This window comes from Lycium ferocissimum, chromosome 9 (genome assembly GCF_029784015.1).
Source record: "Lycium ferocissimum isolate CSIRO_LF1 chromosome 9, AGI_CSIRO_Lferr_CH_V1, whole genome shotgun sequence".
Lineage (NCBI taxonomy): Eukaryota > Viridiplantae > Streptophyta > Magnoliopsida > Solanales > Solanaceae > Lycium > Lycium ferocissimum.
This window is the reverse complement of record NC_081350.1, coordinates 62,739,951-62,812,039: the sequence shown is the minus strand read 5'-3', so window position 1 is coordinate 62,812,039 and position 72,089 is coordinate 62,739,951. Positions and strand designations below refer to the sequence as shown.

At 33.7% G+C, this 72,089-nt stretch overlaps 4 protein-coding genes across 4 annotated transcripts; 1 reads left to right on the top strand and 3 right to left on the bottom strand.

The window, feature by feature from the left end:
- Positions 1-31,080: 31,080 nt before the first annotated feature.
- On the bottom strand, positions 31,081-36,793 carry LOC132032145 (acetolactate synthase 2, chloroplastic-like). The gene is given in 3 exon segments (XM_059421926.1): positions 31,081-32,547; positions 32,549-32,965; positions 36,620-36,793. Coding segments are annotated over 3 exon segments (1,890 nt in total). The 3' UTR covers positions 31,081-31,248.
- Positions 36,794-36,974: 181 nt separating this feature from the next.
- LOC132032144 (uncharacterized) lies at positions 36,975-38,856 on the top strand. The gene is made up of 4 exons (XM_059421925.1): positions 36,975-37,017; positions 37,169-37,351; positions 37,860-37,891; positions 38,548-38,856. The coding sequence occupies exons 1-4, from the start codon at positions 36,975-36,977 to the stop codon at positions 38,638-38,640; spliced, it is 351 nt and encodes a 116-aa protein (XP_059277908.1). The 3' UTR covers positions 38,641-38,856.
- A 597-nt stretch (positions 38,857-39,453) lies between these two features.
- LOC132031456 (PHD finger protein EHD3) lies at positions 39,454-41,602 on the bottom strand. The gene is made up of 3 exons (XM_059421434.1): positions 41,412-41,602; positions 41,262-41,310; positions 39,454-40,373 (listed from the first exon to the last, which is right to left on the bottom strand). Exons 1-3 carry the CDS (start codon positions 41,499-41,501, stop codon positions 39,490-39,492), a joined length of 1,023 nt encoding a protein of 340 aa, XP_059277417.1. The 5' UTR covers positions 41,502-41,602; the 3' UTR covers positions 39,454-39,489.
- A 13,281-nt stretch (positions 41,603-54,883) lies between these two features.
- On the bottom strand, positions 54,884-56,587 carry LOC132031457 (GTP-binding nuclear protein Ran-B1-like). The gene is made up of 6 exons (XM_059421435.1): positions 56,521-56,587; positions 56,199-56,268; positions 55,864-55,920; positions 55,624-55,744; positions 55,158-55,247; positions 54,884-55,070 (listed from the first exon to the last, which is right to left on the bottom strand). The coding sequence occupies exons 1-6, from the start codon at positions 56,521-56,523 to the stop codon at positions 54,884-54,886; spliced, it is 528 nt and encodes a 175-aa protein (XP_059277418.1). The 5' UTR covers positions 56,524-56,587.
- Positions 56,588-72,089: the final 15,502 nt, after the last annotated feature.

The following is a 72,089-nucleotide window of genomic DNA, read 5'->3' as shown; positions in this document are numbered from 1 at the left end:
GAAAATAGTGTTTCTTTTATGAGTGTATTCATTAATTTTTTAGCATACGATCCAGTGTTTGGGGTGTATTTTATTTCTTGTATTCCGTATTTGAGTGTATTCGTTAATTTTTAGTGCAAAAATTTGTTTGGGGCGTATTTTTGTTTCTTGTATTTTGAAGGATATTTTTTTGTATACAACTAATTTTAAATATAATAAAGTGAATACAGTGTAAAAGTAGCTACAAATGAATACGGTTGAGTTGAATACATTTGACTTGGATTAAATTTAGTTGAATACATCTAACTTGAATGCATCGGAATTTGACTTGAATACAGTGAAATTTAACTTGAATACATCAAAATCTGGCACAGCCGAATTTTGAATACAATCTACTGTAGCGCGCGTCTACTGTAACTACGAAATGTGATTAGCTAAAGTGTAGATATGCCTAAAAAATAACCCCCAAATGTAGTCATTTATATAAGTTTCCCTATTTTTTTTTTGTAACTCGTTGTAGTGCAGAGGATAGATTGAACTGGAGAGATTTTAGTGTCTACAGTTTATCCTCCAGGTAGTTGTCAAGTATCAAAGAGGCTCATAATCTGCAAGATATCATGTATAATTCACATGTTATCCTTATTTCAAGTTCATTTTTCATTTTATACTACTCACTGTCACAAAATAAATATATTATACATTATTGACAGATAACATATATTTCCTCTTTAACAACCAATAAATTTTCCCATCCCATCTCCCTCCACAATGATTCCTTTTGAGGAGCAAGCAAATTCTGATATATGGAACGCCAGTCATAGATATGCTTTAACTCGAAAGAAAATCAAAATTATCCTCATGTCTCCCAAATTCGGAGTTCCAAATGCGAGTGAATAATATAATACTAATACATCGAATTGTCACTTCAGGATTATATCCTGCTGCATGGTACATACACTGGATGTCTCAATTAATTCAGACCAGAGAGACACCATAGGTTAGAACTCAAACCAAATTCTCTCAGTACATATATAGGTTATGGCACAATAACAGGCAAAGAGAAGTCAACATACTAGTGTACATACTTCAGAAGCTGTTTCTCCAAGGAATTATGAAATAGAACCTAACACAGCAATCAAATTGTGCAAACACTTGAACTCATTATCATAACATGACTTCTTACTGTCAAAATGACTATTAGTCTATTAGATACAGATTATAGTGGCTTAGACTTGGAAAGCTCTCCCAACCCAAGCCAGGGCGAGGGATGGAAAAGCAAGTTGTTTTCTATAGTTTCTTTTATGGCTGTTGACTAAACTAGATAGAGGATGCAAAGCGGAAGAGACTATCTAACATGCTCCAACCTACAGAACCATGACATTTCCCAACCCTTGGTCATTTAGCTGCTGAAATAGACATAACTACTAAATAACTTCTTTTTTTCAAGGAGCAGATAACAAGAATGGAAGTGATAGATGACTTAAGATTCTATGCAGTCCAATAGAGACAGAGAGATGAGAAATATGGTAACTGACGACTTTAACATCCAAAATAAACGACACAGCTCTGCCTCATCCCCCAAGCTTCATCCCCAACACTTTATCGAATGTAGCACCATGCAGGAAACAGCTAAATAATCTACTCTGAAGACATGGTCAGAGTCGAACAAGACCACAATTGTGCTTAAATAGAAGCATTCAGTATTTGATAGAGATACTCATGGGCTTCTATTACGAATTTCTCACTTTTGCTTGTAAAGTCAACCATGCATATGACAAGTAAAGCTTAATTATGAATATAAGTAGTCACCCAAAAGAATAGCTCCCACAAACGAAATAAGTTTTGCTGAAAAGTAACACGAGATTCAGTTACTTACGGAAGGTGAAAAACAATCATACTTCGGGGTTTTTCCGTCTTTTGAATCGATAAAAGCTCCCTAGCCGTGTTAATGCATCGACAACCCAGGATAGCTTGAATTAAGTTTGGCAATCTCAGAAAAACCATAACAATAGCACTTTAGAAGTGTATTATTTACAGAGACTTGGAAATTCTGTATTATTTAGAGACTTGGAAATTCTGTAGAAAGAACAAAAATGCAGTACAAAATAGTTTATCCTGAAGTTTGGATATATAAGATTCCATGCATAACACAGAAATATGGTCAACTGTTTAAAAGCTCAAAGTCAGAGACAGCATAACCTGTTAGATACAGAATATAATGTTGGTAGTTTGATGCGTTAACAAAGACTGACCAAACTACAACAGATTGAAAGCACACCAGTTAGATGCCTCACTAAGAGAGTTTTTGAGCATCAATAGTTACCTATTTCCACAAATTCCACCACCAGATTATCCACTAAGGAGTAGGAGATAGAGATAAACGTATGCTCCGCAAGGAATCCAGAAGAGAAGGCTGCAAATAGACTTGCTCAGACCGAACATCTAGATCTTCAAAGATGAAACTAAAAGGAGGCCCCAATAGGTTTACATCCAACTATAATTTACTTTGACAATAAAGAAAAGATAACCGAATCTGACCCAGCTTGGCATAGCTTACAAAAATAAGAAATGTGAGACAAGCTAATTTATCGCACTGAACTACTCCACTTGAAAATAATCATCAGACATACTACATAGAGCTCCAGATACTGAATGGATGCTACCAATAGAATTTTCTGAAATCCTTCACATTCAAAACCAAAGCAAGATGATGCAAAACTTTAAGCAAACATAAATATCAACTAATGGATAGTACAACAGTGACAATAAGCAAAGAGACAGCAAAAACTAATAACACAGTAAGTTGACATAACGATTTTGGCTTAATAGAAGTTTATTTTAGATAATAAATATTTGAATCGTGGGAATTTAAGGCCTCATATTTTATACGAGGGAAAACTACGTATATATACATGTTAAGGAGAAATATTTACGAAACGTGACGATAGTTTTCTTTATTTACAAAACATAACGATATTTTACGAAACATGACGGATTTTCATATATTTTTCATTTTTATTTTATTTTCATAAAATAATATTTTAAAAAAATATATTTTTAAAAAAAATAATTTTATTTTAAACTTTTAAAAAAATTATATTTAAAAAAAAAATTGCTCAAAGGCTTAAAAAAATACTTCAAATTTTTGTGTATGAAATGTATATGTGTAAGCGAAATTTTTAATTGAAATTTTTAATATAGTTTTTCATACACAAAATGTGAATGAAATTCTAAGTCTTGAGCGAGATAAACACATTTTATACCATTCTCATACATAAAATTTGAGCATAATGTTTAAGTCTTGATCGAGATATACACACTTCATACGTTTTTCATACACAAAATTTGAGCTAATTTTTTAAGCCTTGAGCAAGATATACACATTTCATATACAAAAATTTAAGCAATTATTTTAAGTCTTGAATGTTGTATCAATGTTGTATACAATGTTGTTGTAGTTGTATTAATTTTAGAGAAATCTAACATGAACTTTATACATGAAATGTGAGCGAAATTTTAAGCCTTGAGCGAGATATAAATTTCATACCGTTTTCATACATACAATTTTGAGCGGATTTTTTAAGCCTTGAAGAGATACACACATTTCATACAGTTTTCATCTTGTTTTCATATACTAAATTTTGAGCGACCTTTTTAAGCCTTGAGCGAGATATACACATTTCATACAACTTTCATACATAAATTTTTGAGCGAAAAAAAATAAAAATAAAATTTTATATATATTTTTTTTAAAGTATGTTTCTTATAGGGTTTGTAATGTTATGTTTTGTAAATAGAAAACTATCGTTATATTTCGTAAATATATATATATATATATATGTACTTTACCCTCTATACTATAACTAGTGAATATATCCGCGTTTTGCATGGTTATAAAAACAAGACAAATTAAGCAAATAAAAAGAATAAACTTATCGTAATCATATTAGTAAGAATTGATATGTATTTGTTTCATTTTTAATGAAGCTTTTGACTCGGAATAGTTTTAATCTAAACAATTTCTTGCTTGGAAATATTATAACCTCTTGAAAATGAAGATAGTATCTACAAATTTATCATAACCTCAATATTAGATTATTTTTTTTCCTTTTTCTCTTTTCCATATGATTTTACCGGGAAGTGACTTAATTTATAAAAGGCTGAAGTAACTAAAATACCCCTAAACTTGGCACGAATTGCAACTTTAGTCCCCAAACTATTGATGCACTTCAAGACACCCCTAAGCTTGGCTAACTGGATTTTAATTCACCCCCGCGTTGCCATGCCACAGCAAGTGGAATGCACTCGCTGTCCACTTGGCATTTTCGTCCTATGTGTCCTCCACATAGATAATTTTTTTTTAAAGGTAAAACTGTTTTTTTTTTTATAAAAAATCTGAAACAATGGATTTTTTTGTTAATCTTGAAATTTGATTATTTAAAAAAAAAAAACTGGAAAAGTAGATTTTTAATTAAAATATCTTTAAAAAATGGATTTTTTTAATAAAAAAATTGAAAACTTGATTTTTTTTAAAAAGTGTCCTAAAAAATCCAGATTTTCATGATTCTTTTAGGACAATTCTTTAAAAAAGAACTAGAAAACTGGAGTTTTATACAAATATGAAAAAACTGATTTTTTTTTTTAAATGTGGAAAACCTATTTTTTTTAAAAAAAAAAAATCCAGGTAAATTAGATTATTTTTTAAATCTAGATTTTTTTTTTCAGTTTTCCACTTTATTCTTAAGAAAAATCAGTAATCCAAATTTTAGAAAAGTCCAGGTTTTTAATTAAAAATTTAATTTTCTAGATTTTTTTTAAGAAAAATGGGTTTATTCAGTTTTCCATATTTTAAAAAAATTCGAGGGTTTTTAATAAAAAATTCAAGTTTTCTAGATTTTTTTAGGTTTTGCACATTTTTTTTAAGAAAAAATCAATTTTCTAGATTTAAAAATTTCAAAATTTTTTAATAAAAAATCCAGTCTAGATTTATTTTTTAAAAAATGGGTTTTCCACATTTTAAAAAAAATGGTTTTATCTAGGTTTTTTTAAGAAAAAATACTTTTTAATGGAGGAAGGGGCAGATTTAGATGTTGGATTAGGAAAAAAAATTAAAGAAATGAAAAAAATTGATTTTTTAAATTTTATTTTAAAAAAAGCTGATGTGGAGCCTCCTACGCGCCTGAAAGTGTGTGTGCACACTTGCTTTGCCATGTAGCAACGCGGGGATGAATTAAAATCCAGTTAGAGCTTAGGGGTGTCTTGAAGTGCATCAATAGTTTGAGGACTAAAGTTGCAATTCGTGCCAAATTTAGGGGTGTTTTAGTCACTTCAGCCTTTATAAAACAAAAAAGCAATAAATCTTGCATCTACATTAAAATTATTTGTGATATCTTAGAAGTTGAGAGAATAAAAGTTTAAGAAATTGATAATTCTCAAATCCTCTATTCATCTTAATATTCATTAAATGATTAAATTTCCGTATGTCCAAAATTTTTTATGAGCGTATTGGACGTATATTTGAAATAACAAATTGAAGTGGAAACAATTAGTTGATCATCTCTCATAAAACTGCTTACTAAAGTTATCAAAAAATAAGTATATAGTCTTCATTAAGTTCTATGGTCGTCTACAAATAATTAAAGTTCGACAACCAATAATACTAAATATACTTATAAAAAATAAAAAGAAATGAAGAGAATATGTACATCTTTTTCCTTTTCTTCACACGATAAATGTTTCAGAATATATTTTTAGATGTTTCTAGTTGGTAAAATCATAGTTTAATGCCGCTACATATATAAAACTAAGAAAGTATAAAAAAGATAAACTACAAATACATAGACTTATCAAAAGAAAAAAGAATTAGTTAATGATGTCTGTTTCACGGACATAAAGAAAAAATGAACTGCAAGAACACGTCAGAGGCATACAATATTATTATTATTTTTTTTAAAAAGGGGGGTGGCGGGGTGGGGGGGTTGGGAGAAACCAAGGCAATTGAAAAAAACTTTCTGAAAAATTAATTTTCTGATAAAATTTCAGAGGATAAAGAACAAACTTGCCCTTTTTTATCTTGACAGCTAATTTTCCAACCTACGTCCTATATATAAATTAAAGCCCTGTTCTAGTAAGTAACCAAATGATAGAAGTGATCGACAAAAACTCCATAAAAAGAAAACTAAGGAGTAAAGAAAATTAACTATAATGACCCACCAATGTCTATAATATATATATTGAGCTAATTCGCCTTCCTCCCTACTCCCCTATAAGTTCTCAATGAACATAATCAAATTTGAAGTGTTTTGGTTTTATTGAAAATTCTGAAAAATAATACTTGAAGTGTTGGCCATCTGTTTGTTGTTGGATTTAAGTCATCAAATGGTTTTACTTTTTGAAGCCTATCATCATTTGTTTAGGAACCTGGCAAATCAAAAGAATGAATGAAAAAAAAAAAAAAATCACCATATAATAACAATGTATAAGCAAATGATAAAAGGAAATTCATGGAGCCTCCAAAATCAACTCTTGCTTCATATGTGAGAGCGTGGAACATCACATTGAATATGAATGACAAATATTAATGAATCTCCTGAATGATGTGATAATATATAAGAATTTACCTCTAATATTCTTTATCTCCTGTAGTTTTTTTATGTCTTTATTCAAAATAATAAAAAGAAAAAGGAAGTAGAAGAAACATGTGTGAGATCAATCACCCAACTGCAACCCTTTGTCTGTTTCCTCGTGTTTCATGTCTAAGACCAGCAAATGATTTGCTGAACTAACATAATTGACACAATGAATAAACAATTCCAAAAACTAAAAGACCTCATTGAGAGGAAAACTGAATAGTGAAATGGCAAAATATATCATGGCTTATAAACGTTACAGATTTCTTTTAAAACGTGTTCTTATAAACTCAAAGTAATTAGAAGAGAAATAAGTTAAAAAGAAGTTAATTAGACTAATTAAGAATTAATAGTAATGAGATCTATTTAGAAGATAGAAATATATACGGTATACCTATACAGATTGTTGCGAGGAGGAGATTCCTATATTTCCATGTTTATATTGTTTTATTGCAATAAAATATCACTAAATTAATGATAATGACTTTTGGGCTTTCTAAACTGAAAAAGAGATGGATAATTAAGAGAATTGTAATTAAGAAATAAATTTTATATCACATAAATACAAAAATTAAGAAAAGTATCAAAAATTTGAGGGGGAAAAAAAGATAAATGCTATTCTAGGCTTTAGAGGCATGCCATATCACCTCTTCGAAGCTTTATTATATACATAGATGGTAGGGTGGGATATAAATTTCATGAGACTTTTAACTTTTAATTTTTTTAAAATGAAACTAACATTCAATAGCATATGATTGTGAAGGGATATAAATTATATTAAGTAAATTTTGTTATAAAATTCAAAGAAAAGAACACACCAAAATCAATCTTACAATCCAAGGGTAATCGTAAGCACAATAATAATACTATGACTCTCCAAATTCTCAATTATAACATCATATTTGTAATTCACTATCAAATACTACTTAAAAGGAAATTTTAAAGATAAAAATTATGGAGAGACAATCTGATGTAATTAGAAAATTGAACGGTATGAACCTAAAAACAAGAGGAAGAAGATGAAAAGAGAGGAGTTGTATAAAAAGTGTATTCCAAAACTTGAGCAAATAATTACAAATCAAGATATCTATAGATATCTCACTAACTATAATTAGATATATTAATTAATTAACTTATTTAACTAATCCTTAATCCTATTTAACTAACCGCTAACGGATAGATAGGTGAAATGACCTTGATATCCTTGAGTCTCATTTCTTCATTTAACACTTCACCTCGAGCTAATCTTGGTATAAAGATGTTGGAACACCACCTAGCTTGGATTTTAAATACTTGTGTTGCACTTACTTTTGGTGAGAACATTAGCATGTTAACCCTTAGTAGCTATGCACTTGGTTTTAACAAGTCCTTGTTGGATACTTTCTCTCACAAAATGACAATCAATTTTAATATGTGTGATTCTTTCATGATACATTGAACTTGCAACAATGTGTTAAAGTAACTATTTCTTTATGTAAATTGAATGGTCTGAAACCATCGACATGGTCAAATCTTTCGTGCGATTTTAAATACTCGTGTTGCGCTTTGCTAAGCCTTTTGGTGAGAACATTAGCAGGTTAATCCTTAGTAGCTATGCACTTGGTTGTAACAAGTCCTTGTGGGGATACTTTCTCTCACAAAATGACAATGAATTTCAATGTGTGGTTCTTTCATGATATATTGAATTTGCAACGTTGTGTTAAAGTAACTATTTCTTTATGTAAATTGAATGTTCTGGAACCATCAACATGGTTAAACCTTTCATGCAGATCTTCCTAAAGAGTGTGTGCATTGTCCTAAATTTTCTACCTTATTTGAATTCTATCATAATTGTGCTTTAGTTCAAAAAAAAATTCTTGATAGAAAAGGTTTTCTTTGTGGAAAGTGATTCTACCATATCTATATTTTTTTTCTTGGAGCAGAAATTTCGGACTTCTATAAAAAGGAAATTCTTTCTTCTCATAAACAACACACAAAAGTATCCATAATGTAGTGCTTTAGACAGTTTTATTTAGGGGGAGGTTTTCTATCAATAATTTTTAAGCTTTTATATTAGTTTTTCATATGTAGATCAATCGATCAAACCATATTAGAATATTATGCCTCTTTTAGTATGTTTTATTTTGTTGTCTGATTTATCGTCATTAAAGTTTTGCAATTATTAGCTTCTGCATGACGCCCTAATTATTTCGATCCCAACGCGTTTGATTAGTATATTATCCCCCCATCAAAAAGACTCTTAGCTACATAATTCATTATCCAAGAAAGAATACGTTACCATAGGGTAGAATATGGTATACATGGTAGCACAAGATTTAGATCCAAGTGGGATTCGGACTGTGAAATGTCCGATGAAGATTAATATTTTTCTTACAAGAAGGTAAGTAGGTAGGGTCATTAAGACCCCCCCCCCCCCCCCCCCCGAAGGGTTCTTGGGGGTTTGCAACTGCCACGCCCCGAACCCGGGCCGGACGTAACACGGCACCGGTGCTCGACCGTACGTGTGGCAAACCAATCATCGGGCTGAATCAACAAGTGATATCAAAACATAACTAATTTATAAAATAAAACTAACACATGCTGATTAACTAAAAGCCTCACTGAAATATCATAATGCGGAAATACTTAGACAATCTGAACATATCTGAAAGTAGCCAACATGGCTAAACCAAACAACTGAACGACTGCCAACAAGGCTAACATAATAAATATCTGACTGTCTGAACTGTGTCTATGAAGCCTCTAAGAGTGCTGAATAATAGAGCTGTCTATAAACTGAACTGACTGGATAACTAACAACGCCCCGAAGGAATTTGGGGCTCACCAATAGCTGATACGTGCACTCCTAAATAGCTGAGTCGTCAACCTGTATATCGTTGCCTGCATCGCGAGATGCAGGCCCCCAAGCAATAAAAAGGGACATCAGCACATTTGAATTGTACTGGTATGTAAAGCAACTGAAGCAATAAAGTAATACATTGAAACTGAAACTGAAACTGATAACTGTAACTGCACTGTAATAGCAAGGAAGTAGAGATATGAATACTCCCTGCTCTGTATCTGAATCATCTGTATTATCTGTGTTTGTATATGTGGGGCCTCGGCCCAATAATAAATGCACGCTATGGCCTCGGCCTAGTAGTGCGTCAGTCAATGGCCTCGGCCATGTATACGTATACACAAGACTGTACTGTGCCCTCGGGCAAAATCACATATGTATAATTATGATTAATTTATAAGGACTGAGACCATAACAACCATGAGCAATGCTGAACTGAAATAGACATACTGGACTGAACTGAAAACACTGACTGTTTATGAGCATACTGAATTTCTAGACTGAGACTCATGTGGTAACAATACATAAGTCTATAAAGATTACGTGTTGAGTTCATGATATTCAAATTGATAGCCATGAACGAATTCTGTAACTGCAACCTTAGAAGATAACAGTTCTACAACATATCATAAAACTGGGCTAAATTGTATTCTGAGTCACATCACTTACAAGTATGAAGAATGAGGCGTAGGGAGAATCATGAACATTCCCTAACGTAGATAGTTAGCCTCACATACCTTAATTCCAGCCTTTGAGCGTAATACAATGTTCGTCAACCTTTTCAACTTTGATCTATATCAATACAAGTCAAAGGGATTCTATATTAGCAATAATATTCATGCTTTGGTCATCTAAGCATTTTATCAAACACTTAGTGGGCATGAAGCTCCATAATCTCCATTAATGGTGATTTCTTCACCCAATTCCCATTCTATTACTTCTAGGTGATTCTACAATCTCAATTAGGTGTAATCAACATCATTCTTCATCACCCACATGAATACAACAATCCCAAATCAACAAATCCAAAACTCTAGCATAATTCATATAATTTCCTTTATCAAACCCATTTGTTATTCTCCCAAGAATTCATCAATTCTCAACTATAAATGATTTGAGAGTAGGAATATTACCTTTTATGAGCATCCACCACGAAATCAACACCCCAAGTTTGATTTGTAGCTTAGAACGACGGCAAGAACTTGTACTACACTTTATCCTTCACGAGCCTTGGGATTCGGGGCCTTCAACTTGGTTGATTCTCTACTTTCTCTCTCTAATTCTCCTCTCTCTCCCTTTCTCTCTCTAAAATCTGAAAATATGGAGGAAATGGGGCTGCTAGGGTTAACATTTCCCTTAAATACCAAGGGGAAATGGGTTTGACCCAACTTGAAATCGGGTTGGGACCTTTCTGTCTTAAAACGTCCATATCTCCCTATCCCGATGTCACCTATGATCCCACGACCTATGGTTGGAAAGATATTTCAATTATCTACAACTTTCGTTCTTTGAGTTTTCCCAAATTCCCAATTTATGATAGGGTTATGGCCTCCGAAGTCAGGTGACCCGAAACGTATATACGGACCAAGATACGGTCACTGTTACGGTCCCGTAACACAAGGTACGGACCGTAACTTTGTACCCGTACCTTGGTGAAAATTTCCAGTGAGCTTCTGGAAATTTTTGGGACGTTACGGTCCACTGTTACGTCCCGTAACACGAGTTACGGTCCGTAACGTCACCGTTACGCCAGGCAGAATTTCCAGCGAACATGCTTCAGTAAAATGGGCATAACTTTTTGCACAGATGTCCGTTTGACCCCCGTAAGATACCATTGGAAAGCTATTTCAAAGATCTACAATTTTCATCAAGGAAGTTTTCTCAAATTCCCAACGGATTTTCACGAAAATTTACTGGAAGGCAGACGTATCGAAAACTTAGCCGATTCTATAGGATTTCAAGTGCCTTACTCTTAGCCATATTGAGACGATCATATCTCCTTGCTCCGATCTCTCGATTGACTTGGTCCTTATATCGTTAGAAAGGTATTTCTACATACTACAGTCTCATTAAGGTTACTTTACCAAATTCCAAACCGATCAAGGAGTTATCGCTGCCCGAAATAGGCCTATCAACCATTTTCGCAAAACGTTCAAACCTTCAGTGTTTCCACTAGAACTCTAATGATATGAGCGTAAACTCAGTTCCAAGATGCGGGGTGTTACAATATCTCCCCCTTGGGATCATTCGTCCTCGAATGATGGGTCATGGTTAAGAATATGGCTGGACATGGCTTAACTACATGAACGTGAAGAAACATGACATGAAACATGGAGACTGAACTAAGATTATTCATATCTCATAAATAACCCTCCGATCTTCAATTACCTCATCGGACTTAACGACGATCTATGCATCTCCCCCTTAGACCAAGCCTAGCATCTTATACTTATAAATTCTTCTCTTTTGGGGATCTAATTAACGTTCCTTATCCTTCGAAATGACCGTACAAAACCGACTACTTATCCGAGCAATTTCTCATGGTGAAAAAAAAAAAAACTAAATTTATTTACATGAACCGGTTGCTATTGTATTGAATCGGAATACTCCATCCTAATGGTTTGACTCGCTAACATTGTAAATCTTAGAGACAAAATGTCTATAGATACGCCTAGCTATAATTCGATACTCCCAATTCTTGTGGGTACTTCGACAAAGGTTCATGCAACTTTTCAAATTCAATACCAATTTCTTAGCAACATAAGGTAAGGTGGATCTGGGTCAATAACGGCATATACTTCATTAAATATGACTTCTTACTCGTGACAACATGTCGTATACTTCATATCCCCTTTGTCAATGCATACAAATCATTTCGCCCACCGCTTGTATTTCAGGTGTAACATTCCTTAGTCAAATCTGACACGTTGTTGACATTCGTCCGGACTACGTTACCCCCGATGTTATCTCGTTCTACGAATGGGGATTTTAGGAAAAGTGGCCGAGTTTCCTCCGAAACAACCATCCGCGCCGAACGACATACCCACAAGGCTAACATATTCCACATTATCATATCAAGGACATACGTCACAATAGTATAAATTGACTCACGGTTAAAATTGGACCTGCGAAATGGGACACTACCTGTAAAATCTTGTGTCCAACGATGACCTATTCTTAAAGAATTAATATTTTTCCTTTACCGAAATTTCCATGTACTTAGCCTTCTTACTAAATTCCTATCTTCGATACCAAGCTTTGTTTCTTCGCCCCGACCTAACACCTTGGACGAATGCCGTATCTTGGAAATAGTCATCTTGTCATTGTGACCGACTATATTGGCATCCCCGTGCAACTCGCGTTTAAGCCCAAGTACAAATCTTCTAACCACAGCTACGAGAGCATGTACGGACAATGACGGAAATAGGTAATGTGAATGCACGATGAGCCTTTATAATTCTCAAACTCGTAGCCGAAACAACTTAATCGAAAAATACTTGCTTTTAAACACGCAAATTCATCCCAAGTGAAGGAAGGTGCATCCTCCCCCTCGGGAATCGTTCCCAAAATGGCATATGATATGGGCCACACGAAAGTGCCGCAACCGGTATCCGTAGCATGCATCATGAAATAGAGTCCATTGAGGCGTCTTTCCTCCTTGTCACCCCGTGAAAACGGCGCTTCATCCGCACGTTTCCCCGAGTACCTTTAGATGCATAATTAATCTAAAACGGGGGCCGATTAAACCCCGAATGACAGTTGGCAACGATCCGAGTAAGAATGTGTGTCCGATGCTCCTCTCATAAATGTCGGAAGTGTGTGAGGTCATAATACTTGTTTGAGTCGAACTCTCTTCAACCGAAAGGAGTGCGGAAATGAACATGCCGTGTTCTCTTGTTGTACTTTCTCTTATCTAGAAAATACGTACTCGCACGAATTAGAAGGAAATATATCTCTAAAACACGATTTAAAGTATGAAAGAAGTGAGACAATTTAATGTTCTTGGTGGTCAATCGTTTATATGTATACACATAAGGACACGGCTTCATAGACTCCCTAAGACACTTGAACCTAATGTCGATACGAAATGCTTTGTCACGCCCCGAACTCCGGGCACGGACGTAACACGGCACCATTGAATGTATTGGTGCGACCGAGCGAACATAATCATACCGAAAGAATCAACAAGTGATATCAAAACATAACTAATTTATAAAATAAAACTAACACATCTCCATTAACTAAAAGCCTAACCGAAATATCATAATGCGGAAATACTTAGACAATGCAACCTCACCAGTAGCGGACATGGCTAAACCAAACAATCGAACGATCCAACAAGGTGTAATAATAATACACAGCCCGGAGTAAGCTGTCTAATGGATCCATTGTAATAATCGTATCGTCTATAGCTCGATATCCGACGGTGATAACTAACAACGCCCGAAGAATTTGGTGCTGCTCCCAAAAACATTAACATAATATAGTTGGCTAAGAAGCCCGTGATTTTTGTGAATTAACTTGTACTTGTCTTGTAATAATGATTTCATGAAATAACTTGTAAACATAATTTCATGAAATAACGTGTAAGCATGATTTCATGAAATAACTTGTAAATATGGTTTCATGAAATAACTTGTATTTAGTATGTATGTATCTTGTATGGCTAGCCATGTAAAGTAATTATATAATACATCTTTGCATGAAAACTTGTATAATTAGGATATTATGAAACAATCAACCTTAGTCAAAAACATGCATACGCAAGATCCCATGGAATACAAGATATGGGTTCAATTTCTAGATTACGAGACATTCTCAATAATCACAAAGTCTATTAAGAACTCAATGATGGAATTATAAAATTCATACATAATATAATCATGGACACGAACTTAGGGTTATCTACAACATATCATAAAACCCTAGTTTTAGTAGAGAAATCATAATTTTATGGATTACGAGGCGTAGGAGAACTCAATGAACATTCCCACACGTAGATAGTTAGCCTCACATACCTTAACTTCCGCCTTTGAGCGTATCACAATGTCCTTCAATCCCTTCAACTTTGATCTATATCAATACAGTCATAGGAACTCTATATTTGCAACAATATACATGCTTTGTCATCTAAGCATTTTATCAAACACTTAGTGGGCATGAAGCTCCATAATCTCCATTAATGGTGTTTTCTTCACAAAATCCCCATTCTATTACTTCTAGCTGATTCTACAATCTCAATTAGATGTAATTAACATCATTCTTCATCACCCATATGAATACAACCATCCCAAGTCAACAATCCAACAACTCTAGCATAGTTCATATAATTCTCTTCATCAAACCCAATTATTATTCTCCCAAGAATTCACTAATTCACAACTATAAATGATTAGGGAGTAGAAACATTACCTTTTATGAGTAGTCACCACGAAATCAACATCCCCAAGTTCGATTTTTAGCTTAGAATGACGGCAACAACTTGTACTACACTTTATCCTTCACGAGCCTCGGGATTCGGGGCCTTCAACTTGGTTGATTCTCTACTTTCTCTCTCTAACCCTCCCCTCTCTCCCTTTCTCTCTCTAAAATCTGAAAATATGAGGGAATAGGGCTGCTAGGGTTGAGCATTTTCCTTAAATACCAAGGGGAAATGGGTTTGACCCGACTTGAAAGCGGGTTGGGACCTTTCTATCTTAAAATGTCCATATCTCCCTATCCCGATGTCACCTGTGGGCCCACGACCTATGGTTGGAAAGGTATTTCAATTATCTACAACTTTCATTCTTTGAGTTTTCCCGAATTCCCAATTTATGATAGGGTTATGGCCTCTCGAAGTCAGGTGACCCGAAACGTACTTACCGACCAAAATACGCCCCATGTTACGGTCCCGTAACACGAAGTACGGACCGTAACTTGGTACCGCACCTTGGTGAAAATTTCCAGTGAGGTTCTGGAAATTTTCGGTGTGTTACGGCTCACTGTTACGGCCCGTAACACGAGTTACGGCCCGTAACGTCACCGTAACGCAGACGAAATTTCCAGCGAACAGGCTTCAGTAAAATGGGCATAACTCTTTGCACAGATGTCCGTTTGACCCCCATAAGATACCGTTGGAAAGCTATTTCAAAGGGATACAACTTTCATCGAGGAAGTTTTCCCAAATTCCCAACGGAGTTTCACGAAAATTTACTGGAAGGCAGACGTATCGAAAACTTAGCCGATTCTATAGGATTTCAAGTGCCTTACTATTAGCCATATTGAGACGATCATATCTCCTTGCTCCGATCTCTGATTGGCTTGGTCCTTATATCGTTAGAAAGGTATTTCTATATACTACAACCTCATTGAGGGTACTTTCTCAAATTCCAAACCGATCAAGGAGTTATCGCTGCCCGAAATAGGCCTATCAACCATTTTTGCAAAACGTTCAAACCTTCAGTGTTTCCACTAGAACTCTAATGATATGAGCTTAAACTCGGTCCAAGATGCGGGGTGTTACAATATCTCCCCCTTGGGATCATTCGTCCTCGAATGATGGGTCATGATTAAGAATATGGCTAGACATCGACTACATGAACGTGAAGGAAACATGACATGAAACATGGAGATCCGAACTAACATTACATGGTTACATGGAAATGAATACCGAGATCTTGAACACGGGCACCGGATAGCCGATACGAGCGTGGAACATGAGACATAACATGACATGGGGCTAATGGAAACCGACATGACATAGTTTCATGAAAACATCGACTACTTTCATCGAGACATGAATAGCGAATACATGAACTTGAATGTGAATCGGGAGGCATGAATACATAAGGGACATTATCACTCTTCTCCAAAATGTCATTAAGCCATCATTAATTTGATACTCGTAATTCTTGCCCGACACACAACATATACCTTGCTTTTCTTAAAAACTTTCGTCTCCTACCTCAAATGTCTTTGAAATCTCATTTAGAATCATTAAATATTACTTCTTACTCGTCAACATGTCGTATACGTCATACCCTTCGTGGGTCTATTCGCGGTACTCTAACGGGTAAATTTCTAAGGTGTAATTGTTCCCCCGTTGGAACATTCGTCCTCAAATGTTAACAACTTGGACTCGGATAGATTCTACAAAAATTTTGCCGAATGGGCAATCCTTTAGATAATATGACACTACCATCCGCCCGTCCCGAACGACATACCGGGTGTAATATCATTGCTTACAGGATATGTAGTTGCATCACAATAGCACTATAAATTGGCCACACACGACCAAAAGCATGAAAAGAAAGCTTACATACCTCAAAATCTTGGTGTTTCGTCATAAATCTCTTCTGCGGGCTGAATTAATATGACACTACCGCTCACAACACTAAATTCCCCTTGAACGCAGAGCTCGATACCAAGCTTTGTCACGCCCGAATCTTGGAAATAGTCATCTTGTCATTCGGTCTCTATACCGCATGTGACCGAGCGAACCATGGCTTCTAACCAACTCTCGTCATGAGGCATACATGAGAGGAAATATAATATGAATGCATGATGAGCCTTTATAAAACGTAATAAGTCATAATACTTAATAAAAATACTTGTTTAAACATGAGTGCGAAAATAACATGAATGAGCCAAAATCCCAGTACTATACGACTCGAATGTCGACATGACATAACCGACTTGTCTAGTCTATGAAACCTCTATCATGAATGCATCAAAACATATTTTCTCGAGACAAGACCCTCAAGCATACCTTTAGATGCATAATTAATCATAAAACAAAAGTTGACTAAACCCCGAATGATTCTTGTCGGGCTCACCAATAAGCCGAGTGAATGCTATTCTACGGCGTACGTGTCGTATCCGTATATCGCAGGAGGTGTCGAAATCGTGGCCCCCGGCAATAAAGGGACGTCCTATTCAAGACATTGTACCTGCATGTAGCAACCAAAGAAACTCTTTTGGGACATGGAATAACATGATAGAATCGTAATACGAAAATGGGTATCGCACGAATTATGAGTACATATGTATATATATAACATAAGTAAAACATGATAAGTAGGGAGAATTTCATAAACCGACGTGATATCACCTCGTGGGTACGTGGAGTCCGGACACGCTTCATAGACTAGCCCTAAGACATACCTTGCCATGCTGCGATATAAGAAAATCCCCCACGTGGGTACGAGTCCGGTACCTCGCCGTACGTGACCGAGCGAACTCAACCTAGAGTATAAGGTGGTAACAAAACGATGGATCCATTTATAAAATTAAGGTATCGTCTTATTCCGGGCGGAGCGATCCTTGTCCGAAATATGGCTACGTAGTTTCTTAGCAATCGAGCCGAAAGGTAATTTGTACCCCAAAAACATTAACATAATATAGTTGGCTAAGAAGCCCATGATTTTCGTGAATTAACTTGTACTTGTCTTGTAATAATGATTTCACGAAATAACTTGTAAACATGGTTTCATGAAATAACGTGTAAGAATGGTTTCATGAAATAACTTGTAAATAGGGTTTCAAGAAATAACTTGTATTTAGTATGTATGTATCTTGTATCATAGCATGAAAGTAATTATATAATACAGTTGCATGAAAACTTGTAGACATGTAGGATATTCATGAAACAATCATCCTTAGTCAAAAACATGCATGCAAGAACCCATGGAATACAAGATATGGGTTCTCATAAATTACGGACGGATTCTCAATAATCACAAAGAAATATTAAGAACTCAATGATGAAATTATAACAATTCATACATAATATAATCATGGACATGAACCTAGGGTTATCATGAGCATGGTATTGAAACCCTAGTTTTAGTAGAGAAATCATAATTTTATGGATTATGAGGCGTGGGGAAGAACAATGATGTTCCCACACGTAGATAGTAACTCTACATACCTTAACTTCCTGCTTTTGAGCATATCACAATGTCCTTCAATCCCTTCAACTTTGATCTATAGCAATACAGGTCATAGGAACTCTATATTAGCAACAATATCCATGCTTTGTTCATCTAAGCATTTTATCAAACACTTGGTGGGCATGAAGCTCCACAACCCTCATTAATGGTGTTTTCTTCACCAAATCCCCATTCTATTACTTCTAGCTAATTCTACAATCTCAATTAGATGTAATTAACATCATTCTTCATCACCCATATGAATACAACCATCCCAAGTCAACAATCCAACAACTCTAGCATAGTTCATATAATTCTCTTCATCAAACCCAATTATTATTCTCCCAAGAATTCATTAATTCACAACTATAAATGATTTAGAGTAGAAACATTACCTTTTATGAGTAGTCACCACGAAATCAACATCCCCAAGTTCGATTTTTAGCTTAAAATGACGGCAACAACTTGTACTACACTTTATCCTTCACGAGCCTCGGGATTCGGGGCCTTCAACTTGGTTGATTCTCTACTTTCTCTCTCTAATTCTCCTCTCTCTCCCTTTCTCTCTCTAAAATCTGAAAATATGAGGGAATAGGGCTGCTAGGGTTGAGCATTTTCCTTAAATACCAAGGGGAAATGGGTTTGACCCGACTTGAAAGCGGGTTGGGACCTTTCTATCTTAAAACGTCCATATCTCCCTATCCCGATGTCACCTGTGGGCCCACGACCTATGGTTGGAAAGGTATTTCAATTATCTACAACTTTCATTCTTTGAGTTTTCCAGAATTCCCAATTTATGATAGGGTTATGGCCTCTCGAAGTCAGGTGACCCGAAACGTACTTACCGACCAAAATACGCCCCATGTTACGGTCCCGTAACACGAAGTACGGACCGTAACTTGGTACCGTACCTTGGTGAAAATTTCCAGTGAGGTTCTGGAAATTTTTGGTGACGTTACGGTCCACTGTTACGTCCCGTAACACGAGTTACGGTCAACGTCACCGTTACGCCAGGCAAATTTCCAGCGAACAGGCGTCAGTAATATGGGCATAACTCTTTGCGCAGATGTCCGTTTGACCCCCATAAGATACCGTTGGAAAGATATTTCAAAGGGATACAACTTTTATCGAGGAAGTTTTCCCAAATTCCCAACGGAGTTTCACGAAAATTGACTGGAAGGCAGACGTTTCGAAAACTTAGCCGATTCTATAGGATTTCAAGTGCCTTACGATTAGCCATATTGAGACGATCATATCTCCTTGCTCCGATCTCTCGATTGACTTGGTCCTTATATCGCTAGAAAGGTATTTCTATATACTACAACCTCATTGAGGTTACTTTCCCAAATTCCAAACCGATCAAGGAGTTATCGCTGCCCGAAATAGGCCTATCAACCATTTTCGCAAAACGTTCAAACCTTCAGTGTTTCCACTAGAACTCTAATGATATGAGCGTAAACTCAGTTCCAAGATGCGGGGTGTTACAGCAACTATATAAATAGCCCTTTCTTTTCTTAATAGACTACACCATATTATTCAATGTCAAGCAGTAGAAACTCACCTTGGTCTTTACTCCTTCCAAAAGAACCAAATAGCAGTGATGATGAAAGTTCAAATCATAGTAGTTTTTCGAGCGATACCGGTGATTTCAAACTAGATGAGCTAAACCCCACCTTCTTATAGAGCGTAATGATGATTTACGGTGTGAAATATTCGGATCCGCGGGAATATTATTGCGGTTTACGTCGAGAATGGTCACATCGGCTTGCCGAATCAGAACGTCTTGTTCGTGACTTGAAAAATCTCAACGCTCCAATCCCAACAAGGTACTCCTTAACCATGCCTCAAGTAGGTCCAGAAAGTTGCGAGTTTGCCGTGCAAAGAATTAGAAAGGAAAACAACAGAATGCTGGCAAGACGTTGTAGATTTTACATGCTAAAGTTGGCCGAAGAACAAGCATCATCAACTGGTAGAGAACTAGCGCTGCGAAAAAAGATGTGTCTTAAGAAACCGCCAATATTTTTAGTGACGATATTGAGGACTTGTACTCTGATGATGATTAAGAATGTTGTGATTTTAGTTTTAAGTTTAATTTATGATTATGCTGTTATTTTGAAGAATATTAGTATGTTAAGTATTTTCATCTACTCAAGGTTATGAATGAATGGTGCAATTTAATTAAGTTTTTTTTTTTTTTTTTATGAATGCTGTCATTTTGAGAAACTTTTGATTAATTATTGATGAACAAATTTAAGTATTCGCAAAGAACTTCAAGATAATGTCGCCGAACCTTCAAACGAAAATGGCGTTCGAGCACTTTTCAGCCACTAAAACGGCCATCCGAACTTTTGCGTATCCTTGATGTATTGATCTTACCTTATTAATCGCACAAAAATAAGTAGGGTTCTATATAAAATATTGATGTTTCGGGGTCGCGAAGCATGATTAATCTATGGTCAAAATACGTTAAAAAGACAATGGAAGAAGGGTTAACTAAAAGGGTTGGAAAAAAAAAAAAAAAAATAGTGCTATAGCAAGTAAATTACTTTGCGCTATATAAGTACATTTTACACTATAGCGCGATAATCTCTGCGCTATAGCGATGCGCTAACTCCGTCTCCGAGATTCTTGCTATAGCGCGATAAAATCCGCGCTTATAGGTAGTTTTGTAACTTTTTTTTTGTTGGGGTATTTTGGTTCAAAATGATTTTTACAGGGCTATTATGGTTCCGGACTCCATAATTCATTATCCAAGAAAGAATAATCAAAGAATAATCAATCAATCCTTTCCAGTGATCTCACATAAATCCTGAGCATTTTTATTTCTTAGATGAACCATTTACTATCCCAAGTTTATTTCTATCCAACAAAGTAATTTTTATAGATCTAAACTTCGTAGGGTAATTTTTAATACCTGTGAACTGAAATGTGATAATTTAAATTTTGCTGACATTTGAAGGATGAAGAAACAAAATGATTGTAGTCTATTCCATGGACTTGATTCGAACCAGATGAACTTGATTTGAACCAAGAAGTTGAGAGATTTGTTCTCCAGTCATTTTCATTGGCTATGAACTTCAAAAAAAAAAAAAAAAAAATCACAAATTTACAGAATTCAATATTGATAGCGAAAGCAAGATATGAACATAAGCTAGAATTTCTTGCTTAACGTTCTAATACTGTGATGTAATTTAAAAGATCGATGGGCACTACCAGAAACAGAAATTTTTTTTCCACTAACATTCAGTGGGAAATTTATCTTTATAGAATATGATTTTTTTCCACCTCACTCCCACAGAATCAGCTTGGGAAAACGCATGGTGAAAAACATGTTTCTATTGAAACACTGAAAAACTTCATAATTTTTCTGTGAAAGCACTACTATTTAATTTTTTTTTCCCGCCGATATTTTAGTAGAAATAGCCACTGAATATTTTTGAGTGGAAAATTAGTTGGAGATGTTTTAGTAGTGGATTATGAAACCTAGATCAAGAGTAGGAAGCTGAAGGAAAAAGGAGAGAAGAATTTGTATGAAGTCTTAATCCAAAACTTGATCAAATGAGTCCGATTAGAGACATTTATAGATACTAGATGATGAAAGTCCGTGCCAGCACAGGTCCAACACAAAAAATAGTACCACACTTTTTTTTTAGTCTGTCTTAAAAGAATGATATATTTTTATGTTTAGAAATCATTTAACTTGAAACTTTCTCTTTTACCTTTAATGAAATGATTCAAATCCACACAAATATCTATGACTTGTTTTAGACCACATGTTTCAAAGATCTTTTCTTTCTTTTTTAAACTTCGTGCCTAGTCAAACTATGTCATATAAATTAGGACAGAGAGAGTACCTTTTAGTAATATAATTATGGAATTTTTATTATAGAATGTATTATAATTCAATTAATTGAAAATATCAATAAATTATTTTACTTAGTCCGCTTCTCCCATATATGAGTTTCCTGATTTGGTTCTCCAATAGAAAGATTTGAAATACACTTTCTCCTACCGACTTTCATGCCATCATCTCTTTCTACTCAACAACACTGAAAAGCGCTTTCATGTGTTAGCTTCTGTTGCAGTCTTAAATTTTTAAGTATAGACCAACTTCATCATGTTAAGAAAATATGTGTATACGTTTCTTGACTGTTTATATTTCGTCTTCTTGATGCTATTCCTCATTATTTGTGTGAGACATATGTGTCTAAGCTTATACCCAAATGTATAAGTTATAAATCTTTTGGTTTTAGACTTCTTTAGCGGTTTTTATATTCAATTTAAATCGTTATTTCTTTTTTCATGAATTTCTCTTCTTTAAATTTTCTCTAACCGTACCTTTACCATTTTCTGAACTTATTATCATTATTTAAATGTCTTTAATTTTTTTTTTCAATTGTCTCCTATTTCTTCACGTAGACCGCACCTTATTTTTTTTAATTTTAACTATATTAGAAGAGTGGGCCCCATCTTATTATTTTTTATATATATAATTTTAACTATATTAGAAGAGTGGGTGGACGACGATCCAACCTACTCTTCTAATATAGTAGAAATATCTCACAAACTATTATCAACTATACTAACTAATCTACTTAACTAACCACTAGCGGCTATATAAGTGAAATGATCTTGATACCCTTGTTTGACATGAATTTCCTATCTTATTTGTATTCTTCCATAATTGTGTTTTATTTCAAAAATAATTTTTTGGTAGAAAAAGTTTTCTTTGTGGAAAATGACTTTACTATATTTATCCCTTTTTCTTTAAGGAAAAGTTCTGCAATTCTATAAATTGAGGATATTCCATTCAAACAAAAACACAATAGTATTCTTTTCTCAATAGTTTTAATGCTTTTATTTTAGTTTTTCATGTGTAGGCCAGTTAATTGGCCAAACCATATCAAAATATTATGATTCATTTAGTATAGATTTTTTTTATCATCTTATTTATCGATGTTTAAGGTTTACAATTATTAACTTCCACATGACGTCATGTTATTTCGATCCCAACACTAATCTCATCTCTTTATTTAACACAATCCATAGTATAATGCACATAAAATAGTTTTACTGTTAATTTCATAGAAGATCATTCAACTTTAGTACGATTGCAGTAAAATCAATAACTTATTTTTCTAACTACAAAATCATTCAACTTTCACTTAACTTTAGTTCTTCGTATCATTTGTCATAGAGTACGATTTTGTGATGTCTATTTTAAGCTAAGCTAACAGCCTTCTTTTTGCACAAGTATTATGAGAATTCAGACCTTCCAATTGGGTTGGGTTTTTTAATCTAATGGGTAGGATTTTAGATATGGGCAATTTATTTATGGTCATGGAGCTCTTTCACTATAAAAATATTTTTTAATGAAATGATTGTGATTTTTGGGAAAATTGGCCGGAAATTGTCAAATGACATTGCCTGAAATAAAGTGAAAGTTGATTGATTTCATGGTTTGAAAAATAAGTTTGATGGATTTATAGCAGTCATACTACAAGTTGAATGACCTTCTGTGAGGCTAACTCAAATATTCTTAGGACTCGTTTGGTTTAAGGGGTTAAATGAAATATCACGGTATAGAATTTGGTATTGTTTTATTCAATTTTTTATTTGTATTTTTAATCTTGATACATTATTTTATACCACTCTCAAGGCGTAAAATATGCATTTGATAAACGTCTCACCCGTGAGGCACTTAATTACTGTCAAGGTTTGCATGTCTTACTAGTACCTCCCAAATGGCGAGTCTCTGTAAATCCTGATTTGGCATTTTACTACATTCTTAGTAAATAGTTTTTGCTTAAACATTATTGGTTCTTTGATAAACTTTTGTCAATAATCTGGTTTAAAAAGATCATGTTCGAAATTCTTGAAATATTTCAGAAGATAGATTTTAATCTAATATGTTATCCAATGTCGAATGAACATTTTGTTAACCTTGACAACATTATCTTAGTGTGATTACTTGCTAAGCGGAGCATTGATAATGATGAACTTTAATTGCTACTGCCAAAAGGTCATACAAGTTGGACTTTCTTCATTTGGTCTCATTTGCACAAACAGAGAGAACATATTTTTTTGGGAAATCTACGTAGCTAATATTGGACCTTATTTTATCTAGTAGTTATACTTTAATTTATTTACGCCTTGTAGCTAATATTGGACCTTATTTTTATCTAGTAGTTATACTTTAATTTATTTACGCCTCGTAGCTAAAAGGTGTATATCAATTACACCACATAATTAAAACATACAAATAGGTTAAAATAAAAAAGCAACCCTTGTATCAACATTTTTCTCTCTCCTCCCTCTCTTTCTCCCTTCCCTCTCCCTCTAAGCTCTCTCCGTATGAACAGGACTCTTCGTTCCCTACTTCTTCGTCTTGTTGCTCGTATTCTTCATAGAAATTATATTCTTCATAGAAATTAAGTTCAGATCCCGGAGTATTTCTCAGATCGGAGTGTAATGGTGTTGTTGTGGCTCAAATCTATCCGGCAGTGATGGGAGTGAAAGTGGCGGTGATTTTTTTAATTTTCTGGTTGTTTTGTCATTTTCAGCAAGCATGGTCGGTATTTTCTCGCCTCCGGTAATATCAGATCCGGTCATTTTCCAGTGCCGAATTTGGAAAATAGTGTTTCTTTTATAAGTGTATTCATTAATTTTTTAGCATACGATCCAGTGTTTGGGATGTATTTTATTTCTTGTATTCCGTATTTGAGTGTATTCGTTAATTTTTAGTGCAAAAATGTGTTTGGGGCGTATTTATGTTTCTTGTATTTTGAAGGATATTTTTTTGTATACAACTAATTTTAAATATAATAAAGTGAATACAGTGTAAAATTGGCTACAAATAAATACGGTTGAGTTGAATACATTTGACTTGGATTAAACTTAGTTGAATACATCTAACTTGAATGCATCGTAATTTGACATGAATACAATGAAATTTAACTTGAATACATGGTTCTTTGATAAAATTTTGAATACAATCTCTTAAGACGCGTCTATATACGAAATGTGATTAGCTAAAGTGTAGATATGCCTAAAAAATAACACCCAAATGTAGTCATTTATATAAGTTTCCCTATTTTTTTTTGTAACTCATTGTTGTAGTGAAGAGGATAGATTGAACTGGAGAGATTTTAGTGTCTACAGTTTATCCTCCCAAGTAGCTGTCAAGTATCAAAGAGGCTCATAATCTGCAAGATAGCAAGTATAATTCACATGTTATCCTTATTTCAAGTTCATTTTTCATTTTATACTACTCACTGTCACAAAATAAATATATTATACATTATTGACAGATAACATATATTTCCTCTTTAACAGCCAATAAATTTTCCCATCCCATCTCCCTCCACAATGATTCCTTTTGAGGAGCAAGCAAATTCTGATATATGGAACACCAATCATAGATATGCTTTAACTCGAAAGAAAATCAAAATTATCCTCATGTCTCCCAGTTGGAGTTCCAAATGCAGTAACAATATAATACTAATACATCGAATACATCGAATTGTCACTTCAGGATTATATCCTGCTGCATGGTACATACACTGGATGTCTCAGTTAATTCAGACCAGAGAGACACCATAGGTTGGAACTCAAACCAAATTCTCTCAGTACATATATAGGTTATGGCACAATAACAGGCAGAGAGAAGTCAACATACTCGTGTTAGTCGTGTACATACTTCAAAAGCTGTTTCTCCAAGGAATTATGAAATAGAACCTAACACAGCAATCAAATTGTGCAAACACTTGAACTCATTATCACAACATGACTTCTTACTGTCAAAATGACTATTAGTCTATTAGATGCAGATTATAGTGTCTTAGACTTGGAAAGCTCTCGCAACCCAAACCAGGGCGAGGGATGGAAAAGGGAGTTGTTTTCTATAGTTTCTCTTATGGCTGTTGACTAAACTAGATAGAGGATGCAAAGTGGAAGAGACTAGCTAACATACTCCGACCTACAGAACCATGACATTTCCCAACCCTTTGTCATTTAGCTGCTGAAATAGACATAACTACTAAATAACTTCTTTTTTTCATGGAGCCGATAACAAGAATGGAAGTGATAGATGACTTAAGATTCTATGCAGTCCAATAGAGACAGAGAGATAAGAAATATGGAAATATGTATTTGTCTCCCTTCCTTTTTACCCACTTATAGCCTGATTTATCTTTGGCAAAGGGTGCACGGGGCACATTGCAAAAGGCTCGTTTAAAGTTAGCCATTAAAAGTAATGTCGTGAATCTTCAAATAAAACACAAAGGAACACGTGGTCTTTTTTTGTTTTTAATATCATTAATAATGGTGGATAAGAACCTAACTTTTAATATGGTTCTCTCATTCATTTTTAAAACTTACAAATGTTCATACATCTAGACGGTCGTGTTGAAATGTGAAGAAAAAAATTGTGGATTAATGAGTGTCATCAAATTTCATTTGATAAACAATTGTGGCATTTTCCTCGCAGAAAATGAGAGAGAAGAAAACAAATAGTGACCAACAAACAGTGACCAACAATGGTTAGAGAAATACCATAATTTTCTACATAAGAATAGCTCCCACAAACGAAATAAGTTTTGCTGAAAAGTAACACGAGATTCAGTTACTTACGGAAGGTGAAAAACCATCATACGGGTTTTTCCCGGTCTTTGAATCAGATAAAAGCTCCCTAGCCGTGTTAATGCATGCTGACAACCCCCCAGGATAGCTTGAATTAAGTTTGGCAATCTCAGAAAAACCATAACAATAGCACTTTAGAAGTGTATTATTTACAGAGACTTGGAAATTCTGTATTATTTTTAGAGACTTGAAAATTCTGTAGAAAGAACATAAATGCGGTACAAAATAGTTTATCCTGAAGCTTGGATATATAAGATTCCATGCATAACACAGAAATATGGTCAACTGTTTAAAAGCTCAAAGTCAGACACAGCATAACCTGTTAGATACAGAATATAATGTTGGTAGTTTGATGCGTTAACAAAGACTGACCAAACTACAACAGATTGAAAGCACACCAGTTAGATGCCTCACTAAGAGAGTTTTTGAGCATCAATAGTTACCTATTTCCACAAATTCCACCACAGATTATCCACTAAGGAGTAGGAGAGAGAGATAAACGTATGCTCCGCAAGGAATCCAGAAGAGAAGGCTGCAAATAGACTAGCTCAGACCGAACATCTAGATCTTCAAAGATGAAACTAAAAGGAGGCCCCAATCGGTTTACATCCAACTATAATTTACTTTGACAATAAAGAAAAGATAACCGAATGCGACCCGGCTTGGCATAGCTTACAAAAATAAGAAATGTGAGACAAGCTAATTTATCGCATGAACTACTCCACTTGAAAATAATCATCAGACATACTACATAGAGATCCAGATACTGAATGGATGCTACCAATAGAATTTTCTGAAATCCTTCACATTCAAAACCAAAGCAAGATGATGCAAAAATTTAAGCAAACATAAATATCAACTAACGGATAGTACAACAGTGACAATAAGCAAAGAGACAGCAAAAACTAATAACACAGTAAGTTGACATAACGATTTTGGCTTAATAGAAGTTTATTTTAGATAATACAACACCAATATATCCCCTTATTATGTCGTTCCAAAATTTTGACTCTGCTTTAAAAATTTCCCTCCTAGATAATTCAGCATCCATTTTTATACTAAACAGATTGTTTGGTGGAGAGTGAAGGCGTGCGATATATGTTAGCTCCATAGCCGTTCTCGAGGTAATTGCGTAATACATTTCTTTAGGTTTACATTCCCGCCACAAAGAATCGATAAAATGAGCATGTGAAGATATTCTCCGAAGGTAAATTCATGCGTGAATCAGAGAAAACAAACAACAAATGGGGTGGTAGATTATGAGTTAATGAATCAAACATGAGCTCAAGGAAAATGTTAGACAAGCATCAAATTGGAGAAATTATAGCATACTATATTATGCGGTTGGAAAAATAGGTAGGAAATACATACATTATACGGATCATCACCAAAGCATCACATAGAGAAGGTTGAACCGCCGGGAGCGCGACCGAGATAGCGTGGATAACCGTTATTCAAAGGCTTCCTCCAAATAGAAATGTCGCCCTCCTTCTTTAATAATTCCCAACATAGGCGTTGAGTAAGATCCTCCATTTCGTATAACAATAAGGTACATAAATCATAAGCAACATTTCGTATTACCACAGTCAGAAACAGCTCAGGTAGCGATATAATGCTAAGGGAAAGACACCAAAACGATGGACATAGCATTTAATTTAAAAAAGAAGATTCACAACTCATAAAAATCTCGACTTTCTCTTGTGCTACATAAAGAGAAAGCTAAAGATGGACGCTTTGCGCAATTAGCTATAGTAAACTAGTCCCGAAGATTCATGTTTACATTTTAAACTCACAACACCTCTATTTGATGGTGCCCTATTGCTAGATAATGATAAAGTTGTTACCTTTAAATGGTGCAAAAGGTTCGCTTACGCGTATAAAATATAACTTCTACTAAGCATCCCGTTTTACCTCTAGAAGCAAAATGCCATCTTCATCGGAAAATCAAAGAACACCGTAGATAAGAAGCCGTAAATTAGGTTGGAAATAAGATCTACCCCTAATTAATATATATAATGTGGCAGAGGAAGAGAATAAGCCCCAAAAAATGCTTACATTGAGATACAAACTACAATTTCCTTATTAAAGAGAAATATCTGTAAAAGCTCGCAAGCTGGTTTTTTCTATTTCCGATATTATACCCACATGTCCACCATTTTTTTCCCTTTTTAATGAGGAGAATGACACTGGTTGTAGTTAAACGAAGAAAAGAATATTTTAAGACATGTCACAAGATCAAAACCTATCTTTACACCAGATAATTAGTACCATAACAAAACACTTCAGCTAAGTCTTGAAAGTAACAAAACTCTGAACGATTTCTTGGACAAAACTTGAGGATTAATAGAAATCTATAGTGAAATATACCATCACGGGTCCAATTTATGCTACATCTGGAACAATGTATCAAGTCAAATGCAGCTAGGAACAACGGGGACGTGTGTAGTGAATGCCGCTAACATAGCAGTACTCCACGTTCCAATGCAAATTGAACTCCGATTGCTATGCACATCTTTTGTTGCAATAGACAATGTGCTGACATTCGCGGTCCATCGTATATGTACCGAAACTCGCTATTCCACAATTAATATCCATGGCAACTCTTGTTCGTCGTACCAAAAGCAATTTCGAAACCATCTATAGCCGCATGAAAATAATAGCATAGTTAAGTAGTATTGATGAAACATAAACAAAGTAGGAAGTGGAGAAAGCAAGTACCTTGGAAATCGAATGTTGATTTGCACCATCTCCCGGAAATATGTATTTGTCTCCCTTCCTTTTTACCCACTTATGCCCTCGCTTTATCTTTGGCAAAGGGTGCACGGGGCACATTGGAAAACCGTCGTTTAAAGTTACGACTTTAAAAGTAATGTCGTGAATCTTCAAATAAAACACAAAAGGACCACGATCTCTTTTTTGTTTTTAATATCATTAATAATGGTGGATAAGAACCTAACTTTTAATATGGTTCTCTCATTCATTTTTAAAACTTACAAATGTTCATACATCTAGACAGACTGTGTTGAAATGTGAAGAAAAAAAATTGTGGATTAATGAGTGTCATCACAGCTCAAACCGGATTATTGTGGCATTTTCCTCTGTCCGGAAAAAGAGAGAGAAAACAAAAGACCAACAAATAGTGACCAACAATGGTTAGAGAAATACCATAATTTTCTACATAAGAATAGCTCCCACAAACAAAATAAGTTTTCTTTGAAAAGTAACACAAGATTCAGTTACTTACGGAAGGTGAAAAACCATCATACGGGTTTTTCCCGGTCTTTGAAACAGCTAAAAGCTCCCTAGCGGTGTTAATGTATGCTGACAACCCCCCAGGATAGCTTGAATTAAGTTTGGCAATCTGAGAAAAACCATGATAATAGCACTTTAGAAATGTATTATTTACAGAGACTTGGAAATTCTGTATTATTTTTAGAGACTTGAAAATTCTGTAGAAAGAACATAAATGCGGTACAAAATAGTTTATCCTGAAGCTTGGATATATAAGATTCCCTGCATAACACAGAAATACGGTCAACTGTTTAAAAGCTCAAAGTCAGACACAGCATAACCTGTTAGATACAGAATATAAGTTGGTAGTTTGATGCGTTAACAAAGACTGACCAAACTACAACAGATTGAAAGCATACCAGTTAGATGCCTCACTAAGAGAGTTTTTGAGCATCAATAGTTACCTATTTCCACAAATTCCACCACCAGATTATCCACTAAGGAGTAGGAGATAGAGATAAACGTATGCTCCGCAAGGAATCCATAAGAGAAGGATGCAAATAGACTAGCTCAGACCGAACATCTAGATCTTCAAAGATGAAACTAAAAGGAGGCCCCAATAGGTTTACATCCAACTATAATTTACTTTGACAATAAAGAAAAGATAACCGAATCTGACCTGGCTTGGCATAACTTACAAAAATAAGAAATGTGAGACAAGCTAATTTATCGCACTGAACTACTCCACTTGAAAATAATCATCGACATACTACATAGAGATCAGTATCGAATGGATGCTACCAATAGAATTTTCTCGAAATCCTTCACATTCAAAACCAAGCACGATGATGCAAAAAATTTAAGCAAACATAAATATCAACTAACGGATAGTACAACAGTGACAATAAGCAAAGAGACAGCAAAAACTAATAACACAGTAAGTTGACATAACGATTTTGGCTTAATAGAAGTTTATTTTAGATAATACAAGGCCTAGAACTAGCTTCATAGCATCTCAAAGTTAATAGGAAATCCTCCCATCACCCTCTGTAATCACATCTTTGAAAGCACCACCACTGGGAATCATAGGTAGAACGTGCTCCTGATGAGGTACGATCACATCCAACAAGTATGGGCCAGGAGTGTCCAACATCTTTTGAATGGCGGCTCTAACATCATCCTTGTGTGTCACTCTTGCAGCAGGTACGCCACAAGCCTCTGCGAATTTCAACATATTAGGAAAGATCTCTTCTTCATTAGCAGGATTCCCCAAGAAAGTGTGTGCTCTATTAGCCTTATAGAACCGATCCTCCCACTGAACCACCATACCTAAGTGTTGATTATTCAGCAACATAATCTTAACTGGAAGATTCTCCACCTTAATTGTTGCCAACTCCTGCACGTTCATGATAAAACTACCATCACCATCAATGTCAACCACAATCTCACCCGGTCTTCCAACAGCCGCACCTATAGCAGCAGGCAAACCAAATCCCATTGCTCCTAATCCGCCAGACGTCAACCATTGACGTGGCTTTTTGTACTTATAGTATTGAGCATCCCACATTTGATGTTGCCCTACACCAGTACTAATAATGGCACTTCCGTTAGTCAACTCATCTAACACCTGAATAGCATATTGCGGAGGGATGGCGTCACCAAAAGTTTTATAATTCAACGGGTACTTCACTTTCTGCTCGTTTAACTCGTTCCTCCAAGCAGAAAAGTCCAACTTCAGCTTACCTTCTTTACCCTCCAATATCGAATTCAAACCCTGCAACGCCAACTTAATATCTGCACAAATCGAAACATGAGGTATCTTGTTCTTTCCAATCTCAGCTGAATCAATATCAATGTGGACAATCTTTGCTCGGCTAGCAAAAGCTTCCAATTTACCCGTAACCCTATCATCAAACCTCACCCCAAACGCAAGCAACAAATCACTACTATCCACAGCATAATTTGCATAAACCGTCCCATGCATACCCAACATCGAAAGGGAAAGCTCATCCCCTGTCGGAAAAGCACCAAGACCCATCAAAGTACTCGTCACGGGTATCCCCGTAAGCTCGACAAATCGCCTCAACTCCTCACTCGAAAACGAACACCCACCACCCACATACAAAACAGGTTTTTTCGACTCGGAAATCAACCTAACAATCTGTTCCAAAAGCATCTCATTAGGCAATTTAGGCAACCTAGACAAGTAACCAGGCAACCTCATTGGTTCATCCCAATTCGGTATCACCAACTGTTGCTGTATATCTTTCGGCACATCAATCAAAACGGGTCCAGGCCTACCCGATTTCGCTAAGAAAAAACGCTTCCCTTACAACTCTAGGTATATCTTCCACATCCATAACAAGATAATTATGCTTAGTAATGGATCTAGTTACCTCAATAATAGGTGTTTCTTGAAATGCATCAGTACCAATCATCCTACGTGGCACTTGACCCGTAATAGCAACAATAGGAATACTATCCAACAACGCGTCTGCCAGGCCGCTTACGAGGTTTGTGGCCCCCGGGCCGGAGGTAGCAATGCAAACCCCGGGGCTGCCCGCCTGTGGCGCGTGCGTAACCCTCGCGAATACACCGTAACCCTTGTTCGGCTGCGAATACACCGATGGTTTTGGAACGCCTTGTTCGTGACGTGGCAGGACATTGCGGATGGTTTTGGAGCGCGTTAACGCTTGGTGGATCGGGGGGGGAAAAACGGGAAATGAAGGTGGCGCCACCTGGGGGCAGCGAATACGTCGGGTCACGCCTTCGCGTTCGAGGGCCTCTACCCGAGGTTTGTGGGGCCGGAGCGCGGAAAGGGATTTTCTGTGGCCCCCTGGTGGTTACATCGTTAACATGGGGTTCGTGGGAAGGGGTGGATTTGGAGAAGGGTTTTGGAGAAAGAAGGTGGGCTCCATTGTATTGTAAGGGGTTGTGGTTTCGAAAGAGAGGGCTACAAATATGGAGTTTGGGTGTCTTTATATAATGTTTAATTTAGTAAACGACGCTAGCGAAATTGAACGAGGCCCTACTACAACTTGTGGCTGTGGTAAAGCGCAAATGGAACAAAGATTATTGGGGGTTTGTGGGGCCGACGTGGAAATGAAGAAATGGGATGTTAGAATATTCAATCAAATCTCTATATGACAACATTATTGGGTTCAAAAAATTTTGATTATTGTTATACACTTATAATAACATTAACATTTAAATATTATTTGATTGGAGATGGAGCCGCTAGAAATAATGGGGGTTCATTCGAACCCCACCATTATTATCTTGTATATACAAAGCTACATGTTTCTATGCGAATTTTAACATTGAAAGTTAAAATTATTTTTTATGTATATATAGTTGATACTGAACCCCCTTGGCTTCTTTGTTTGTTTACTACTATATATATTTTTGAACCCCCTTAGTGAAAATCTTGGTTCCGCCATTGGTTATAGGCGGAAAAGATGCATAAAATTTTTTATTTTATTTTTTATTTTTTATTTTCAAATTCTAAGCTTAATCATTTTTTAGTCCATAATCAAAAGGAAAATCTTTTAATGATTAAATATAAAGTTATATGAATGATTTTACACAAATATTCAAAACTTATTTTGAATTAAAATTTAAAAATCTTCTTTTTTTAAATCTCTAGAGCCAATTGGTAATTCAGAAATTGAAACGGAGAGAGTATAATGTTTAATTTAATACTCATTTACTACGAGGGGCTGGCACCACAAAATAAGACGGGGGCCCTACTACAACTTGATTGAATGCAGCGTGAATTGCGAAAATGTAAATATGCAAATGGAACAAAGATTATTACTACTATTAATAGAGGCCGACAAATAAGAAATGTAAGATGTTAGAATATACAATCAAATTTCTGGTGTGATAACATGGGTTCAAAATTTTTTGGTTTTCATAGCTAATGATTGTTATACCACTTATAATAACATTGACATGTAAATATACTAGAAATTAGAAGGAAAAAGAAAAGTGGAAGTAATGTTATTCTAATCTAGTCTAGTAAATAAAAATGGAAGAGGAAAAATAAACTATTGGAAAAGAACGTTAGCTGTTAGTGAAACAATGTAAATAGTGTACTTGAATACGACATTAAACGTCTAAGTTATATGTACTGATGTTATAACATATTTTTAAACAGTCAATGTAATTTACTAATTTGTTATAACATGATATTTGACAAGTATAAATATTAGATATTGGAATTCTCCAACTAGACTTCGGTAAAAATCAGGGGTAATTTAGGTGTTAAAAAAAAAGTCACATGAACTCATAGTCATCCGATTAAACTCGGTATATTATGTGTATAATTCTTAAAATATATCTAGTATTACTTTTGAAAGCCATGCTACAAAAGACTTAGTGGTGCACTTGATTGAAAGTTAAGTTATTTATCTAGAGGTTCAAGGATCAATCTCCACTTCATGCATTTTTTTCTCCTATTTTTAGTAGTGCACCGACACAAATGAAAAAGGAGAGAAACTCATACCTCTTTTTTTCCATATTTTTAGAGAATTAAAAAAAAAAAACCTTATGAATATATATATTTTACTTTCAAGGAAAATATCAGTGTCAACAATACCGTCGTTAAAATAACATATTCTAGCATTTTATGGGATGCACTACAATTTGTAACAAGGCAACTAATGTAATAAAGTCTTGATTTAATAACCAACTTAGTGGAGACTTGATCAGTTGTCGAATATTCTTTTGAGAATTCAAATTTCTTTTACTCTCTTATACGTAAAAGGAAAAAAAAATACGTATCTGGCAATTTAACCATTGTTAGAAAAAGAATGCTACACGAATTTTGCAAAGAAAAAAAAAACTTCATTATTGATTTTGACTTAACTGTTTCTCAAAAGGAATTATCGAAAAAGTATACCAAATTGATTCATGAATACTAGTCTCCGATAAATTACTTTGAAATAGTGATTCATTTTCAATTAGCAATTGTAAAAACATTTTTTGCGCGGATGGCCTTCTTTTGGGGTGGTCTTTAATTTTTGTCCCTTAAATGGTGGTCTTTAACACCTTCGAGGTCCCGGAGGTCCCGGGGTTCGAACCCTTACTCAATAAAAAAAAAATAAAAAATTGCAAGACATAGTTAAGTAAGATTCGCCTAACTTATGCCTTAAGGCTTAAAGTAAACTTTTACCCAAAATTAGGCCTTAAGGCCTAAATTTTGCTCAAAGTTAGGCCTTAAGATAGAGGTTTGCAAAATTCTAGCAATTTTTTTTCTTCTTTTTTTTTTTTTTTTTTTTTTTTTTTGGGGGGGGGGGGGGTCACAGAGTAGCATGAAACCCAACTTATGCCTTAAGGCATATGCCCTGCGAATCTCAACTTATGCCTTGCGACATTTTTTTAAATTTTTAACTGAGCGGGAGTTCAAACCTAGAACCAATAGGCTTTTAGCGAAGGACAAAAATTAAAGACCACTGGTTTGAGGGCCGAAAATTCCAGCGAAGGCCAATCCTGCAAATCGCCCTTGTAAAAATGGCTATTTATCAGAATCATTCTTTTATAGAAATGAGTCTGATAACTCTATGGGTTGGGCCAATCCAAATATGTGTAAAGGCTCTTTAGGTGATTTGCACAAATAGGCAGGTTCGCGCCGCTATTCAGAGTTTGTCCCCAATTATGAGTTATGACAATTGTACGCAAACAACTTTTTAAAGTTTAAATGCAACAAATTTAGACCAAAATAGATGATGCCATACACAATTTGAGAAAAATTAGAGGTGATTCAGATTGATTTGGAGTAAAAAATCAAATTCAAAAAGCGCCACTACGACATGTGTATATCCTTTATATATTGTGTATATCAGTGTATATATTACACAGATTTTTATTGATATACACAAATATACATGATATACGAGATGAGGGAAATAAGAGAATATACAGTCAAACCTCTCTATAATAGCAGCGTTTGTCCGAAAATTTCATGGCCGATATAGTGAGTTGTTGTTATATAGTATACTGGCATTTGATGTTTAGATCTCATTTAGATGTTTTAAACAAAAGTGCGCCAAGAATTATTTTTCTGTACATTTTATGTTATAAAGGAAAACAACATACTTGTTAATTTTAAAATCTAAATTGATTTTCATATCTCATTAATTAAACATTGAAAAGACCAATAAATTACTAATAAATCCATAACTAGTTGTACCAGAACGATAAATAAAAAAAAATCCAAGGAACATATGCATTTAAAATTAATTGAGAATTTAAATATTTCAAGTTTGATGCATGAATTCTACAATTGTAGGTTGTTTCACCTATTTGTGACACTATGACGCTTGAATTGATAAAGAATTTTGTCCAAATTTTCAGCAAAAGGGAATTCAATAGTTGTCTAAGAGTTTAACAATTGACTCTTCGTACTTAAAACTACCATCACCATCAATGTCAACCACAATCTCACCCGGTCTTCCAACAGCCGCACCTATAGCAGCAGGCAAACCAAATCCCATTGCTCCTAATCCGCCAGACGTCAACCATTGGCGTGGCTTTTTGTACTTATAGTATTGAGCAGCCCACATTTGATGTTGCCCCACACCAGTACTAATAATGGCACTTCCGTTAGTCAACTCATCTAACACCTGAATAGCATATTGCGGAGGGATGGCGTCACCAAAAGTTTTATAATTCAACGGGTACTTCACTTTCTGCTCGTTTAACTCGTTCCTCCAAGCAGAAAATATAGTGAAGCACTTTAAGGCAATGGTAAATGTACTGGAGAAAGTAAGACTTAATACAGTTGCTTGTATGGAGGTGAGGTTGTACCCCATTTTGCATTAACACTGATAGCTGAGGCTAAACACAGTGCTAAGCTTATTGTATGGTGGATAAGTTTTGAACACTTCATTGATTGGTGATATCATTTCCAACAGCATGAGCCGGCAGCTGGGGTTAAGTCTTTTTTTTTTTTTTCTTTTCTTTTTTCTTTTTTCTATTGAAGGAAAGAAAATATAGTGAAGCACTTGGGAAGTGGGAATCTGCTCTACTTTTGATGCCAGATCGTGCCATTCTACATGAACAGAAGGCTCAAATTTTGCTTGAACTTGGAGAAACATGGAAGGCGCTAAAAGCTGCTACTCGTATGTTTTTACACTTAGATTAATTTGAATGAATTCTCCTCATTTGTTGAGCAAGTTATTCTTAGATAATGCTATTTGCACTTTACACTTGGATTTATTTTCAATGTTATATCTCATGAAAGGTTGTGGACCTACTTTTAGCTCTGAAGCTTCTTAATGCCTACTTTTGACACATCTTTAAGGTTATGGATAAATCTGACAAATATATCATTTCAAATATGATTTTGATACCAGGCAAATGTGGTAACCTAGAGCAATACTAAGTTTATTTTTTTTAATTTTTACTTTTCCTTAATATTTTTCATTTTTACTTTTCCTTAACGTGAGGAAATTTTCTTTTCCACATTCTTCCCATTGTAAATCTATATCTGGCATAGAGATATTCAAAGTTGGCTTTTAGCCTACTTTCATGGTCAATAATGCCCTTATAAGTCATTGATCTGCATTTGTATATAAAATAACTTCTGATGATATAATTTCATGACTCACCTGCTTCCTGTTTGAACAGGTGCAACTGAGTTGGAACCAAGCTGGGGTGAGGTGTGTGAAACTGTCTGCTATTGTTTCACCTGCTGTAAATATACCTGCTTTAGGAATGTAAATGCAACTCACGGTGCACTGCCATAATTGGGATCCCACACCACCCTTGCTTATATCGTGGGGGATCCTTCTGAACAATGTAACATTGATTTTTATCTATGATCTGTGCAGTTTCAATACTTGTAAGACTAATTTGTCAATATGGGTTAGTTTTAATAGACAAAGTCCTCTGACTTTCAGCCTTAATTATTCACCCAATGTGAACATTATTTGCTCTTCTTTCATCTATTCCCTAGACCATGCAAATTCAATGCTTCTTTGTCTTCACTTGGTAATAAAGTACTTGTTTTAGAGTGTAAGACTGATAATTAGTAGCATACCGACAAACTATCTCATGATAGAAGCAGCTTTGCACTTTGAGTTTCCTGGTCATACTTGCATGCATAATTAAGCTTAGAGCTCTATGGGATGATCAAGCAAAAGGCACAAGCTCTTCTTCTATTCCTTTTTTTCCTCATATCCGAACTATTTACAGCTTTGCAAAATGAAGCTTAGACTAAAAAGCAGTTGACTGCAAGCTTGTCAAATTCAACTACCTCTTAGAATGGACACTACTTTATTCCAGTGCTTATTGCTAGTTCTTCTGTCTGCTGCAGGCGTGGGTCACCCTTGGTGGGGCACAGCTGAATTACGGTGAGCCCGATAGTGCTATCGAAAGCTTAGACAGAGCACTAGCCATCAAGGTATAGATTGAATTTTGTTACTAATGCTCACGCCTGCTTTCTCTTGGGGTCCTTTTTTCACTGAGATGTTTCCTTGGTTGCTCCCTCGTGAGTAAATGAATGTTATTTGAATAATACTCCAGTGTCAGCATTACCTTTGTATCTGGAGAACAAACTGTCTTATGACATTTAAGCAATTGCCAAACTCTATTGATCTTGCTTTTGTCACATCCTAGCTCTGAAATGTCAGTGGAATATTGTGCCAAGCATGTTATTGACTTGTTTTGCTTCTTTATTTGATGCAAGCTGCCTTGCATCATATTCAGAGGAGAAAACAGTTACAGACATATTTATGCACCCAAGTGGACAAAACTGAGACTTGTTTTGCAGCCCTGATAAGATCCTGCAGAGGCGCGTAATGATCGACAATGCTGCGCAGTAATAGCATCATGTGTATTCAGAGGAGAAAACAGTTACAGACATCTTAAAATGTCTACTTGTAATATAGATTTGAGCATTTGCTTCGTTAGTTTGAACAGATTAGTAAAATCTACAGCTTCTGCTGTCAAGTCAACGGACAAAGGTGCATCTGAGAGTTAGCTAGTGAAAAGGTTTGAAAACGTATGGGGGTAACTTGTAACATGCATTCTTAAATGGATGCTGAACGCCTTGTTGACTGATAACAACATGATAAGATCCTGAAGTTAGGGAATGTCTTCTGTCACATTTGATATTCGAGTTCTCATTTTACAAACCACTTGCTCAAAATGCCGGCGCAGTAATCAGGAGTTGTATGTGTGCATATCAGTGAGGAGAGAATATGCTGTCAAGAAGCGTTGTATACAGAGCTACCATGATTCATGCAATAATCGAGTCCTATCGGTCTTTTGATCCTAAAGCAGCTGATTCCTCCTGGTAGTTCAGAGTTTTAGCAGCATTTAGAAGCATTTCCACGCCTCCAGATTTATGTAAACCTTCCTCATTCTTACCTTTTGGTACACCTAATCCTGCACATTGTTCATTTTTCTTCTTCAATTCATTTTGCAAAGTCTCAAATGTCCTTTTTGCTTTGTGTATACGCTGTATCTGCACATTACATTTTTTGCAAAACCATTTCCCACTAGGTATTGAAGTCTGTGGTGGCTGCATGCAGAAAATATGATAAGCGTGATCGCAGCCGTCACAAAGTACAATTTTGTCATCATCACAATCTTTAAGGCAAGCTCTACAGAGACACGACGGGCAGTACCAGCAAGGGCCATAAACATCCAACTGCTTTCTAGTCAAGCACCTCTCATGGTAACATTTGTGAGGGCAGAAGGGATGACCACATTCTCTAAAATCTTCATCACTCCTCACCTCAGTTTTACATATGTTGCAACAGTGCGGCAAATCACCAACTCCTTCAGACAGTTTTTCTTCATCCTCTAAACCATTTGCACTCTCCTCCAAATCCAGAAGCATGTCTTCAGATGTAAGGTCTTCAACCACATCTTCAATAATCACTGATCTAGACGCATTGAGTCTTTCACATACTACACAGTTGTCATGGGGCGATTCAATTCCTTTCGCAGTACATTTGGCACAATACCAACTTCTTAGGGGAATATCTTTAACAATAGGCTCAACACAAGAGACATGGTAAATCTCCTCACATGAATCACAAGCTAAACTATCCGTGCCATCTGCTTTTTCCCCACAACATTGGCAAGCACATCTTTTATTTACACCATAGGTCTCTGCTTCTTCCATTTTAGCAACTAACTGTCAACATCAAAAAGAAAAGAAAATATAGTAAACTTGAAGTTCCTAATACTTAAATATATCTATCAGTTTCAAGTTGTGGAAAGAATTGAAAATACGACGCCAAGGCAATCCCTCAGGATTTTGGTGATTTTTACTTGGTCAGTTTCATAGAGTAGGTATCAAATTGCAGCCCTGAGTCCAAGCCAGAAGCAAGATTTTTTTTCCTTAATACTTTTATATTTGAACGAAGAGAATAATTTCAAGAATGTGGATCCTTAAGAATTGAAACCAAAAGCAAAACAAATATGCAGCGAGCTTTTTTTTTTTTTTTTTCCCATATGGTGGTGTTCAGGCCAGTTGGACACACCTCCACTATTCTATCGGGTACCTGCTACCTTGCCCTAGCACAGGTGCCCAATAAACTCAGCACCAAGGCTTACACACATCGGAAGAAATCACCTAGTATAATTTTGGCTCTGCTGGGATTTGAAACTTGGGTCCCTAGGTCACACCCTCGGTCCAGTGAGCATTATATAAGGCAGGTGCCTATATCTCCCCAAAAAGGGCTTTTTTTAGATGGTATCTTCCCATAAAGGGCTTGCAACACCACTTTTAGGAGCTTGGCAACACTGTTTGCCTGAGTGGTTCCCCAAGAAATCTGGAATAACTGCAAGTACTTGGTTGGTAGCGGGCATATGTCACAACCAAATTTCCATAATTGGGAGGTTTACATTGAGTGAGAAATTTTATGAAACAAGAACAGTGAACAATTTGAAATTTTTGGCCCGACAATTTCACGCGCTTTTTCTCCTCCAAGCAGCAAACTAGAGAACAACCAAAACCACCTGAAGAACAGTCTACCACTAACAATGGAAATACTAAAGCATTACATAAAAGAAGACTTGCCTCCTCTTTTGCATCTTCAGTGTTTTCAAGCATTGAACTGCTCACCTAAAGAGGTAAGAGGTTAAAATCATAGTCAATTTCACCAGCAGTGTGTGCAAAAGACAGAAGCAGCTCAATGAACCAAGTGTTAGCAAGAAACCACATACCTGAGCACGGAAACAAGCCCTTGATATTTCTGAAAGGCTCTTTGAAAGAGCAATCATTTCACTGCCAACTTCATGAAGCTTTGTCCACATCTGCAAATAATTCACATAAGATACATGAGTTAGTCGTCTGAACCATCCAATGGTTAATTATATTATAGACCACTGACGAGGTGATATTTTCAGAAGTATGCATCAACTATTAAGAAATATTTCATAGTTTTAGTTGACTAAGAATATCCCATACCCCCAAATATATCGGTACTGATATGCCAACACAAATCATGAATCCACTAATATGGATTTAGCACTCGTCTATCAAAATTCAAAAGTGTTATATCCTTTCCAACAAGATCGCAAAACTACCAATATATCAGTGCAAATACATCATTAAAACACAGCTTGACTGTGATATACCCCGTCAAACAGTCAGGGCCCCAATATATATTCTGGTGTAATAGCAGTAGGGTAGATAGCCTGGATCAGTACATGGATTTCTTAAGCTCGCTAGGAGGGATTACTTGATGTGTTGATGTTTCTTATGCTTGTTGGTTTTTGTACCTTTCTGTACCATCTTGGTACTCTATTAATAATCCAAATTTCTGGAATCTGACAATCACCACAATGGTTGAGCAAAAGCCTATAAAACTGTCTATGCTTTGCTGTTTGACTGCAGTTCTGGTTTAAAGATATGCAAGGAAACCAAGACATGGGCCCAGTTTCAGAAGAATCGGGATGTTTTTCGACTGCTGAAGGACCAGTTTCACTTCCTGCAGATGTCTTCTTCTCGGCTGTTAGTCTATCAGGGACTCCAGAAGCTATTTTTGAGGATTTCCACGTAGTTGTACCATCATCAGGTCCACGCAGATATGAGCATCTTTCACCTTTATTGCAATAGCCATTGAAATAGAAGTAACAGGGAAAATTTGTCTTGTTAACAGGCACTGCAGATTTATTGGGTGGAGGAGCAGGTTCAGATGATGTCTCAGCACGGCTCTCTAATGGCTGAGGAAATGGACAGAGAAAAATTAGCACGATCAAAGAATTTAAAATAACAAGTTCAAGAAAAAAAAAAAATATGAAAGGTCAGACAAATATTTGCTTTAAAGCATCTCATTTCTAGTTTGCTTGGTCCTTAAGCAATCCATAACATTTAAGTCATATAAGGTAATGTTCAACCAAACAAGAACTCAGACACAAAAACCTTCTGCCTCTGGAAGATCTAACAACCATTCTCAAAGTACTTTTCGTTGTTCTTTTGGAGTATTGTAAATCCACCTCCCAAACCACCCTTCCCAACACTGACATTTTTCCACTTTGCTCCCTTTGGTGACTCGAATCCCGAACCTCATGGTTGGAGATGCACAGTCATTCAACTAAGCTATCCCTCCTAATTAACCAGTCTCAAGGTACTTAACTTATTTATACCCCCAAAAGCCTCTTTTCTGTTCCACTAATATGAGCACTTATTAGAGTCTTATATATGCGCATACATGATTGACAATATTCATTTATGGCAGAATTGAACATGAAAATCTTACAGCCAAGTGACAAAAGGAGAAGAATGTTCTCAGTTACTGTTCATAATATGAACTTCTTATGTATAAACTACCCACTAACAGTGAGGTATATTGCTGAATTCTCCTGTGGCTTGAGAAAAATGGAGAGAAACAAGTAGGAGGTACACCAATCACCAAGGCATTGTGATTTAGGGGAATGAGGGAGCAGAACCAAAAGTTTCCTCAACAGGAAGAATTTCTAGGAGTTAAAATAATGCTTCTGAACTGATCCGTTGTTATCTTTTTGGTATATCCTCGAAGTTTACAAGCAAGAATAGCTGTTGTTTCTTTAAATATTTTACATATGACATGAGGTTTTTATAATTTCACATAAGAAAATCATTCAGCAGAAAGGGCTACAGACGTAAATTCGGATGAGTGTACTCTGTCCTTCACAATAATGTCATTTTCAAGATACTTATATAAAACCAATAAAAAAGGAAACATTGATTTCCATTTAAAAGGTTTACACAACTGCCTCAATTTGATCACTCATGCAAAAGGGAATTTATAGGCTTCCACCTTGGGCAAGGGAAGGGAGAAGAAAGTAAAAAGGATACCAAATTATCTAATTTCATATAAGAATTTACACGAACAAGATGGTACAACATATGGAGACCCACAAAAACTAACATCAAACTTTAATTTGACATAAGATAACTCAGGTAAACTTGCATAAGTGAATGCAATATTAGCAGTACCGAAAAGAAGGTACCCACTAACCCAACCCCTTAGGGTGACCCAACCTAAGCTTTCTTTTATGATAGGTCACACTTAGGACAATTACACTTTGTAGACGGTCTATCTAACCTCCAGAATGGTAGATCCACCACGACCTAAAAAGTAGGCTACCTCAACTAGATATGTCATAGTAAATAAATCAGGTGAGAAAAGTTTATAGATATACTTGATAGAGTGTTGTTTGATGGTGTAAGAGAAATCGTTTTGAAAGAGAATATCCAACTCAATTTATTAACGTCCATTGTTTAAGATCTAGCTAGAGTATATGATTTCAAAAACATGAAATTTCTTATGAACAAAAATTATATATGAAGAGCACCAGGCAGAACAAGAGATGTTGGTGAACACTTAAACCTTTAGATATAATTGCACAGCTTTTTAATTAATTCAGTGATTTGCGTATTTAGAGGACCCTAAAATTTCAAATTTCAAATTTCCTCGTTGCTTCTAAAGAATTTGCACCATACACTTTCAAGAGAAGAATTGGAACTTGTGCTCTAGGCTAGTTAAAATTTCCCAGGGACATGGTTGCCGAGGATTTGGCGAACACAAACAAGTCTTCAGTAGCCAGTAAATTTTAGTGGAGATCTATATTTCTTGACTTCTAATGATAGGAAAAGTGCTTCTTTAACAAGAAGATATCTCGTTTTCTTGGGTGACAAAGGTCTCGAGGAGCCAGTAATTTTTGGTGGAGATCGATATTTCTTGACTCATGATGGTAGGAAAAGTGCTTCTTCGACATGAAGATGTCTCATTTTCTTGGGAAAAGGAGATAAAGACTAACAAGATATCTACCTGTCGAAGAAGCACTTCTCCCATCAAGAGTCAAGAGACATAGATTTCTAAACAAATTTACTGGCTCCTCAAGACTTATGCCAGCCATAATCAATGGCAGCTACATGACTCGGGGGGGATTTTAACAAGCCTAGAGCTCAATTTCCAAATTCTTCTCCTGAGAAGAGTACAGTGCAATATTCTTTAGCAGCAACAAGATATTTGAAACCGCAAAAGTCCTCGAAATAACTTAAATGACTAAAAACCAACACAATTATCTAAGTATTTAATTGTTCCCTAAAATCTATTGTATTCTTTACTTTTTCTGGTTCGTCCTCTTCATATATCTTTTATTCATAAAAAATTCATGTTGTAGAAATCATAAACTCTAACAAACTTCAAAACAAGGACGTTGATATATCTAAAATTAGATATACTCTCTCAATATGATTTCCATTACTATATTTGTAAAACTTTCCCACCAACCTTTATTTACTACTCCCTCTGTTCCAAATGTGGCTTTGTTTGACTAGGCACGGAGTTTAAGATAGAAAAGACTTTTGAAACTTGTCTAAAGTAAGCCATTGATATTTTTGTGGCTATAAATCATCTCATTAAGCATAAAATGAGAATTTTAAAATTAAAATATTTATATATATAGGTGTTATTTTTTTTGGAACAGACTAAAAAGGAAAGTGTGCCACATTAATTGGGAGAGAGGGAGTACTTACTTAGATACAATTAAGGCAGCCTACTTTTTAGGTCATGGTGGTTCTACCATTCTAGAGCTTAGATAGACTGTAGACAAGTTGTACTTGTCCTACACAATAGACTAAAAACGGCAGTCTCGACGCACTGCTCTCCCATGATTAAATGCCCATAGGCCGGACCACGGCCTATCAGGACGAAATTTACTCTCAGATTTCTACAAGAAAATTGCTTCCAGTTGCCAACCCGACCTCCAGGTCACATGGCAGGTCCTACACAATAGACTAACACTAATATTCTTAAATTTCGAAAGATGAAACAATTAAAACACGTCTGAACTCAACACACTACATTAAGTTTGAGAGAAATATTCCAGATATAACAACAGCATATTTCATTTTATTGCATTTTCGCAGTAATAATATGTCGAAATCAGCACAACTATCAATTTCACAGTATGATAAGTTTGAGCTTACTGGATGCCGAAAAGCACATGTTGGGTTAAGACAGCTTCCCGCCAGCTAGTACCAACAATCCCTAGGGTTGAGCCTCGCTATCTCACTATGTCGATATTCACATTCCATTCCCTGGAACAAAAATCCATATCACAAAACCAGATTCTTAGATAAAATACTTATAAACGAGTTTAGCAAATAATTATATCGAAATTAAGATAATAAACAAAAAAAAAACGTAAATACGACGAAATGCAGATTAAAAAAATGAGAGAAATATCGAAATAAACCTTTTTGCAAGTGAGAGGAGATGCTAAGAAATAGACACAATCAGTATATCGCTTCTTCAATTCTTCATCCATTTTCTTGAATTTATTATACAAAAAAAAAAAAAAGTTGCAAATTTTTTCAAAGCATAATAAAATTCAAATAACTCGATGAAATTTGATACCCTTAACGATGTATATATCTATTATATATACACATACAACTACAGTTGTAGGGTGGTGGGGCGGGGGGTTTGGGTATGGGGGTGGTGATTATGGTGCTCGAAGTATTATAGAAGCTAACGCTTCCGGGTTTTTATACTTTTCGTTTTTTTTTTTTTTTTTTTTTTTTTTTGGCGTCATGGTCCTTGCTTTTTCGGCATGTTTTAGTACTTTGCTAAATTCTTTTCGAGAGGTAATTGTGAAAAACATACTGGAATTTTTTTTTTTTTTTGCGAGTTTGTCACGTGAGTTGTCGGCCACGTGAGGTTTGCTTAAATTTAACTATCACTAATTATTTATCAAAAAAAGACCTTCAAATTAATTTTGAATCCCATTATGTGGACGAAATATTATGGCCAAATTAAGTTGTCACGTACCTTTTGATCCGTGATGGGCCTTTTTATTGATTTTGACGATTTGATCTAAGGTAAGGATTTCTTGAACGAATCACACTCCTTCGTATATGTTAGAAGTCCATTGATGAGAGGGGGTTGGGAAAACGGTAATGAATATGAGGGCAAATGAAATTCACAAGGAGTTATACGTTTGTGTATTGATAAGACCGTTTACTATTTCAAGCTCAATTCAAGCTCAATCTCTCCCCCGGATGAACCAAATAACTAAGAGAAGCCATGAACTGTAATAGAAGAGCTTGCCCACCCATGCATAAATATTTTATAGTAACCTCATTAAACCGTACTTGGTATATCCAAATAATAAATTAGAGCGTAAATTGAAACATTCTAGGGCTATCTTCTCCATAAATGGAAAAGGGGTGTTTCGGATCAGGAGTGACAATTGTATTCAAACTCTTGGTCTAGTTAAATTTCATGGCGCGTATTTTCATAAATAAATGCATGATAGTTTAGGTAGGAAACTCGCAAATAAAAAAGATACTTTAAGTTTTTGATCATTATCTTTTCATTTATCAGTTTGAAGCATATTGATTCAACTAATTCAGATTTATACGGACACAAATATTATATAAGAACAATCAATCGATTAATAACTTGCGCTATAACCGTAAATTAGGTATGACTTATTAATTTTATGACTTTCGGGGTTATGGTGCTTGCTTTTTTGGCATGTTTTAGTTCAAAAAAAAAAAAGAGTAATTATTTAGAGCTGATTTGGATTGGCTTATTTTAGGTGCTTTTAAGTCAAAATGATTTTAAGCACTTTTATAGTGCTTGGGTAAAATAAAAAGTGCTTTTAAATACTTGTTTTTAAGCTAGTATGACAAAAATAAGCCAAAAGCCATAAGCTAAAATTTCTAACTTATAGCTTTTGGCTTATAAGTCAAAAGGCATAGGCCCATCCAAACGGGCTCTTAATCATATGCAAACCTCCAAATTCAATTAATTTGAATCCGTAATAGGGGAAATTTCAGAAATATACAATTTGCGCACTTACATTGCAAAGTTTTGGCCCAAAAACACTTTTATACAGTGTTATACACTTATATACAAAAGACAGGTATATTATGTATATAGGTGTTTGAAGGTGTATAATGTGTAGGTATATACACTAAAAAATATATACACGAAAATACGAACTTATACACATATATACACAATTATACAAATATTGTACAATGTGTAGGTATATAAACTAAAAAAAATATAATTATACAATATTATACACGAAAATACGCACTTATACACATTTATACACAATTATACAATATTGTATTAAGTGGGTATAAACATAGATCTGGACTGCTTTTGAATAATAATTATGTATATAGGTGTATAAAAATGTATAACAGTGTATAAGAGGTGTGAATAAACCTATATGCTGCTATTATACAATATTATACAAAAACTAACTCCAACACCACCAACAATAGCAGCAGCAGCACCAACCATCGCCGGAGTTCCGTTCTCCGATGAACTCCAACACCACCACTAGATCTGTGTGAGAGAGAGAAATTTCCGGCTAAAAACCACCAGCCACACACCACCAGATCTGAGTGAGAGAGAGAGAGAGAGAGAGAGAAAGCGAGGGAGAAATTTCCAATGGTGCCGACCCTCCACACCATCACCAGACCCGCCGATGAACTCTCTCTCAGACCTTTCCGGTGGTGCGGACCACCGATTGCGGAGGCGACGTCGTTGAGAGATGCCGATGATTATGGTCCAATGAAGAAGAGAGAGAGGAGGAGGAAGAGAAGGGAGTGGTGCACAGAGAGAGGGAGGAAGAGGAGGGATTGAGTCATTTTAAAAAAAAAAAAAAATTTTGTTGTAAGATTTAGAAATGTGGGTCAATTTTGATAGCATTGTTACCCTAATTAACATAAAACGATATTAACTCCTAAATATTATGGTAAGAGTATACTAGTATTTTTCTGACATGTTATACTTTCCTTTTCACAAATTGTTCCGATCAGAGTTGCTTGTAAGTTGTAACTTGTAAGAAAATTACTCGACGATCAATTAATCAATTACTTGTTTACTCTATAATTGTAAATTACGTACTCCTCCGTTCACTTTTACTTATTCACTATACTAAAATTATATTTTTACTTTTACTTGTCCACTTTAGCATATCAAGAAAAGACAAATTTTTTTTTCTTGTTTTACCCTTGACGCTAATAACTCATTTCCAAATTAATTTTCAAGTCCAATGAGATTATACACCAATTAATATGGACACTATAGTAAAATACGTACTTCATTTATTAAATCTTAAGGGGTGTGGAAAATCAAAAGTGGATAAATAAAAGTGAACGGAAGGAGTACGACTTAGTAATTTTAGGATCCTCTTGTGCATGGCCAAAATTATCCCGGGACTAATTTATCCCATATCTTGGGACTATTTTATACCATCTAGGAGATGGTATAAAATAGTCCCGGGATAAGTGGTATAAGAAGGTATATCCCGACTTATACCATGGGATGCATTTTATATTTTGTTTGGTACAACGTATAAATTTATCCCAGGATAAATTTATACCTTCTACCAAACATGATACAAAAAATTAGTGCTGGGATATCCCAGCTTATACCTTCTACCAAACGACCCCTTAGGGTTTTTTGGATTATGGTCGATCCTTGGTTTTTCGATATGTTTTTAGTGCTTCTTTTATTTAATCATTTATACGAATCGACTGATTCAATCAATGTGGATTGGTGCTGAGTGCTGACCCAAATATTATGATAAGAGTATTTTTTTTTTCACATGCTATATTTTTCTTTTCACACTTTTTCCTATTTAAGGTGCTTGTAACTAAATAAAATTACTTCACAATCAATCAATTAATTACTTACACTATCAGCAAATTATGTGCGACTTAATAATTTTAGGATCATCTGAGTTATGGTCTTTGCTTTTGGGGCACGAATTTCGGTGCTTCTATTTGTTTTCATTTAATCATAGACTGATTCAGTTAATCTGGATTTTGTACTTACCACAAATATTATGGTAAGAGTATAATACGTACTTTTTGTTTGACATGTTATATTTTCTGTTTTCACACTTTTTTCCTATTAAAGGTGCTTGTAAGTAAATAAAATTAATCGACAATCAATCAATCAATTATTTACACCTTAATCGTAATTAGATATGACTCATTAAAACTACTCGAGAGGTCAATCGATTAATTACTAACTTACACTATAGTTGCGAATTTGGAAACTAGGTGAAGAGTATCACTTAGTTAAATCATTCACAAATCATGACAGATTTGTATAATTGTATGGTTGGTTACTATCTTCACTCTACCTTTCTTTGTTAAAATTCTTTACTAGTCATGATGGATTGGTCTTGTTGAATCGTTCACAAATCATGACTTATTTGTATAATTTAATACTATCTTCATTCTATCTATTTTGTTAATTGTTCATAAATCTTGTCGAATTGGGATGATTTGGTACTATATTCATTCTACCTATATTATTAAAAAATTCACAAGTTATAACGAATTAGCAACTTGATACTATCTTCATTTATAAGCAACAAAACACAAAGTTTGTTCGTTCTGTTATTCACCTGTATAATTTAATACTATCTTCATTTTAGTCAAGATTACGTACAAATTTCTACGAATCAAGACTATCCTTTAATTCTTAGAAAGTTCAAAATTCATTTAAGAAGCTTGTAGACGAACTTTTCTTTTTTCCGTGAACATCACATAAGTTTACTTCGTAATATGTCTCAAATTTCCATATAACACTATAATGGCATTTATAACCCAATTTGGGAGCAGAATCCCAAGAAACCATATACAAAATCTCATAGCCACTTTCGTTTACTTGTACATTTCAAATTGACACATTGTACAGTTTTGTAGTACTTGAAAGTTTTATCCAAAAATAATTACCATTATTATTAATATTAATATTATCATTTTTGTAAGACACGTTAACATTGACATTGTTCTTGTAAGGATTACATTGTAAAACACATTAACATTGTGTTCTTGTAAGGATTATATTCTGTCAGCTAAGAGTACCAACTATTCTCGCTGTATTATGACTTAATTATTGGTCCTTGTAGGATTGTGGAAGCAGAAGATGTTGAAAAAGAAGAAGATGACGACGCGGATCCAAGATTTAAATTATATGTGTTCAAGCTTAAGATTTTTAGTATTGAACTCATTATATTTTAAAAGCTATGGGTTCATATTTACTATTTACTAGTTTTTGCGTACGCGCTTTGCGGGGGACTAAAGCGCGTACCTCATTTGACAACAAATACTACAGAAAAAATTGGACTTAGCTACGAACTTTGTCGTTAATCTATCGCTAAATTGCTCGTAGCTAGTTTTTTTTAAAAAAAATAATTCGTTACAATCCGTTTTGCTAAATAAAATTTAACGATGAATTTTATTGTTTAACTTATCGTTGCTAATTCATGTTTATTTAATAGTGAAGTAACTTAATAAAAAATATAAGATAAATATTATTAAATAATATTGGATTATAAAATAAAAATCAAAGAAAAGTATCAATTCTTGAAATTAATTAACTTTAATCATATTTAGCTGATGAACAAAGGAAGAAATCTTGCCATACAGAACTCTCGCTCTCAGACAAATAATACAACAAATTCTAAAATAATATATTAGATGAAAAACTTAAATTCAAACAACTCATATTTAATCCCGACTTTTGTCAACTCATAGATTCTTCCTTTGAGTCTCACAAGAATTATGTAATCAATTTGAATGCCAATATTATATGTCCGTCACTGATTTATCAAAATTTTAGGTGGATGTACACAACTCTAATTGAATGTAAAATTTACTATAAGCTAAAATCTAAATATATGTACGACTAATGTAAAATAATTTTACCCGCCTGGTAATCATACTGAGCTTTCAAACACATCTTTTATTAATTGTGATTTATAAATTATTAGCGTCTTTAATTGATATTTAAAGGATAAAAAAAATCAACCTATATTTTACATACGAGGTTTGAATTTTCTCGAATTAATTAATTGAATAACTCTTACAAACAATTAGATAGCAGATAAGTTCATAACAGATGCATGAAATATATTACAAACGAAAAATTGAATTAGTTTTATGGTCTCGTAAATTATATGAAACTTGAAACTTCTATTCCTAATTAAGCATGTAGAAACTACTACGCACGAGCCATTTTTTCCTATTATATGACTATCAAAAGCATTGCTAATGTATTCAAGAGAAATTTACCTCGGTTTTCGTTGATTTGATAAATTGAGTTGGATTCTATGGAAAAAAAAAGGGGAAAAAAAATCGAAAAAAACCTTTTTCAAGTGAGGGGGAGATGCTAAAAAATAAACACAATCAGTATATCGCTTCTTCAATTCTTCATCCATTTTTTGGATTTATTATACAAAAAAATGTTCAAATTCAAAGCATAATAATATTCAATAATTCGAACAAATTGGTTCTGGTGCTCAAAAGTATTATATAGAAGCTAACGCTTTTGGGTTTTTATAATTTCCGATTTTTTGCGTCATGGTCCTTCCTTTTTACGGCATGTTTCAGTATAATCCCCTTTTTTTAAAAATAATAATAATAATAATTGCCCCTCCATTTCGTAATAAGTGGTGCTTTCACCTTTTCATTTTTTTTAAAACCCCCATTTAAAAGGATTTATAAAATAATTGAGGTTTTAGATTTGGGCATATAACTTAAGAATTCACATACTCTTAGAAATTAACAGGTGTATTGACTAAAATACTCGTAATTAAGTGGGGCTTTGAAACTATAACAAGCATTAAATTTGTTCATTTAATTAAAAATGTTACAAGGGTAAATTTGATAAAAAAAATGAAATACCTTCTTGATAGACAAAAAGCCTCAATTGTTTTGGACTAGCTTTTAGAAGCTAAATCCTCAATTATTTTGAACCGAAGGGAGTACTGTTTTTACACTTCCACTCCAGCTTGACTCGGACCTACCTACCGATCATGTGCAGAGGTGCTTTTTATTTTATTTCAAAATAAGTGGTGTTTTACGTAATAAAAAAAGGCTTTGACTTTGTTCCTCTAATTTAGCCTTATTTAAATAAAGAGAGTTTTATATAACCAAAAAACTACTAAAGAGCTACTTTTTTTTTTCAAGGGCATTTACTAAGAATAAATTAATAAAAATACTATCTTAATATATGGAAATTAAGACATTAATACGAAAATGCGTTCAATAATTCGACCAAATACAAATAAAAAAAGGAGAAAAATATAGGAAAAACCTTTTTGCTAGTGAGTGGAGATGCTAAGAAATAAACCCAATCAGTATATCGCTTCTTCAATTTTTCATCCATTGTTCGATCTAATTATACAAAATGTCGAATTTTCAAAGCTACGGGCTATTAGCTCGGTGATAGAGCGCGCTCCTGATAATTGTGTCGTTGAGTGTTATTCCTTAGATTAGTATTGCTCATAAGTAATGTGATATTTATAATCCATCCATAGGATGGGTTTCATTTGGTTCTCTTTGGGATGATAAATGACCTACTTAACTCAGTGGTTAGAGTACTGTTTTCATACGGCGGGAGCCACTAATTCAAATCCAATAATAGGTAAAACTTATTAGATACCATTAAATAAAGTTCAAATAACTCGATGAAATTTGATACCCTCAACGATGTATACACATATACATACAACTGTAGGGTATGGGCCTATGGGGGTGGTGATTATGGTGCTCAAAGTATTATAGAAGCTAAAGCTTTGGGGGTTTTATAGTTTTAAATTATTTTTTTGAGTCATGGTCCTTGCTATTTTTGGCATCTTTCAGTACTATCCCAATTTTTTTATTTAATCATCTGAAAATCGACTGACCCAAGTTTTATGCTAAGTGTCGTAGTATTATTTCTTTTTGGCTATATATTGAGAAGCCCATTAAGCTTCCTAGCAAATTTTATTTTATTTAGACACTCAAATTATAACTTGTTTCAATGAAGCACCTGAACACATGATAAAATATTTTATTACATACTTCTAATTCTAATTATGATTTTTTTTTTTTGCATGTTATCAAACATCTATTAGGTAGCTAATTTAACAGCATAAAATATGTTATTTCCTTAATTATACGTAACAACAATACGTAAAATTGACAATGCGCGATGTCTAGGAGGAAGGAAGGTAAAAGAGACGTTGTGACCTTACCCTTATCTCGATGGGTAGGAGGGAGAGCTTCGAAAGACCCCTCACCTCAAAATGCTTGGAATTTTACGGCTTATTGAGGCTAATGCGTATTATAATTATATTTAACAACAACAAATGGAAATTTGAAGAAATGCAAATGAAAAAAGGAGGAAAATATAGAAATGACCTTCTTGAAAGTGAGGGGAGATGCCAAGAAATAGACACAATCAGTATATTGCTTCTGCAATTCTTCCTCCATTTTTCGAATTGATTATACAAATTGTTCAAATTTTCAAAGCATTTAGTTCAATGAAATATCAATTTCTCAATGATATGTATCTATCTATACATACATACACATATACATACAACTGTAGGGTATGGGAGTAGTGACTATGGTGCTCAAAGTATTATAGAAGCTAACGCTTTGTGGGTCTTATAGTTTTATGATTTTTTTGTGTCATGGTCCTTGCTTTTTCGGCATGTTTCAATTCTTTACCCAAATTCTTGGTTTATTCAACCATATTGAAGCATATTAATTTTATCAATTCAGATTTGTAAGGACCCAATTATTAAGGTAAGAACATAATTTATTTTCTATATATTTTCCTATTAAAGTACTTGTAAGGAAATAAAATTACTCAACTATTACATCAGGATCAGGATATAACAATATCTACCCTAATAAACCACAGCCCCATGGCTTCAGACAAACATATCTAATAACCAATCTATAATACTAGGAAGCAGCAAACAGATACTCAAACAACAAAGCTAAATTGATTTAGAAAGGCTCTGAGCTAAACCTTCTCCTCGAAAACGATGAACCCTCCAGAAGGCTGTGGTATGGTGACATGTCTCTCAGTTACACGTCTTACAACACCATCTGGAAGGGGCTGAAGCTCTTGTTCGGGCCTGAATATACAGAGTGAGGTTAAAACTCATACAAACAGAACAAATCTCAAGCAGAAACACAAAATAATGGAACACCACAAGTAAAAGAGATCTTACAGTGCAGCTAAGTTAATTTGTACTTTGGTGGAGCAAGTTCGGGTGATTCCACAAACTGAAGATTAGGATCCCTAAAAGTAGGAGAAGATTGGGTTCAATACACCTGCAGTATATATGACTCGAACAAACATGAAATAGAATTATATGTAGCATTACCCAGCAAGCTTTCTAACAAGGTATAGAAAAGGCTTCTCCAAGTTGTAGTTACTCTTTGCTGAGATCTCATAGTATTGTAAATTGTTCTCCCTGTGAAAGGTAACTTGCTTTGCCTCGACCTGCCTGTTCCTGACATCATCAACTTTGTTTCCACAGAGAACGATGGGAATGTTCTCACAAACCCTGGAGGAAGCAATGGGAAAGTCATTTCAGATTCAATTGCATATCATCAAATTATGAGTCGAGTATAATACATGAACAGTTTCTTACCTGCAAAGATCTCTATGCCACGTAGGAACATTCTCGTAGGTCAGACGCGCGGTAACATCAAACATGATAATTGCACATTGTGCATGAATGCTGCACAAGAAACGTAGACAAATATGAGGAGACAAAATACAGTCACCAAAAGCTTCAAAGCAAGATAACTAATGGCAAGACAGTCATCCAAGTGTTTTGAGTTCAAAAGAGTGAGCACAATTTCTGTCGCCTCAGATATAATAAGACCACATTGTAGAAATACCAATGGTGGCATTTGCTGTAGAACACCAAATGTTAACAACTATTCTTCACAATCAGAACAAACGAGCATACTTAATACCAATATCCTTTTATCTGGACACATTATTCACTCTTAGGATTTGATAGTAAATGCTTTTAATCAGAAATAACATCCTTCAAGCAGAGCAGACCCTTGAGGAAAATTAAGGTTTTTAACTGTCTTAGAGTCACTTACTAGTAGCCATCACGAAGACGTCCACCAAATTTCTCTTGTCCAGCAATGTCCCAGCAATAAAAGCAAATTTTCCCACAATTTGTGAAGAAGTCTAATGGGTGAACCTCCACACCGATAGTGGCTGTATGAAAACGAAATTTAATAAATAATCCACTCATGAGATACCAACATAATAAGAAACAGAGCAAGCCCATTGTGAAACAGGACAATGACCCAAACTTGTTCTGTCAGTAAACTTACGTTCATATTTTTCCTCGAATTCACCAGTGAGATGCCTTTTGACAAAAGTTGTCTTTCCTGGAGAAAATAATAACAATTACAACAGGATCCATTAGAGTACTCTAACAAAAGGAAGCAAGCCACTAATCTCAATGAAATATTCACTTCAATTTACAAAGATACAACTGACAATAATTTTCATACTTAAGAACACCATGTAAAGCTAACAATGTTTTTCATATGTTTGGAGAAATCAAAACAAAATATATTTGTTTGACATCAAAACATTTTTACCAACATTCTCTTTGAAACAAAAAGATACTAGAAGCAAATCTCAGATAAGCATAGAAACATACCAGTTCCTCTATCACCCACAATTACAAGCTTGAAGCTTGGATAATCTACAGTTTGTTGGTTTAGTAGAGCCTGCAATCCATCAAAAAAAAAATTACAATCTACCCCTAATCACATATTACCACAAATAAAACTCATCAAAGTTAAAAACCAACTTCTAAGAAGAATGAAACCGAGCTTTTGGACAAAAAAGGGGGAAAAAAGTGTATAAGCACTCTTCATTCCAATTAGATAAACAAAATTTGTGCAAATTATAGAAAAATAAACAAAAACATATGAATATTAAATGCGATACAAAAATAAATGTAATTAAAATTAACCCACCATATTGAAAAATAGAAAAAAAAAAAAAAATAGCAGCAAAGCTTCAAAGAGAAAAGAGAAGTAAGGTTCTTTTAAGTGAAGAAAAATGAATTGTGAAGTGGGTTTAGCTTTAACTTAACGCTACTTATTGGGTCTTTTTTTGGCTTAATTTTTCCGCTACTAATTAATACACTTTCAGTTTCAATTGATGTGAATCCATTTCTTGAATACAGAATTTAAGAAAAAAGATAAGATTTTTAAATTTGTGGTCCTAAATAAGTTATATATATTTTGTGTGGCTATAAATCATTGCATAAAGATAAAGTGTTTTCAAATATAAAAAAAGGTCATTCTTTTTTATAATTTAATAAGAAATAAATTCGCATAAATCAAAAGCAGGAATAAATCTACTTTTTTTATTTTATTTTTTGGGCTTAATTTTTCCACTTATTTATATCTATATCTATATCTATCTATATAAAATAGGAGAGGTACAAGCAATGTAGTTAAGCTAAGTGGCAAGCTAATAACAAGTTACTTGGCAATTTTAATACAAAATTTATTTGGCTATGTAATAATGTTGAATTTGAATTAAAAGATAAAAATTATAGTGTTATCTTATCCAAACTATTTCAAAAGATAAAATTAAAAGTTCAACTCAAATATTTTATGAAACATGTTTTGCGATTGATAATTGTCAATTTACAGATCAAAAAACAGTATCACGTAGAAATTTGTTATAATAACACATTAAAATGGTTTAAAGCTTTTACTTATAAAAGCTACAGCTAAAAATCTTATTCTAAAATACGTCATAATGTAATACTGACATAAAATTATAAAAATGACACACTTACTGAGATAAATATGAGAGCTAGCTAAAGGCAAGTTTAACTCTCTCATATTTGATATTGTGACGTTGCCTGGTTGAAAATTTTTAAGAAGGGTATCAGAAATTTACAATATTAAATAACATATCAAATTGCCTTTTTCTTAAAATTACGAGACAATATTAATAAGTATCGTAATAAGTAATAATTTTGAATTTGCAGTGAAATGTAAAAACATTTGAATTGGGATAAAAGAAATCAATTTGAATTAAGTGATAAAAATATTTGAACTGAGCTAAAAAAAAAATGCAGAATTTGAATTTAAATTTGAAGAGAAAATAAGATTGAGATGAAAGATTTTGAATTTCAACTAGAAGGATATGCATTGAGACGGAAGGTTCCTAATCTAAAAATTATTTTGCTTTTGTACTTCCTCTTAGAAACTCATCTGCTGCCTTTTCTTTATTTTGCCCTTTCTATCATTTACTTTTTACTTTTGCATTTTTTGTTCTTTCCAACCATTGCCAACATGTGATGAATATTTTGACAAAAATTGATCAATTTTATATGATATATAAGAGTGGGACCATAATTTGCTGTAGCTTATATCTTTGTGATGTTAAATGGGGGCATATGCTTAGCCCCCGTTTGGCCATAAGAATAATTCACTTTATTTCGAAAATTTGTTTCACTTTTTTTCGGAATCCGTTTAATGTGAGAATTCCGAATTTTAGTTGTATTTCGGAATAACAAAAACTCAAAAAACTTATTTTTCAAAAAAAAATCACTTTTTTCCCTTTTTTAAAACTACATTTCATCAAAAACTACAATTTAAAAAACTATGGCCAAACACAACTCCAACTCCAACTTCAACTCCAAAATTTCAAAAAAAATGTGATTTTTTTTTATAGCTATGGACAAACAGGGCCTTAATTTATCTCTTCAGTTATGTGTCATTTTTTTTTTTCACTTTAATTCTTATTTGCATCCATGCATATATGTCAGGTTTTATACATGCTTATCATGGAAGGCTCGCGGTTTGCTTTTTTTTATACAGGCTCGTAATGGATAAGTTATTTTTCGATTGAAGATCTCAGCGTCATTGCAAGCAGGAAATTTACTTCCTGATGCAAGGTAACACTCTCATTTTCTACATATAGAGATCCATAAGAATGTCTTTTTAACATGTGAAAATTCTAAGAATCAACTGGAATGAGATCCTATATGTTATTATGCACTTCTTGAAAACTATCAGTGTGAAAATTTAATTTTGAATTTAAATTGAAAGATATATAAATATACTTGAATTAAAATAAAATAAATTTAATCGGAATTTAAATTGAGAGATTGAATTCAGATAAACAGTTTTGAATTGACATAAAATGTGAATTTGATTTGAATTAAGAGATAAAAATATTTTTATTTGTAATCAAATTTTAATCTTAATAGGCGTAACCATTGGACTACGGATGTTCTGGGTAATGTCATTGGCTCTTAATAGGTAGCTTATAGGTTTAGGCCTCATTTGTTTGCATTTAATGCAGGTCTGAATCGAATGGTTCTTAAGTCATTAAGTGCATTTGTTTACATTAAGATCTAACCACTTATTTGGTCTGAATAGGTCTTAATCATTAAGATCTTGAATAAAGTCTGAATATCATTAAGAGGTATTTTGTATAAATAATTTTTACCACCGGCTCTATCCCACCCCCTATACCAATCCCCACCACCCACCCCCAACACTACCCTCCTCACTGATAACGTCCAAATACACTCTCAAGAGAAAGTGTACACGGTCGTATGCAATATATTTACCTTAACTATGAGTCGGGGTCGAATCCACATTAGAGAACAATATATAGGCGATTAAGAAAAGTATGAAATTTTCACTAACTAAGCTAAAGCCAAACGATGGATAATATTTTGGGTTTTTGAGAAAGATTATGACTAATGCAAAAATATAAACTAACCTAGAAAGCGATAAAATGATCAATGGCCACAAGTTCGAATACAAGGAAATTACACTCAAGTAACGATCCAATGTATTTCACGATATCACAACTAAGAGCGGGTTTATGTTAATAGATAATGATTTCTAAAGTCTCATTGAAAGTCTTCCAACCAAATCAATGAATTTCACTCTAAGCTTTTCCAAGCCTTAGAGTGTGATATTAGGCACAAATCAATTTAACCTCAAGTAACTATCCTCTTCCGAGCTCAAGTTATTAGATGGATTTAATGACCCAAATTCTTGTTAATCAATCTTTCCCAACCTAGATTTCCTCTTCCAAGCTCAATCTAAGTAAATGGGTGAGTCCTAGGGTTAGCTAATCCCTTTGGAAACATTCGAAGAACGAGATTAATTAAATCAACAAAGACCCACTTCAATAGCAATAAGAATCATTCAATACATAAGCACAACAAGAGTTTCAAACCAAACTTTAATCAAGAATACTTTCATAAACGAGATTCAAGTTATGGAATAGAAAGCTACACACTTAGATATACAATATAAAACAAGGAATTGAAGAAAGGATTAAGAAATATCTCATTGAAGTGCTTCCAATCTTCTCCTCCAATGGTGTAGAAAAACCCTAGCCTCCAAGCTTGTAACAAAAATGGCCAAAGATGATAATGTTTTGCCCTAGCCTCCCTTTTGTAGCTTCCCCCCATTTTTCCAAGTCCCAAAGAATGACAAAATATGCCCCAACTTTCGTTTTTGCAGTTCTGCCCGTTTTTTGCAGTTCTGTCCCGTTTTTGCAAAACTGTCCACTTTGACAGTTTTGCAAAAATGTCCAGTTTGGCCTCTTTTTGACTTTCCTTTCACTTGGTTTCTTCCGATCACTTCTATATCACATGAAGCTGAATAGAGCACCAATATCTCATAAATCAGCCGAGGTGCAGCATCTGCGACAAAGGATGCGACTCGCAAGTTCCACGTGCGAGTCGCGTGTGGTGTCGCGTGTGTTCGCATCATTGTCTTATTCTATTGGCCATCCTCGTCAACGTACGCGCGTGACCGCGACTCGCGTACGATTACTGCGATTCGCGTGTGGTGCTCCGGTTCATTTCGCCTATCTTGGCTTGTTTTGCTATTTTGTTCCATTTTGGTCCATTTTGATCCATTTTGCTCTTTTATGCTCTCCTAGGCATCTTTTCCTACAAAACAACATAAAACACACAAAAAGTAACAACAAAAGTGCTTAAGGAGTCACAAAAGCTTAAGGAATTAGCGTCGAATATCGCGTAATTTCACGACTCATCACTCACCACCAACACCAGCCCAACCCCATCTACCCACCACCACAACCCACCCACCTACCCACCATCACCCACCACCCCAACAACTCGCCACCACGACCACCCAACCCCCACCTTACCCCCACCACCCACCTACGTTAGCCCCAACCACCACCCACCACCACCCTAACCCCAGACCCATCACACCACCACCACCCACCTACCTTACCCCCAACCACCCTTTCACCACCACCCACCCCCTCTCTAACCCAAGACCCCCCAAACCACCACCGCTCACCCCCCTCCCCCCCCCAACCCTCTACCCATAACCCAACCCCCTAACCTTCCTACCCCCCCCCACCCCAAGGCTACCACCCCACACCATATCCCACCCACCACCACACACTTACCCCACCCACGACTACTACAAAGCATCTCCCATCATTAACGGCAAACATAAATATTTCAATTTTTTGTCAAATAATATTTTTATTTTATTAAAATTTGTATTTATTTTCTAATATTTTGTTACTTTTTAAATTAAATTATATATTTATTATGTTTTAAAAAAATGTTATGCACATTCAGATATTGAAAAACAAACGGTCTTAATCATTCGGTGTTCGGATCTAGAGACAACATGTTAATCATTCGGATGTGCATTGATTCGGACGCTTAATCTTAATGAAACAAATGAGGCCTCAGTAAGATAATTTTATTTTTTTAATAGTTTGTCAAAAATTAGTTCAGAAATAAACTCATGCAAAAACCATTCGACATCTTTAAAGGATTATCTGGATAGTCATATTCGTGTACGATAAGGATCAATAGGATTTTAAATATATTTTATCTCAAAAAGTTTACTAACTGATATGATTATAGTATTTGAGTTCAAATGAATTTCAACCTCTTATACCCCAATGGATAATAAACAAAACAATGTTAGATTTTCTTTCAAGATTTGGGTAATTATAAATCAAGCCTCATTAATTCTAGCTGAACAATACATGTAGCAACTTTTCTTTCGTTTCTTGCATCTCATTTTATTCTTATGTAATAACTCAAGAGCTAATTCGGATTTAGTATACATATTTCTATTTTAATGTATTTATATTAATTAAAAGTTATTTCCTATTGTTTGTTATTTGGTGACTTATTTAGTTCGATATTACTATTTTGATTAGCAGAAAACAGAAAGACAAAGGAAGGAGGAGAGAAAATGAATGATGAACTACAAAAGAAAGAAGGAGGAGGGAAGAACAACAACAACTTATTTGCGACTTTGAAATCACATTTTTATTATGAAGGTTGTGTCTCCAAAGTTATCAAAGCCCTTCAAAGTTTAGAAGATATATCGTTTTAATGAACTATTCCGCTAGATTATTAAAAAATATTACACATTTTTTCTCTTTTGCTATTCAAAAGTGATATGTCATTTTAATTTAAATTTGGTGATTGGTAAATAGCAAGGAGTGCACAAGGTTAAATGGATTTTTCTCACTTTTATTTTTATTTATTTATTATTACTTTTTCAAAGATTGCTTTGTACTTATGTATTCATTGAAATATTTATTTTCTTAATCAAACTTTTTCATATTTGAACTTTAATTTTGCTTGAATTTTCTTTATTTTCTGTAGGCATAATACTTGAATTTTTTTATTTTTGTCCTTCAAAAGTTGATTTGTCATTTTAATTTTCTTAAAAAATTTGTGTTGACTTAAGTTGGTGTATACCAAGGAGCACAAGGTTTGATGTTATTTTCGAACCTTTATTTTTTTATTATTATTATTTTTGCAATTTTTTAAATTTTAACCAAGTTTCTTTATTTTTGAACTTCGGCTTTATTTTATTTTTTGTTTTTAGATTTTCGAGCAGCTGTTGAATAAATATAATTTAAAAACTTTCTCAATATACTATTTACTAGAAGTCAAGATTGGTGTTTTATCGTCTTCGACGCTCTTCATAAATTTAGCACTAAAATCAATAGCTTAAAGAGAAGAAAATAATGAAGAAGAGTTTGAATAAGAAGTAAATCTGGCTTTGGCAGAAATGCAAGGATGCTATTTTAAAAACGGAACATATACTTACTATCAAATATATGTAAATAATGGGAAAACATCGTATTGAGTAGTGTATATTATATGATATGAATTAAGGAAAAAAAATTAACAGTTGCAATATATAAGCAAATATTTTAAGACATTGGCCTAGAATTTGTAATAATAACTTAACATCTGTTGTACTTTTTGCACTACATGTTCTTTCATTTGGTTTTAACATTGATGGTCCAATCTTTGATACTTCGATTATTCTCCAGCATTGAACTCATGCTCGGATAGTTATTTTGCAGTGGGCAATAATATTAAACTAAGTCGCAAATTATTAGAAAATCGGCAAAATTTGACATATTTAAAAGTAGTAGAATAACATCGAGTGTAGTTAATTTTTGAATTGAGTGTGTGATGTGCCGAGAAATTATGGCACATTCGATGCCAATTGCTTAATCTTTTGCGAATCCTCAAGTACTTTTGATGCCGCTTTTCGTGTTTTTGTGTTAATTTGTAGACTAACAAGTGTTGAAAGCAAAATGAAGCAAATACAAGCCAAAGTGCGCCAAAGCACCATTTGCGAGTCACGAATGCTAACGGCATTTGATAATAGAGATCTTTGAAGAAATGAAGATAGGGTGCGACTAACTTGCGAGCACCATGCGAGTCACACTTGATGCGAAAATCTTTCGCTCTTCCACTGATGGAATCTACATGCCCATGTGATACTTTGGTGCAACACTTCTTTCCATTTGTATGCGATTAGCATCGACGCGCGAGGGTGTTTTTTTCCAGATTTTGTTCCCATTTTTGCACTTCTATAAATAGAATTCTAGGGTTTTGGATTCATTATTCTACACTTTTTAAAGTTGTCTTTTTGTGGAGCTCATTTATTATTGGTGGTTGAAGCTTTTTAAGAGATTCTCCACTTTTGTCATCTTCTCCATTAAAGACTTTTGTAAGCTTTATGAATACTCTTTATGCTTTTACTTCATGTGTAATGAATATTAGTGGCTAAGCTCATTTAGCTAAGGTTGTGGGATCAAATGTATTAGTTATGTGATTGAGTTTCATATTCACACTTCATTTATATGCCAAATGTGTTTTCTATTAACTTTTCATGCTTCAATGTCTTGTGATGGTGTACAACATTACTTGTGCCTTACTATCATTACTTTGCTTGGAAAAGAAAGTAGAGGTTAGGAAAAGAGTTAATAGCAACAATTTGAGGCATAACCCTCATCTAATAGCTTGAGCTAGGAATAGGAAAGCTAGTTGAGACTAAATGGGTATTCTCATATAAGACATTCTAAGGCTTAGAAAAGCTTGGAATGAATTTTGCTAATTTGATTGGAAAACGTTTGGCAAGAGTTAAGTGGCCCTTGGTCTACTACACCTATATATAGAAATGAGTTGAAGTGAAACCCAAGTGCATTACTTTCCATTGGAACCACAACCTTAGTTCGACTTCCAGATAGTTAAATCTCATACCAACAAATTGTAGACGTAATGGTCAGAGACCAAAATCAAACATTATTATATTCCCCTTTCCTCGAAATATAGATTAAAAGTCAAGCGATACACTCAACAAGTATATTTCTTCATTGTATTCTCTGTGGGATTCGACCCCAACCTCTTGGGTTCTATATTTGACAACGACCGCTTACTCCTACTATTAAAGGTGTAATTTGAGCGTATCAGTGTGCTTATATTTTGAATTTGATTTGAACTATAAACTTTTTAAATCGAGTGTTGTTAATTTTTTTATTTAGATGAAAGATAAGAAATTCAATATAATTTTTTTCAATGAATATTAACAAAACAAGAAAAACAAAGGGGGGGGGGAGCAATTGAAAATAATATCATAAAAATTAGATATCAAAACTTCCTTCTTTTTTAAGTTAAAAGCATGTTAAAGAATATTTTGACGTCCTTTAATTTATTTTTCACGTGTAGAAGTATTAGAAATTGACTTATAAAGAGAAACTAAATGATCTCCACAAGAATGACAGTTTATAAGTAATTAGATTTGTTATTATAATAATATAAACAAGATATGATAATTTTCTATGATTAGTTTCTATGTTAGTAGCAAGCTAATAACAAGCCACTTGACAATTTTAGGACAATATCAATTGTTATGTAATAAAAGTAAATTTGAATTATAAAGATAAAGCTTTTGAGTATATAAATAAACTTCTGAATTTGAAAAAATAATTAAAAGATAAAGTTTTCAAATTTGAATTCAAAGCTAAATATTTTTTAACAATTAAAATTGAGACAACTGATTTTTTTTTAAACATGTATCTGCTAAAAGTTTGGATAGCTCCAAAAGTACGGTAGAGATATGTATCAAAATTCAAATTAGAAGTAAACAGTAAAGATAACTGATTTTAAAATCATTATAATAGAAGAAAAAAAAAAGGGTAGATTGAGATAACTATGGATATTTATGCATTGATTCACTTAACAAATAAAATAAAGTAGTAAATAATCTCTCTCTCATAGCGATCTTAATTAAGAAATAAAAGATAAAACATCATGTGGAGAAGACCATGTAATTGAAATCATAAATAATAAAATCTAAAAGTAACAAAGAAATAATTCAATAAAAGATATAACATCATGTGGAGAAGACCATGTAATTGAAATCATAAATAATAAAATCTAAAAGTAACAAAGAAATAACAAAATAATTAAGCAAAAATTAAAAAAAATTATAATATAAGTAACTTTCTCACATAGGCAATTTCAATAAATGTAACTAAAAGCCATCCTTTTATGTTGAAAATAAAAGGTAGATATATGTTAAATTTTGTGGAAAAAAATTTCTCTTTTGTAACAACTAAAGAAAGAAAAGAAGATTAAAAAAAATTAAAAAGAGAAAAATAAAACATAGGGAAGAGGTTAAAACCAAGGATAAGGAATAGTAATGAATTGATCTTCTATTTGGTCTTTCATTAGCATATTCAAATTTGAATTGATCTAATCAGTTGCAAATATTTCACTCAACTCAAATATATAGGTAGTAAGATAAAAGTATCTTAAATTATTATTTTTAAAATATACATTGTGTTTTAAAAAATATACCTTACAATTGATATGATAGAATTTAAATTTTAAGCAAAATAAAATTTGAGTTGGAGTGAAGTTCAAACACTCTTAACTTTTTCTATGTAGACACCTCTAATTATACATATTGTTAGACTTTCTTCTCCTCCTTTTGTTAGTAATATTAGCTTTATTAGTGAATTTGTATTTATTTCATTCTTCATATTCTTTATTTTTAATGTTCTCATTTTTTATATGCAGATGGTGATGTCCATATTACGAGCAATGATGTTACAAAATTGTTTTCTTTTTCTACTATATTCAGGCATGATCTTGAGCAAGTAATATTCTTCAATGTAATTATTCTAACTATTTTCATTTATTCGTTTGATTTTTGATAAAAATGGATACATTTACCTTACGTTCCGACCTGAATATAGTAGAACATATATAAAAACTCACTTTCTTGTTAACAATTAATTAGTCGAGTTGACGTTTAGTAATTGTTAACTTCTGTTACTGTTTTTAAGTTATTACTTTATTGGAACTAATCATATTATTTTGATCTTTTCATTTATTTTACTTGGTTTTATTGTTGTTTAATGATGGTGATAGTTTATCTATTTAATACGATTTTGAAAGGAATTTCTTATGAATTATCCAGAGGAAGAAGATTGCGAAATTGGTAGCTCAATAACTTTTGATTAAATCAAAAATTATGTTTTCTTATTTATTTTCATAGTCGTGTATATAATTGCTACTTCATTGTTTAGCACGGAATGTTTCATGGGTCATTCTGCTCAACATTTTTCATATGTAAGTAGTTTTTCTTAAAGAGGTATATTTTATTTTCTTCGAGCTATCTCTTATTTTTTTTTATTAGTTTTCATTTATAACATGTTTTAAGTCGAGCTTGACATTTAGGCATTAATGTATACTTTATTTTTTGAATATTTTATGAAGTGAAGTACTTTTTAGGATCTGTATTTATGTTTGAGATATATTTAAAATTTGAATTCAATATTTTATTGGGATTCAATTTCGAAATATCTTAGCGCGTAAAATAAATAAATAGGGAAGTTGTTCAAGGTAGGATCCTGGCATTGGATTTACATATACTGTAATCTAAGCAGATTTGAATTGAGATAAAAGCTTACGAATTTGAATTTTGAATTGAGAGATAAAATTTATTTTTTGTTGTCAACTTTTCCGCCCTCCCCTATATGCAATCACGCAGCAATAGTAAATTCATCTAATTTTGAAACTGTGAATTATCTATATGACTATACGTATATTAAATTTGCTATTGCCTCTTCTTATATAAATGAATTCACTCTTATTCTTAATGTTTTCTTAAACTTGGATGATGCTATGTTTTTATATCCATTTAAAAAAAAAATGAGTTGTTTAGGTAGAGGTATAAGGACACAACAAGAGGCAATGAAGATTACTCTTCTTTCAGAATAGGAGATCTAACAAAAGGAGATGAAACAAGCAAAGAAGATGGTATTTTATTTTTATATAGAATTTTTATTTATAACTATGTAAATCTTTTATTTTTGTTTAAGCCAAAAAGAATATTTTGTCTCCCGTGACTTTCTTCATAAACTTAGCATTAAAATCAAAAGCTTAAAGAGAAGGAAATAATGAGGAAGAGTATGAATAAGATGTAAATCTTAGTGGTTTGGCAAGAAATGCAAGGATATTATTATAAAAAAGGAACATATACTTACTATCAACTATATATGGGTAAAGAATGGGCAAACATTGTGTTGAGTAGTGTATATTATATGATATGAGTAAAAGAAAAATATTCATAGTTGCAATAAATAAGGAAATATTTAAGACATTGTACTAAAACTATAGTAATAATTTGACATCCGTTGTACTTTTTGCGCTACATGTTTATTCATTTGGTTTTAACATTAGTGATCCATCTTTGATATTTCTATTATTTTCCAATATTGAACTCATGCTCGGATAGTATATATGTGCCGTGGATAATAATATTTAGTCAAGTCGCAAATTGTTAGAAAATCGGCAAATAATTTGACATATTTATAAGTAGTACAATAACATCGAGTGTAGTTAATTTTTGAATTGAGTGTGCTTATTTTTTGAAGTTGTTGTGAACTATAAACTTTTATTGATTGTTCCTTCTTTTAAAAAAAAAAAAAAATTAGATGAAACAATTAACATAGGATTAATAATTTAGAGAAACTTAAATATTAATATAAATTTTTCAATGAATATTAACAAAAAAGAAAAAGAAAGGGTGGGGGTTGAGGGAGGGGGGTTTGGGGGTTTAATGGAAAATAATATCATAATCATAAAAATTAGATATCAAAACTTCTTTCTTTTTTAAGTTCAAAGCATGTATATTTTGACATCCTTTAATTATTTTTCATGTGTAGGAATATTAAAAATTGACTTATAAAGAAAAACTAAATGATCTTCAAATCTCCACAAGAATAACAGTTTATAAGTAATTAGATTTGTTACAATAATAATATAAATTAGATATGATATTATTTTATGATTACTTTCATTTGATACCATAGCGCATTGATGAGGCTAGAAACGAAAAGGTATTGTACTCCTACACAATGAAAGTTTGTTGTATAATTCTTTTAAACATAATTGTATCGGTACCTATTCAAATTGTTTTTACATGATGAAAAGGTATCACATAATTATTTTACATTTCTTTATAAATAAACAATGATTTTCTTATTCATTCATTGAATTAAGTTTTTCGCGTCTATAATAGTCTAAGATCATATATTTTTTCAGTGAATGAGATTTGATTTTTATTGGTTTTTAATTGTATATCATTATAAGTGTGGTAACGTCATACTCTCTTATAAAATAATAACTTATGATTATAGCATTTCATAGCTTATTATTTTAAAAGAGTTTGTTGGATATCTCATTGGGCGGCGACGATATAATGAGGAAGTTTGAAGTTTTTATTTTTACATATTATTTTTTTTGAAATTATTCAGGGTGTCTCTACCTTTAAGAAAATTAGAAAGACTATGTATCAATTTGATACTAACTTACAAGTTTTTAAATAGCTGTCTCAATGTCCAAAGGCATTTTTAGACCAAAAATTCAAATGTTATTTGAAACCTTAATCCGTTTTAAACACCACGTAATTAAAATATACATTATAGAAAAAAAATTAAATATATGAAAAAAAAAACTCTATCTATTGAGATTGATAAGACCACATAATTGAAGTAGCATAAAAAAAAACCTAAAAATTATTATAAAACAAACTGATATATTTCCATGTGAGGTTGGGGCGGCGCGGGGGTGGGGGGGGGGGGGGGGAGACGGAGGGTTTAATAAGACTTAGTAAAAAACAAGCGGATAAAAAGCTACATGATACAAGGATAAGCAACATAAAGGGAGGGTGGGGAGTAATAAGAAGATACTTATTAAAAAATAACCTGATAAAAAGTTACATGATAATGTAAGATACTAAGTAATGAGCACTACAATGATAAGCAATATAAAGGGAAAGGAGGGAGGGGGGAGAGGGGGATGAAAAAATAGTGCAAATTTGAAGAAGAAAAATAAGACTTGACCATAAAAGGAGGATAGTCAACCGTGAAAATAAATTTGCAGAAAAAAAAAAATAAGACTTGACCATAACAGAAGGATAGTCAACTGTGAAAATAAGCACGCTCGCGCTTTAAGAAAAATTCTCTTGATTATTTTAGAAAAATATAAATACATAATGCAATTTGCATGCTAATTTTGAATTCAAATTGACAGATTAAACTTTGAATAGAGAAATTAATTAGTTTTTCAATTTAAATAAAAAAATTAAACAAAGATAAATATTCTTAAAAAAATCTGTCTCTTTATTGGTACTATCAACTTTTATAAATTAGCAAGAGTTAAATTATATAATTACGATATTGAGTTCGTTGAAAGCTATTTGATGATTGTCTTTATATGAATTTTATTCTTTGATTTTACCAAGTGTTTGTTAGTGGATACATTGTATTGAGAAACAAAGTGACAATTAATTTTTTGTTAAATCAATATATTATACATGATTGAGTTTTTTTTTTAATATTTTCCGCGCATCGCGCAGGTACTGAAACTAGTATATAAAATAGGAGAGGTACAAGCAATATGGTCAAGCCAAGTGGCAAGCTAGTAATAAGCCACTTGACAATTTTAAGACAAACTTTATTTGGCTATGTAATAAAACTTTTGAATTGTTTAATTTGAAATTATATATATGTAGAAGCATTTGAATTTGAAAATATTAAATTTCTAATGAACTCTAAATGACTTTTGGAGTAAAATTAGACTTAGAGATACCCACGGCTTAAGAGTTCTACATGAACTCTTACTATAGCCAAAACTTTATCCTATCATATATTATAAAATATCTATAAATACATTTTCTTGAAGAAATAAAATTAACTGCATTTCATTTTTTATTTTTCTTTAATTTGAATTCAAAAGATATATATTTTAAAGACAACATATTTAAATCCTCTAGAATTGTGATCACGATACATTGGCTTCTCTTAAACCATATCGGCAAAAAAATAAAAAAAATAAGGGAAAATTTCATAAATGACTACATTTTGAGGGTTAAAAATACGGCATAGCTACATTTTTCTTATTTATTTCGTAGCTATTTTTATGTCGCCGTATTCATTTTTTTTCCATTTTGTATTCAATTTTTGTTTTATTTGTATTCATGAATACAACGATTTTTTTCAACGTATTCCTGAAATGAGTATCTGTATTCATAAACGAGCTCGCTGTATTAATGAATACAACAAGAAAACTAAATACATAAAAACAAAGATACACCAAATATTAACAAATACACCACTAAAAAAATGAATACAATCTAAAAATTTAACAAAAAAACTCAAAAATGTGAATACAATGCCGTATTCATGAATACAATCACTAGTTCTACGTATCTGCCGTGAAATTTCAAAACAACAACCCTTATGCGCCGCCATGGTTGGCGGACGGCGGATTGATGGAAGCAACACCGGTGGTCGGGGGGGACCGGGAGGCTCTCTTTAAGGCTACCATATTTAAATTTCAACATCCATTTTGGTTAATACATATCTCGAAGAATTGAGTGCCAAGCTGCAATCTTGGTGATCAATGGGTTTTGGTTGCTCCGCTTTTCACGCTTTATTAAAGCCTAGAATCCCTTCTAAGTCCATCATCATTCTACTTGCCTTATTTGTATCACTTAGCAACCGGTTGGGGTTATATGAGTAAGTGAAAGAACAGTAATTACTTCAACTACCCCTCTCAATGGCGAAGAAGGGAGAAGAGGGGAAAAAAGGAGAGAAAGTTCGGGGAGAAAAGAGATGGGCGAGGAGAGAAGGAGAGAGAAAGATGAAGAGAGAGATGAAAGAGAGAAGAAGGGAGGAGTTATTATATTAGTTAACTTGTGTAATTGAGATACAATATTTAGCTATTAGATGTAATTAAAATAAAGTGTAGTTACTAAAAGTAAATACCACTTATATGTTCTCTATCCAAGTAAATTTCCCAAAAAATAATAATAATATTAATAATAATAAAAAAAGTGTGGAAAAAATAAAACAAGAATAATTAGGGATGATACACAAATCTTCTATCTTTTTAAATACACATTAAATTTTTTTTTAAATGTCAACAAATTGAGATAATATTTGAATTTGAATTTAAATCAAATTTGAGTTGAAAGAAGTTCTAACTTCTTAACTCTATATATATATATATATATATATATTACGATAATTTCACTAATATTAGAAATAATAAAGAAAATAGAAATAATAGTGCCAAGGTTAGAATTAATGAGTGAACGCTTACGGTTGTTAAGTGAACAAAAATAGAAAAATAAAGAGACATCTAAAAATAAAGAAGTTGAAGAATTAATAGACCAATTAAAAAAGATAGAAATATCACCTCAAAAAAGAAAAAAAAAAGTCAAAATAACTAGAAAAGCGCAAAAATAGACCTTCTTTCAACTAGATCAAACGAAGGAGAAAGACAAGAAAGACCAAAGTTTTTCGGACAATAGAATAGGTAATAATTTCTTATCAAAATTTTAAGTAGAAGAACGCGAAGAAAATAACCAACAAACAAGTGAGGTAATAGATGTAGCCGGGAACTGCATTTTCCAACAAAATCAATTAAAAGCTTGCTAAATCCAAAGACTTTATACAACATAAGACAGGTTCTCAAGAACAACACAATTATATAGACATTATAGAGAAGAAATAGTTTCAAAATTAAGGAACTAAAGTTACTACTATAAACCTAATAAATCCAGAAGCCCTAAGACAAATAAAAAATATTGGAAGGATTTTAATGCATATGGGATTAATAGTAATAGGATTGGGATAAGGCACCGTTACCCTCCTGAACTATACC

What these genes read in the sequence shown, in the direction of transcription:
- LOC132032144 (XM_059421925.1), top strand. Translation starts at nt 36,975, where the DNA reads ATGGTAAATGTACTGGAGAAAGTAAGACTTAATACAGTTGCTT. An exon ending in AAGACTTAATACAGTTGCTT is followed by an intron (nt 37,018 to 37,168) that starts GTATGGAGGTGA and finishes GCTGGGGTTAAG; the next exon opens with TCTTTTTTTTTTTTTTCTTT. An exon ending in TGGAACCAAGCTGGGGTGAG is followed by an intron (nt 37,892 to 38,547) that starts GTGTGTGAAACT and finishes TGTCTGCTGCAG; the next exon opens with GCGTGGGTCACCCTTGGTGG.
- LOC132031456 (XM_059421434.1), bottom strand. Translation starts at nt 41,501, where the DNA reads ATGTGGACAAAGCTTCATGAAGTTGGCAGTGAAATGATTGCTCTTTCA. An exon ending in GGGCTTGTTTCCGTGCTCAG is followed by an intron (nt 41,311 to 41,411) that starts GTATGTGGTTTC and finishes TTACCTCTTTAG; the next exon opens with GTGAGCAGTTCAATGCTTGA. An exon ending in AGATGCAAAAGAGGAGGCAA is followed by an intron (nt 40,374 to 41,261) that starts GTCTTCTTTTAT and finishes GTTGACAGTTAG; the next exon opens with TTGCTAAAATGGAAGAAGCA.
- LOC132031457 (XM_059421435.1), bottom strand. An exon ending in ATTCGAGGAAAAATATGAAC is followed by an intron (nt 55,745 to 55,863) that starts GTAAGTTTACTG and finishes GTTTTCATACAG; the next exon opens with CCACTATCGGTGTGGAGGTT. An exon ending in TGGCATAGAGATCTTTGCAG is followed by an intron (nt 55,071 to 55,157) that starts GTAAGAAACTGT and finishes TGCTTCCTCCAG; the next exon opens with GGTTTGTGAGAACATTCCCA.